Raw genomic sequence first — 72,089 nt, 5'->3', positions numbered from 1 at the left:
AATTGCTGAGTGTTGAAATTATACCTGTTCTTACTACTTTCTTGAATAAAATGGTGGATTTGAAATCCCTTTCCCCAACACTTAATCAGGCACAAATTATTGTTTTACTTAAGCCGGGGAAGGACCTGGCAGAGCCGACTTCTTATCGCCCTATCTCCCTTTTGAACTATGACGGCAAGTTATTGGCGAAGGTCCTTGCTAATAAATTGGCTCGTTTGCTACCTCACCTTATTCATCAGTCTCAGGTGGGGTTCGTGGGCAGCAGATCAGTAGCGAAAAACCTTCGGAAGATCCTGGCTACCCTGGAACACGGCCATCGGTATAGCTTACCATCGATGCTAGTTAGCTTTGACGCAGAAAAGGCCTTTGACCGGGTATGCTGGGATTTTCTCTGTGCCGCTCTGGCGGCTTATGGGTTTTCGGGGCACTTCATTTCGGCTTTCAAGCTCTCTATTCTAACCCTAGTGCTAAGATTTTGGTCAACGGAATGGAGTCTCAGAGTTTTCCTATTTTAAGAGGAATGCGCCAGGGCTGCCCCTCTCGCCTCTTTTTTTTTGTTCTGTCACTGGACCCCCTTATTCGAGATATTATGGAGAATCCCCTGATTAGGGGAGTTCAGATAGGCTACTACTACTACTATTTAGCATTTCTATAGCGCTACAAGGCGTACGCAGCGCTGCACTCTCAATGTTTTAAGGTTGCGGCTTTCACAGACAACCTGTTGGTACATCTTACGAATTCGAAGGAATTGCTGACACTTCTCGAGGTGTTTTGGGAGTACAGAGATTATGTGGGATTTCGTATCAATTTAGCTAAATCCGAAGCGTTGTCCTCTTCACCAGCTTGCGTAGTGCTTGGGGCCCAGATTTTCCTTTACGGTGGGCGGATAGATTTTTTAAATATTTAGGAACATGTCATCTTTATATCACCTTAATGTCTTGGCCCTACTAGAAGTTACTAAAAAGCAACTAGACTGCTGGATGGGCCTCCCTTTATCACTAATGGGCAGGGTAAACTTGATAAAAATGGTGGTCTTCCCAAGGTGGTTATAAGCCTTGCAGATGCTGCCCCTCCGAATCTTGCAGTGAGATTTAAAATCTGTGAATAGACTATTTAGTCACTTTTGTTGGGCCTGCAAAAAAAAACAAAAATTAGTTAGGCTGTAATGAACGGCAGTTGGAACCAGGGTGGGATGGGCTTTCCCAACTTGCACTTATATAATCAGGCATGCCTTTGCCACCTGGAAGATTGATTTGGACACTTACAGACATATACACCTGTAGGATTAAAACAAATGTATTTTGCTCCCCACAATTTTTTCTCTCTGCTGCATGTTACATCAGGTCAGCTACCGGGGCATTTGAAAGGTAATGTATTGCTTGAGCCTTTATGCGAGGTTTTGCAGCTGTTGGTGCGAAGATTGGGGTGGAGCCCACATGTCGCTGATCAAATTCCTATAAGAGGCAATCTAGCTTTCATGGCCGAATCGGACAACCCGATCTTTCTCATTTGGGAAAGGGAAGATCTTTCCAAATTAGAGCATTTGTTAAATGAAGAGAGTGAGCTGATTTTGTTTGGAGAGACACAAGCACGAGTGGGACCCTCGTGGGGGAATTGTTTTGCATATGCGCAAGTTAAACACCACATAGGCTGTTTGAATAAGTCCTCTCTGAGGTTTGACTTAGGAGCGCAGATTCGTGCCTTTTTTTCAAGAAGTTCTGGATGAGCAGATTTCAATATCGAGACTTCATAGATCATTGGTCAAGCGGGAACATTGTAGAGACTATACATACAGTGGGGGAAATAAGTATTTGATCCCTTGCTGATTTTGTAAGTTTGCCCACTGACAAAGACATGAGCAGCCCATAATTGAAGGGTAGGTTATTGGTAACAGTGAGAGATAGCACATCACAAATTAAATCCGGAAAATCACATTGTGGAAAGTATATGAATTTATTTGCATTCTGCAGAGGGAAATAAGTATTTAATCCCTCTGGCAAACAAGACCTAATACTTGGTGGCAAAACCCTTGTTGGCAAGCACAGCGGTCAGACGTCTTCTGTAGTTGATGATGAGGTTTGCACACATGTCAGGAGGAATTTTGGTCCACTCCTCTTTGCAGATCATCTCTAAATCATTAAGAGTTCTGGGCTGTCGCTTGGCAACTCGCAGCTTCAGCTCCCTCCATAAGTTTTCAATGGGATTAAGGTCTGGTGACTGGCTAGGCCACTCCATGACCCTAATGTGCTTCTTCCTGAGCCACTCCTTTGTTGCCTTGGCTGTATGTTTTGGGTCATTGTCGTGCTGGAAGACCCAGCCACGACCCATTTTTAAGGCCCTGGCGGAGGGAAGGAGGTTGTCACTCAGAATTGTACGGTACATGGCCCCATCCATTCTCCCATTGATGCGGTGAAGTAGTCCTGTGCCCTTAGCAGAGAAACACCCCCAAAACATAACATTTCCACCTCCATGCTTGACAGTGGGGACGGTGTTCTTTGGGTCATAGGCAGCATTTCTCTTCCTCCAAACACGGCGAGTTGAGTTCATGCCAAAGAGCTCAATTTTTGTCTCATCTGACCACAGCACCTTCTCCCAATCACTCTCGGCATCATCCAGGTGTTCACTGGCAAACTTCAGACGGGCCGTCACATGTGCCTTCCGGAGCAGGGGGACCTTGCGGGCACTGCAGGATTGCAATCCGTTATGTCGTAATGTGTTACCAATGGTTTTCGTGGTGACAGTGGTCCCAGCTGCCTTGAGATCATTGACAAGTTCCCCCCTTGTAGTTGTAGGCTGATTGCTAACCTTCCTCATGATCAAGGATACCCCACGAGGTGAGATTTTGCGTGGAGCCCCAGATCTTTGTCGATTGACAGTCATTTTGTACTTCTTCCATTTTCTTACTATGGCACCAACAGTTGTCTCCTTCTCGCCCAGCGTCTTACTGATGGTTTTGTAGCCCATTCCAGCCTTGTGCAGGTGTATGATCTTGTCCCTGACATCCTTAGACAGCTCCTTGCTCTTGGCCATTTTGTAGAGGTTAGAGTCTGACTGATTCACTGAGTCTGTGGACAGGTGTCTTTCATACAGGTGACCATTGCCGACAGCTGTCTGTCATGCAGGTAACGAGTTGATTTGGAGCATCTACCTGGTCTGTAGGGGCCAGATCTCTTACTGGTTGGTGGGGGATCAAATACTTATTTCCCTCTGCAGAATGCAAATAAATTCATATACTTTCCACAATGTGATTTTCCGGATTTAATTTGTGATGTGCTATCTCTCACTGTTACCAATAACCTACCCTTCAATTATGGGCTGCTCATGTCTTTGTCAGTGGGCAAACTTACAAAATCAGCAAGGGATCAAATACTTATTTCCCCCACTGTACTTAAAGGGCAGGTGGACAGAAGATGTGGGGGTCTCTTTGGCAACTTGGGATGTGGCATCTACTCTGAGGGGTATCCGGGCGCTTACGACAGATGAGAAATTGCGCAAGTGTGGTTATTGGGTAGTTTTACGGGCTTATGGTTATGTCCTGGGGTTCAGAATTTCTGGGTAAAAGTACGGGTTTTTTTGGTTAGGTTGCTGGGAGGTACAGTTCAAGGGACAGTGGATCAATTTCTGCTTGATAGGCCTAAAGCTCTCGCTCCCCTGCCCCAATATCCCAGTTCACCCTAATTTGGTCTCCTTATCTACAGATCCTTAGTCCTAGGGGGCGTAGTTTGCTGGTTAATCAATAAAATTTTCTGTGAGGTTGGATTGAACGATTATTAAGATCCCCCTATATCCAGTAAGCTTGTATTGGGGGAGGGGAATGGAGGGTAGGGGGTTTACACATCTCTTTTAAGATCCCAGGGGCTATCAGAGTCCAAGCCTATGGGAGCTGTTTTGGGATATTTTCCTGGGAGGGGTAGGGATAGGGGGTTATTAAGGGGGGGGATGTTGGTTGAGGGATGTTGGGGTTTGGGTCTTAAGGGTGGTGGTGCGGTGAATAAGGGTCAGGGCTGGGAGGGTTTCCACTTTGACAACGTTGATGAGGTTCAGTGAGATAGTTTTGATAACCATTTGAAGTTTTTTTTCTGGGGAATTGCCTGTAATAGCCGGGTATTCCCTCTTTTTTTAATCCCCCTTGATTGCTGTATAACTAAAATTAGAAGAATTGTATCTGAAAAGGAATGTTATTAGAAGGCTTAGCTTATTTAGACTTCAACTCAAAGTATGTGACATTGCACTGCCTGAAATTAGGAATAGTATCTACTACTAGATGATTCTAGATTTGGATGGCATCTAGTGGGGGTTGTTTATTGTTTGTATCATATTCTATGAAACTTCAATAAAAAATACTTGAACATAAATGCATACATGCACACAAACATAAGTAGCAACTTTATGTCGGCAATTCTACAACTGGACACCTCCATTTAGGCACTCTGAAGGTAGATGGTGGGAGTTTATTCTCTAATGGCATCTGGGTACACAGATTCTGTTATAGAATAGAAAGCATAACCCAGTATTGGTGCAACTAGCATTTACATGCCCTCAGTTACACAAGTCACAGACCGGGCATAACTGTGGCAGGGACGTCTATAACTTACAGTATTCTGGAAAATGAGCAAGCAGATCAGTATATTATCCAAAATATTTTATTGAAGATACCGTATACAAGACAGTTGTCCGACACAGGCCGTGTTTCGCCCATAAAAGGGCTGCGTCAGGGGCTATAATAAGCAAACATATTAAATTATAGAATCTAAACATTATAAAAACAAATCAATGATATTTAATATTAAAAATTACAATTTAAACCAAACATAAATAAAATATGTAAAACATAGACATGAATTATAAAATGTACATGTAAAACATAGGCATGAATTGTTAACAATGAGAGTCACTTTCAATTTAAAAAATGTTTAGATTCTATAATTTAATATGTTTGTTTATTATAGCCCCTGACGCAGCCCTTTTGTGGGTGAAACACGGCCTGTGTCGGGCAACTGTCTTATATGCGGTATCTTCAATAAAATATTTTGGATAATATACTGATCTGCTTGCTCATTTTCCACGTTGGATTTCACAGATCGTTTGCCTTGCTGTTTTCTGGGACTTACAGTATTCTGTACATTATGCATGTAAGTTGGAGCTCTGCCCATGTTTATGTCCCCACTGCATTTACTTAAATGGCACAACAGAAGCAGTGATTCAGAGAAAGAAGAGCTTCAGTTGTTTATTGGCATTTGAACTGAAGAAATGTACATGCAGGAATCGAAGCACCTGCTTTAATCTTCATTGATTTGGTTTGGAAACCTGTGTGACCCCTGATGAAGGTTCGTTCAAACCTTGGCCAGGTCGGGTCTTGTACACTGACATGCATAAGTGCTGCTGGTTTCCTATATATTTGTGTTCGGGGGTGGGGAGGGGGTAAATGTAGGCACCTAGATTATAAATTGGGCTCTTTTGCCCCGCATTCTATAATGTGTATAAGACATTTTCAGTCTTAGTATGATGTTTATATATTTTGTATTTTATGGTAGTTTTTATATATTTTGTATCTGTGTGTAATTCCCAAGTAATTATATTGGTTTTATGCTGCTTGTAAACTGCTTAGAACCTTGCAGTACTAGTGGTATATAAGTAAATAATAATGTTTAGCTTGTAAAACTGCGCACATAAGTTATAGATTAATGGTGATTATGAGAGTGAGTTGATAAGGCACAAGTTGCCAGTAACAACCAATTATCGGTGATAGAGTTAATTGGTGCTAATTGGCACTAATTTGCAGTTGCCTGCATAACTTTACTTAGGCTTTACTCCTTGGTCTTGTCCCTCCTAGTTTCAAGACTATATTATTGCAATGTCATTTACCTTGTCTGTTCTACAAACATTAAGAAGCTCCAGTCAATTCAGAATATAGCTGTTAAATTGACTTGTCATTCTAAAAAATACGATCATGTTACCCCCCTCTTGCAAAACTTTCATTGGTTACTACCTATCAAACGGTGAATTTTCTTCAAACTTCTCACATTGACTTTTAGGGCCTTTAGAGCTGGAACTCCTATCTGGCATCTCTGACCATTCCCTATTCGCCAGCACGTTTATTTCACTCCATCAATGATTTTCGTCTAGTACTTCCAGGCCTTAAATCTGCCCAACTTGATTTTACCCGCCGCTATGCTTTCTCTCTGTTTGGGCTGAATCATCTTTTAAAAATGTAAAAATTGCATTGAAAACCTGGTTATACTAACAAGTCTATAACACAAACTTCTGAGGGGAGTTATTGCTCGTGGGGCTAACACTAACTTTTGACCTTTTATCTTCCATTTCCCTTTTTCCCTCCCCTCCCCTCTTTCCGATATGTCCTTCCTGCTTCTGCTGTCTATAGTCTGTATGTTTGATCCTTGTTTGAATGGTATGAATGAGGTACGTCTTTCCTAATAATGGAGTTCCTTTCATAATTTTTCTTTTGTTTCATTTTATGTATACTGCTCAGGTCTGCCAATTAGTTTGAGCGGTTTAATAAATTCTAATAGGCGCTATTCTATAATGTTAGCATCTTAATTTTATAGCAGTGTTTCCTAACTTGAGCAAACCAAATTGCAATAGAGTAAACCTGAATTCAACCAATCCAGCAGAGATTTGAAAATGAAAACTTTATTGTTAAACATTTAAATAACTAGGTACCGTACATAAGAAATATAGGTCACTAACTGGCATACAAAGACACAGTTGGCATGATCTGTTCTATTTCACATTCATAGAAACAGTTTGTCCCCTTGACAGGAGGTGTGTTATTGTTACAAACTGAGTACAAACTGAGACTTAGATATTTATAAAAACAGGAGAAAATAAAATTTTCCACTTTTGTTTTTTGGGGTTGTTTGCTTGGGATTTTTGTATTCCTATCTTATAGAATGTAATATATATATTATTTTGTAATATGTGTTGTAACTTCCTTCTAATGACTGAAGCTTTTTAATTGTAATTTGCCTTGCAGCGTACGTTAAAGGTGAATAGAAGTTTGTAAATACAATGCATAGGATAGGACCCAATAAACCAAGGCACCTTTCTTTGCACATACCAGTCTGCCTTTCTCTCTCACACCCCACTTGCCCTCAGCCAGTGTGCCCCCCCCCTCTCAGATTTCACCTGCCCTCAGCAAGTCTGCAACTATATATCTCTGTCTCACAGTCCTCTGTTTTATAACATGTAACCATGAGAGTGACTTTCACGTGGAAGAGTCAGGGGCATGCCAAGCACTTACATGCTAACTTATTAGAATAATGTCAGTTATACATATAATTAACATCCTTTGACATGGCATAAGTAGTCACACCTGAAGTTAAGTACATAGACTACTAGTGTAAATCAGCATTTATCATGGCAATTATACATGTAATTGCTGATACAGAATTCACACTTGACATGCATGCTTCATCCTAACTATTCTATTCTATTCCAGCTTTTCTATCCCACTAATATCCTTCAAGGAATCAAAGCAGGTTATAGCAAATCGAGCTATACACATTGTATCATACTTCTAGATATTTCTTGAATAGAAAAGTTTTCAAAACTTCTAAACAGCCTATCTTTAGCTGACCTTTAAAGAATTACCTCCTCAATGTATAGTAATCTGTTGCCACCATTTTTAGTGCTACTGCCTAGTAATGTAGAGATGCTGAATATAGGTATTTTAAATCCCCAAGATTAAAAAAAAATTATGATGACTGCTACCACTGAAAATTAACCAATTAATGTTTTCAGGTGGCATATGCTGAGATCCAGATGAATGAGGCCTGGCCCCTTGTCTGTAGTGGCATTTAATCCTTTGGTAGAAGGTGTACATGGAAATGTATTAGGGCTAATCAGTGCTCCACAGCCAAATGATGGAGTGGTTTACTGTTAAAGCAGTGAGCTGATAACCAAGGAAGCCAGGGTTTGAATGGCACTAATGCGCCCCGTGCCCTTGGCCAAGTCACTTTTCATTGTTCAGGTGCAAAGTTTGATTATACATCTTCTGGGAACAGGCAAATACCTGGAAGCAGTGGCATAGCTACAGGTAGGCTTGGGAGAACTCAGGCCCACTGATTCTTGGCTTAGGATCACCCTGAATGGCCCACCAAAAAAGTTCAGTGGCAGTCCCCCTCTCTCTCTACTCTACCTCGGCATCTTGACCAGTGCAGCAGTGACATTTTTCCACTGCCAGCATCGACCCCACAGGCTTCCCTCTGCTGTGCCTCACTGATGTCACTTCCTGTTTCTTGAACGTGGCAGAAGGAAGCCTGTGAGGCTGGTGCAGGCAACATAGGTGTGCCACTGCTATGCCAGCAAAAATGCTGAAGTATACCAGGGAGGCTGCCGAGCCATGGGCAGGAGGCTAATGCTGGATCTGAGGTTGGAGAGACATGCAGGACAAAAGGAAGGGGAAGTTTTGGAAGGTCCACCCATTCTAACTGTGGGCCCACTCAAAATGATAGGTCTGGCTATGCCACTGTCTGAAAGTCACTTGCCCTGAGCTACAGCTAAAAAAGGCATAAGTTAAATCCCTCCTTCCTTCATATAAGTCATGGCAAGGGAGTTATAATTGGTGGCATACTATGGTGTGATTGTACTATTGAATATTTTTGCTGCTGTAATTGTTTATTGCCTAAATCTGGCTTAAACCTGCTGTACAGCAACTTAGGTGAATTTCTTCAAAACGTTGTAAATAAGACTTAATAAATATATAAATATATCCTGCGATCTAGCATTTACAAACCTTTTCCCTCCCCATTTTTTCTCTTTCTTAGTCTGCCCAGCCAGTGAATTATTTAAGCGAGGAGGATTAAGTGCTCGTAAACTTTTAGGAAGCAAGCCCAGTGAGATAACTGTTTGCAAGAAAAATCTGAATGGAATTTCTGTATGAATGAATTTCAGGCGGAAGCCTTGACCACAGGAAAGGTTTTCTTTCCACATTTCTAAGTATACCAGCACTTTAGTTTCATCCCCTTGAGTTTTATGTGCAGGGATCTATATTTTCATTTTCTTGCCAATTGAAACATGATTATTGCTCTTGAAAATGAAAATTGAAGGGCTGCACAGAACAGATAAAGCACTAGTTATAAGAGCTGCTTTTATACAGCTCTGCTAGCTAAAATTCAGATTTGCAGCACTTCCTGCATCTCTGTGTTGGAGCCCTTTATATCCCCTGTCCTGCAGCACTCCATGCATCTCCATTATAGAACTCTCCAAACCTCCCTGTCCTGCAGCATTCCCAGCATCTGCATCATGGAGCTCTCCGTAAGTCTCTATCCTACAGCACTCCTTGCAGCTCTATCATGGAGCTCCCCTTACCTCCCTGTCTTGCACCACTCTCTGTATCTCCATCATGGAACTCCCGTCCTGTATCACTCCTTGCAGCTCTATCATGGAACTTCCTGTACCTCCTTGTTCTGTACTACTCCCTGCATTTCCATCATGAAACTCCCCATATCTCCCTGTCCTGCACCACTCTCTTCATCTCCATCATGGAGCTCCATGCATGCCCCTACTTTACAGCGCTCCCTGCATCTCCACCATGGAATTCTCCATATCTCCCCATCCTGCAGCACTCCCTGCCTCTCCACTGTGGAACTCTCCATACTTCTCTGTCTTGCACTACTCTCTGCATCTCTATCATAGAGCTTCCTGTACTCCTTGTCCTACACTACTCCCTGCACCTCCCTGCCCTGCAGCACTCTCTGCATGTTCACCATGGAATTCATCATGTCTCCGTATCCTGCAGCACTTCCTGCATCTCCATCATGGAGCTCACTAAACCTCCTGATCTTTAGTGCTCCCTGTGACACCATGATGGAGTTCTCTGCACCTCCCTGACCTGTTGCTCTCCCTGCATTTCCATCATGGAGCTTCTCACACCTCTTTGACCTGCAGCATTTCCTGTGGCTCCATCATATAGTTCCTCATACCTTCATGACCTGCAGCACTCTCTGCATCTTCATCATGGCACTTCCTGTTTTCTATGTCACACCCCCATAGTACTCCCTAGGGACTCATCACTGAATTTGTAGAGAAGGAGGAAAATGAGGGAAAATACAGTTGTTCTGGAAATCCAAAGGAGCAAGAGGAAGCTGACTGGTGAAAATAAATAGTTGAAAGGTTTATACACCACTGATTTTCATTTATTAGATTGGAGCAGCTTAAAACCTGGTCCAATGGAAGTATCACCTTTCAAACTATATTCTGTAACACGTTTTTCTAGGGTTTCAACTCATCTAGAGTTGAACCCCTTTCCCCCATTCAAAAAAATGAAACTATCTCATTAGCTAGGAAACTACTGAAAACAAAGAAGATAATTCCACTCATCTGGCTGTCTGTTCTGTCTGGATGAACACAGTACTGTGCTGATATGGAACATTCGTCATTGTTCCTGCTGTAAGCACTGCTGTAACTGCCTTTATCAGAGCTGTCCCTGCACATGCATGACGTTTTTTCTGTCAGGGATTGGCTGATGACCTTGTGGGTTGGCATTGATGTAATTATAAACAGACCTACAGCCACTGTATGGGATTGTGGGGGGGGGGGGGGGGGGGAGTTCTAGCGACTGCCTACACCGGGAGGTGATTACACTCATCCACCACCCTTTCTGTGAAAAAGTATTTCCTCAAATTACTCCTGAGCCTATAATCTCTTAACTTCATCCTGTGTACTCTCATTCCAGAATTTTCCCTCATTTGAAAGAGGCTCACCTCCTGTACATTAATACCACAGAGGTATTTAAACATCTCTTTCATATCCCTCTCTCTCTCTCTCCTTTCTTCCAATGTATACATATTGAAAGCCTTAAATCTGTCTCCATATGCTTTACAACAGAGACCACTTTCTAATACTTTGGATTGGCTTCTGTCACGGGATGCTGGACTCAGTTCTTATTCCATTGGGGTCAGTGCATCTGATGTAAATGTGTACTTTCACATTTACACACTAATAGAAATGGTTTTGGCGGCCAATCTCATAAATGCACAAGCCCATAATTGGCCACCCAGATTTGGGCATGGTTCTCAGGTCTGTGCATAAACAAATTAGAATCCATATCCAAAGTTAGGCGTGATATGTGTGCTAAGCTGGTATCCTATGAAGGGCGTTCCCTCTACAGAATACTAGCTTAGTGTGGACATCCTGGCGCTTAACTTTGGATGCCATTTATTGAATCTAGCCCAAGATGCTGATGTTATGAAATAGATTCCTTTTTGGATTTCTTACATAGACATTCCATAATGCATAAAATCAAGCTATAAGGTACATGCACTGCCACAGAGCAGCTGTTCATTTGTACACTATTGGGGATGGCTCTTGAGATTATAATTTAGAAAGACACGCAAGGGCAATTGTGTAAACTGGGTACTAATATTTACATATGCATAATCACCAAATTCTAGAAATGGCACCCAAACTTGGGTGAATAATAGGTTATTGGAAAAGTAATGGAAGCGATGCTGAAGGAAAGGATAGTGAATTTCCTGGAAGCTAATAAATTGCAAGATCCGAGACAACATGGTTTTACCAGAGGGAAATCGTGCCAAACGAATCTCATTGAATTCTTTGATTGGTAACTAGAGAATTGAATCATCGACATGCTATAGACGTAATCTACTTAGATTTTAGCAAAGCTTTTGACACAGTTCCCCACAGGAGGCTCTTAAATAAACTCGATGGGCTGAAGATAGGTCCCGAAGTGGTGAACTGGATTAGGAACTGGTTGACGGACAGACGACAGAGGGTGGTGGTAAATGGAGTTCGCTCGGAGGAGGGAAAGGTGAGTAGTGGAGTGCCTCAGGGATCAGTGCTGGGGCTGATTCTGTTCAATATATTTGTGAGTGACATTGCCGAAGGGTTAGAAGGTAAAGTTTGCCTATTTGCGGATGATACTAAGATTTGCAACAGAGTGGACACCCGGAAGGGAGTGGAAAGCATGAAAAAGGATCTGAGGAAGCTAGAAGAATGGTCTAAGGTTTGGCAATTAAAATTCAATGCGAAGAAATGCAAAGTGATGCACTTAGGGAGTAGAAACCCACGAGAGACTTATGTGTTAGGCGGTGAGTCTGATAGGTACTGAGGGGGAGAGGGATCTTGGGGTGATAGTATCCGAGGATCTGAAGGCGACGAAACAGTGTGACAAGGCGGTGGCCGTAACGAGAAGGTTGATAGGCTGTATAGAAAGAGGTGTGATCAGCAGAAGAAAGGAAGTGTTGATGCCCCTGTACAAGTCATTGGTGAGGCCCCACCTGGAGTATTGTGTTCAGTTTTGGAGGCCGTACCTTGCGAAGGATGTTAAAAAAATGGTAGTGGTGCAAAGAAAAGCTATGAGAATGGTATGGGAATTGCGTTCCAAGACTTATGAAGAGAGAATTGCTGACCTGAACATGTATACCCTGGAGGAAAGGAGGAACAGGGGTGATATGATACAGATGTTCAAATATTTGAAAGGTATTAATCCGCAAACAAATCTTTTCCGGAGATGGGAAGGCGGTAGAACGAGAGGACATGAAATGAGATTGAAGGGGGGCAGACTCAGGAAAGATGTCAGGAAGTATTTTTTCACAGAGAGGGTGGTGGATGCTTGGAATGCCCTCCCATGGGAGGTGGTGGAGATGAAAATGGTAACGGAATTCAAGCATGCGTGGGATATACATAAAGGAATCCTGTGCAGAAGGAATGGATCCTCAGAAGCTTAGCCGAAATTGGGTGGCGGAGCAGGTGGGGGGAAGAGGGGTTGGTGGTTGGGAGGCAAGGATAGTGGAGGGCAGATTTATACGGTCTGTGCCAGAGCCGGTGATGGGAGGCGGGACTGGTGGTTGGGAGGCGGGGAATCCTGCTGGGCAGACTTATACGGTCTGTGCCTTGAAAAGACAGGTACAAATCAAGGTAAGGTATACACATATGAATTTATCTTGTTGGGCAGACTGGATGGACCATGCAGGTCTTTTTCTGCCGCCATCTACTATGTTACTATGAATTCTTTTCACATTTATTTCATACGTCTCGGGTATGAGAACCTTTTACTGAACTTTCTAGCATTTAATGGTGTATGTTTGAAGCATCAATTTGACGCTATGTTCCCTTTCCAGGCTGTTATTATCTAGAATAAACTCCTTCATACATTTGATTAGAAGTAAATTATATGCAATTGCAAAGGAAGTTGAAAACTTTTTTTGTTTGACAAAATTTAGGATTTTTATACCTTTTATCCTGCTGATTTTTGATGTAATTCCTCATTTTTGTGTGAGTCTTTTAAGATGTGAACCACCTCGAACCTATTGCTGGGATTAGCGAGGTGTTCTAGTCTTGGATTGGATTGGATTATAGTATAGGACCAGTTATATGCAGAAAATAATAGATAAATACCAATAATCAGCATTAACAAGCCCTAATTGGCAGTAATTTGCCACTGCACACGTAACAGGCTTACAACCCTATTCTATAAACAGTGCACTGAACTTCTCTCATGCACAAATGCAAAAGGGGTATTAATGTGGGAGGGGCAGGTCAGTGGCATAGCCAAGGGTGGGCTCGGGTGGTTGGGCTCCAGCCCACCCAGTAGCAGCACACCTATGATTTGGCAGGCAGGGATCCCCAAGCCACACCAGCTGAAAACTCCCAACAACTGGCCCTCCTGCATACCTTGTAAATAGCAGATCTTTGCCTGCATCAAGCAGCGACTGATACATACTGTGCACTGGCCCCACAGCCTTCCCTCTGATGTATTCCCACCTATGCAGAAACAGGAAGTTGCATCAGAGGGAAGGCTATGGGCCAACATGAGCAGAGTGTATTAGTTGCTGCTCGCTCTGGTGAAAATCTGCTATTTAAAAGGTTTTTGGGGGAGGGGGATGTTTGAGAGACCATATGGCTTGCAGGCAAGAGAAGGAAAGACCAAATCACTGTGGGATAGGGTGGAGTTCTTCTGCCCACCCATCTTGGGCCCAGGCCCACCCAAAATTGAGTGTCTGGCTACGCCCCTGGCAGGGGTGTGTCAGGAATGTGTCAGGGATGTACAGACTATTCTTGTTGCACTTTAAAGAACAGATACATTTGCACACCCAACTGCCACATTTTGGCACCACCATTTTCGTCAGTCATAGACATGGCATAAGTGGTTTTGCTAAAGTATGGCATGCAACTTTAGACTTACGCTTGTATTCTAGAAGAAATTTGGTAACTCTACCATTATAGTTCACTAATTATAGTGGTAACTACCACTAATAGTTCAGTAGCACAAGTTTTGTGGTGCTGAACTATTAGTCACCTATTTAGAATATACCTCATGTGTATAAATTTATGTATTTATTTTCAGCACTTGAGATACTGCAAGTGATCACTGATGTGACTATGTAGTTTACAATTTAATGGGCTCACAATCTAAGTTTTATATTGTACCTGGGGCAATCGAGGGCCAAATGACTTGCCCAGGGTCACACAGAGCCACAGAGGGAATTATATCACATAACTGACTAAACTCTCTGAAATTAATGATGAAGCAATACCACTTTAAACCGTATGCTGAATAGGGACTCTATATAGTCGAAGACCCAATGTACGTTACAATCCAATTCACTACTTAGGAACCTTCACGCAATACCATCATGTATTATTCTTTACCATGTAAGTATGCACATGATGTATATATACAACATGATCTGTTCTTATTATGTTATGCACATGATGTACATATACAGCTTGATCCATTCTAAGTATGTTATGTTACATGTTTAGTACCAAGTATGTATGCACCTTAACGCAATACTATTTGTAACTCTGTTATCCGGAAATGGCAATGATCTGCAAGGCAACCGCCATTACGGCAAATGTAAGCCACATTGAGCCTGCAAATTGGTGGGAAAATGTGGGATACAAATGCTACAAATAAATAAATATAAGTACATAAGTGTTGCCATACTGGGACAGACCGAAGGTCCATCAAGCCCAGTATCCTGTTTCCAACAGTGGCCAATCCAGGTCTCAAGTACATAGCAAGATCCCAAAACAGTACAATACATTTTATGCTGCTTATCCTAGAAATACAACGGTATCAGTCGCTGTTGAAAAATATTGGCCCTTGAGAAGCAGGTGACCGCGAAACAGGGTCCTGTCGGGCTTACAGAGATACCGGAGATTGTACACATATGGGTGATATTGGATCCGGGAAATGCAATAGGCTCCAACCCCCATGTGATAAACTCCAGCCCATCAAGACGGCGAATAATTTCTTGAGCTATCGAGTTAAGTTGATTTTTGCATTATCAATATAGTGATTGCAACAGCCTGTCAATTTTTGGCAGTAGTGCACAACAAAAAATGTTATTTAAAAAAAATAGTTTTGAGTAAATGTACGGACACTTAGATATGTAAGTTTTCACAAGATGCAGTCAATGTGCACTATTGGTTGGTAGGAGGTGGTCGATGATTATACTAATTCACAAGCTTGTGTGCTTATATAGCATATTGACATTATCTTGTCGCTGTGATGGTATGAGACACCTTCAAATAATCAACAGTTTTTTGTTGCAATATAGCTGTTTTGTCTATTTTTGTTTGTGTATTTTTACAAAGGTATTATTTGACACAGCACAGCCATTTTTTGTTTCCTTTTTTGATATTGAATTATCCTAGAAATAAGCAGTGGATTTTCCCAAGTCCATTTTAATAATGGCTTATGGATTTTTTTGATGCTATCCAAACCTTTTTTATACCCCGCTAAGCTAACTGCTTTTACCAAATTCTCTGGCAATGAATGCCCGAGTTTAATTACATGTTGAGTAAAGAAATATTTTCTTCAATTTGTTTTAAATTTATTACATTGTAGCTTCATTGCTACCCCCTAGTCCTAGTATTTTTGGAAAGAGTAAACAAATCATTCATGTCTACCTGTTCTGGTTCTCCAGGATCTCAACCCACTGCTGACTGTTAGCAGTGGGAATCAAACTCAGACCCCCAGGTCCACAACCTGCTGCACTAACCATTAGGTCACTCATCCACCCTGCTAAATGTTTAGAATACTAGTATATATATGCATATGTGTGCACATAATACAAAAAAAAGGCTGTATAGTGCACATTCAAATAGCAAATACCAACCACAAGTGGACAAAATAGATTCACACAGTTCTATGACAGAAGAAAAAGACATCAGATGTTGCAAATAATTTTTATCTGCTCAGTTTCTAATGAGTCAGGATAAGGATTTTTCAACGATGGTTGTAATCATAGGTCAAAAACCTCCTCTCTATCCATAATGTTTCAAACAATTTTTTAAAGCAGTTGTATAATTAACGCAGTTCTTCAAACAGTCAACTTATGCAGGCTAACTCTTTAGTAATATCCCATTTTTTGATCTCAGGGTCAACCCTTTGAACTTTTCATGCAAAATTGAGCAGCTGTGAAGATGATAATGCAATGGCACTTATCTGGAACGGCTGGATTCCGAGAGATACCCATTTCACTGTAGTTTCGTTAGGGGATCAGGTCCAAAAGTCAATTGCATTGCATATGCTAAACACACTGCCCTCCTGCTGGAAACTCCAGTTTTCCACCTAAGCACTATTCTGTAAATACCTGCTTATCTTAGGTTTCAATTTCATTAGACACTTGATATACCGTACATTGAAGAGCATCTGAGCAGTTTACAAAATGAAAAGAAGTGGTCTTTATTAGACTTGAATCTAGTTAATGTTTGTTTGTCATAGAGTCTGTTGAAAGATTATGTATGTACAATTGTGATCCACCAAGAACTTTGGGACTGAGCGGAATACAAGTTTTTAAATAAATAAACTAGGAAAAGGAGATAGGGATCACAAAGAAATACAATAACCAATAGGAAAGAGGGAGATAAATAAGGAGGGAGGGGGAGAGCTGTGCTCTTCAGGCTGGCACCAGGAAGTATTTTTCATATGCTTCTGGAGGCAAAAAGAAAAGATCTCATCTTAAATATCTGGTTGGAGAGATGTGAATTCCATCAATCAAATGCATCTTTTAAAAAAAAAGTCTTAAGGGCAGCCTTAAATTTATCTAGAGAGGTTCCAGAAGAATAGAGGAATGCAGTGCATTCCATAGGGTAGGCCCAGTTATGGAGAAAATACAGCAACGGATAGAGTCATAAGTAATTTGTCTAGAAGTGGGGATAACTAGAAGGTTTTCTTGTGGGGAATGGAGGGCATCAGTTGATATGTATGGGATCAAAAACCGGGCAAAAACAGTGGGAGTCGAGTTTGGTGAATTTTAAAGACCAACAGAAAGATTTTGTAGGTAAGCCAATCGGTAATCAGTGGGCAGATTTAAGGAGAGGGGTGACATAGAGGGGCATAATCGAACAGAAACGCCTATCTCCATGGGCGTTTATCTCCGAGAACGGGTCCGTGAAGGGGCGGACCCAAGCGTATTTTCGAAAAAATTAGACGTCCATGTTTTATTCGCCAAGTTGTGAGCTGGGCGTTTTTGCTTTTCAGCGATAATGGACAATGAAATCGCCCAGCTCAAAAACGAATAAATCCAAGGCATTTGTTCGTGGGAGGGGCCAGGATTCGTAGTGCACTGGTCCCCCTAACATGCCAGGACACCAACCAGGCACCCTAGGGGGCACTTTTACAAAAACAGAACAAAAGGTAAAAGAGCTCCCAGGTGCATAGCACCCTTCCCTTTTGTGTTGAGCCCCCCAAATCCCCCTCAAAACCCACTGCCCACAAGTCTACATCATTACTATAGCCCTAAGGGGTGAAGGGGGGCACCTACATGTGGGTACAGTGGGTTTGGGGGGGTTGGACGACTAAGCATTAAGCAGCACAATTGTAACAGGTAGGGGGGGATGGGCCTGGGTCCACCTGCCTGAAGTCCACTGCACCCCCTAACAACTGCTCCAGGGACCTGCATACTGCTGCCAGGGAGGTGGGTATGACATTTGAGGGTCAAAATAAAAAGTTGTGAAACATCATTTTTTGTGGTGGGAGGGGGTTTATGACCACTGGGGGAGTCAGGGGAGGTCATCCCCGATTCCCTCCAGTGGTCATCTGGTCATTTAGGGCACTTTTTGGGGCCTTATTCGTGAAAAAACAGGGTCCAGGAAAAGTGCCCTAAATTCTAGCTAAAAACGCATACTTTTGTCCCATTATCTGTGAAATGCGCCCATCTCTGTTCGGCAGATAACCACGCCCCAGTTCCGCCTTCGCCACACCTCTGACACGCCCCCATCAACTTTGTCCGCATCCGCGACAGAGTGCAGTTGAAAACGTCCAAAATCGGCTTTCGATTATACCGCTTTATTCGTTTTTGTGAGATAAACGCCCATCTCCCGATTTAGGTCGGAACTTGGGCGTTTTTCTCGTTCGATTATAAGCTGGATAGTCAAACTTTTTGGCTCCTACAATCAATTTGATCAATGTATTTTGGATTAATTGTAAGCGTTGTAAATCCTTGCATCTAAGACCTTGATGGAGCGCATTGCAATAGTCTAATTTCCCGATATTCAGCGCTATTTAACAGGCCAGAATGGCTGCTGACTGGTCAAATAGTGCTTAACCAGCTATCTGCCGATATTCAGTGGAATATTCCTGGGTAGCAGCTAGCGGATAGCTGGTTATATCGTGCGATATATCAGGCTATCTGCAGATTTTAAAAGCAAGTTTAGTGGCCATATGTGGCTGCATGAAATCGTAGAATATCTTTGGCTGGTTTCAAGATAACTGGCTAAGTCTGAATATGTTGAAACCAGCCAAAAGTAAACTGGATATTCAATGCTGGCCTATCATTGAATGTCTGGGCTCTGTGCTGACTGTGGGAGTTAGCCAGTCTAACTCTTGTGGTCTGAAAATTGGCCACTAACTAATGACCAGGGAGTGGATCAGGATGTTAATAGCAGATGGCTCTTACATAACAAGCAGGCATGCACATGGGCAGGGGATGGGTGAGACATAGATGAACTCTCATCCATGTTAGTTTATGGAATACTGTAAGTTACATGTGTTGCTGCCATATTTAGGCACTTGCACCTACATGAGTTCTATGGTTGGTGTAATTGTGAGTGTGTAGGTGTTAGGTGTGTCGATACTGGGCTACACATGAATTCTATAAGAGAATCTCATTGTCTTGGTTCCATTATAGAATAGGCTTTAAATGCACAACCTTGGGGAGCCTATATGCAGACATACAGTCATTGAAGTACATAGACACTTATGTTGCTTGTATAAAATAACTTTTTTTATAAATTGTAGGCACACTTTTAAATTACCTTTTTGCTCTGTATAATAAATCCTTTCTCAGAGGAACTTTTTTTGTTATTATAAGCAAGAAGCCAGTAGAAAAATCAGTTGGACTGCCAGATGACCGAGAGCTAAAAGGGACACTTAGGGAAGACAAGGCCATAGCGGAGAGATTAAATGAATTTTTTGCTTCAGTTTTCACCAAGGAAAATGTGGGAGAGATACCAGTAATAGTACAACCAGATGGAATCTCAATTTAGGGAAACCTGTGAATAACACCAGTACTTCTCACCCTAAGGCACGTATACTTCATCATAAAAATAAAGCAAATATTGTATAAGGAGGAAAGACCTTAGTGGCACCCCCTACTCCAATAAAGGATAAGGCTGGCCTTACAATTACTCCACCATCATTGTCAGAAAACCTCTTCTGAATAACATCACATTAACCTACACATTTACTTTTCATATTACATCCCAGAGTACTGATAGAATCGAAAAATGAACTTTCAGAGCTATTGTTAGTAATATGTATTTTGTCTTTAAAGTCAAACATGGTACTGGAAGATTTTTTTATTTTTGTTACATTTGTACCCCGTGTTTTCCCACTCATGGCAGGCTCAATGCAGCTTACATGGGGCAATGAAGTGTTAAGTGACTTGCCCAGAGTAACAAGGAGCTGCTGTGCAGGGAATTGAACTCAGTTCCTCAGTTCCCCAAGACAAAAGTCCACCACCCTAACCACTAGGCCACTCCTCCACTGGAGGTTGGTGTTGGGCAAAATGGTAGAGACTATTATAAAGAACAAACTGCCTCTTTTTGATGACACATATAGTTACTCAATGTTGTTAAATTCCAAGAATAGTGTGAAAAACCGCAAGAGGACCATACAAGACTGAGAGACCGGGCATCCAAATGGCAGATGACGTTTAGTGTGAGCAAGTGCAAACTGATGTATGTGGGGAAGAGGAACCCAAACTATAGCTACGTGATGCAAAGTTTCACATTAGGAATCTCCACCCAGGTAAAGGATCTAGGTGTCATCGTTGATGATAGGTTGAAACCCTCTGCTCAATGTGCAGCGGCGTCAAAGAAAGGAAATAGAATGTTAGGAATTATTAGGAAAGGAATGGAAAGCAAACATGAGTATGTTATAATGCCTTTGTATCACTCTATGATGTGACTGCTTCTCAAATACCGTGAGTGGCTGTGATAAAATGACTTTGGATTTAATTGCTCTCCTTTCTAAAAGTAAACTCAGATATTGTAGACACTTCCCTTTCCTGAGAGCTTGGATTCCACCTTTGTACCTGATGCAATGAAGAGCAAAAGGACTTGCCTAATGTCACCAGGCATGCCAGTGGGAGCAGCAAGATTTGATTTCTGACTTAGGGTAGTTCTTAGGCTGGTTCCTCAATAGGCTATTCTTCTACTTCTTGCTATATGGCTGGTAGACATAGAGGGGAGTAATTAAACGGTGCCGGCCATCTTCAGGGCCGGCTCCTCAAAGGGGCGGTGCCAATCGTATTATCGAAAAAGATGGCCGGTCATCGTTTCTTTCGATAATATGGTTGGGGCCAGCTAAATCTCAACATTTAGGTCAAATGTTGAGATTGGCAGGTTTACAGATGGCCGGCTTCAAAAAAAGTGGGGAAAAAAAATCAAAGTGCTTGTCAGGGACAACTTTTTTAGTAGCATCACTGGGATTTGAACCAGCCACCTCTGGATTACAAGACCAGTGCTCTAACCACTTGGCCACAGCTCCACTTATTTGGGTACCCCTCCCTTTTGATTATGCCCCTTCAGGTCTCTCTCAGCCAATCACAGACAGGGGTCTCTCAGCCAATCACAGTGCATTTAGCTGTCTGTGAGTGGCTGAGAGAGACCCCTGTCTGTGATTGGCTGAGAGAGACCTGAAGGGGCATAATCAAAAGGGAGGGATACCCAAATAAGTGGAGCTGTGGCCAAGTGGTTAGAGCACTGGTCTTGTAATCCAGAGGTGGCTGGTTCAAATCCCACTGGTACTACTGAAAAAAACTGAGCAAAGATAGTTTTGATTTAGGAGGTCCCTGACGAGAACTTCAATTAAAAAAATTTTTTTTGGGGTGGGAGGGGATTGGTGACCACTGGGGGAGTAAGGGGAGGTCATCCCCCATTCCCTCCAGTGGTCATTTGGTCAGTTGGGGCTCCTTTTTGAAGCTTGGTCATGAAAAAAAAGGGACCAAGTAAAGGGACCAAGTAAAGCAGGCAAAATGCTTGTCAAGCCTGGCTTTTTTTTTCATTTATCGGGTGAAGCCGGCCATCTCGTGAGCATGCCCCCATCCTGCCCCGTCCCACTTTCACTACCCTACCGACACGCCCCCTTGAAATTTTACTGACTCTGCGATGGAAAGCAGTTGAAGCTGGCCAAAATCGGCTTTCGATTATACCGATTTGGCCGGTTTCAGGAGATCGCCGGCGATCTCCCGATTTGTGTCGGAAGATCGCCGGTGATCTCTTTCGAAAATAAGCCTGATAGATTGTTAATTTACACCCCAAGCTATTGGTCTATCTGGCACCACACTAAAGTGGTTTTCCTCATATCTTTCATACCAAACTTTTTCTGTGGTCACCTCTACCTCAATGTCTATGGATATAGACCTACACTGTGGGATTCCTCAGGATTCTGTCCTGTCTCCTTTGTTTTTCAATATCTTTCTGAGCCTGCTGTCAACACTTATTCAGAACTTTAATATTAGATATTTCTTCTGTGCTGATATTCTTATAATCTTTCCAACATCTCCCATTTCGTCTGATCTATCTGTATTACAGGTATGTTTACTGGCCATTTCTGACAGGTTGTCCACAAACAAATGAGTCCTTAACCCTGCAAAAACAATTGCATACTGGTTACCGGCAACCACCCACAGCCTACTGTTACCTCAGTTCTCTTCAACCTACCGATTCCAATGGTTGATTCATTTAGATATTTCAACCTACCAATTTCAATGATTGAGTCATTTTTGGCTCAAAACTTTCATTTGAGATGCAAATCTCTCAGGTACTCAAGCAGGGCTTCATAGCCATCTTCATTCAATAAAGAAGTTCTTTCATTTTGATTCCCTGCATATGCATTCTTAATAACACAATTAGACTATTGCAATTCAGTATATACTGTACAACACTGCTGTGCATGTTCTCTGTCAGGCCCGAAAGAGTGATCGTACCACCCCACTGTTAGCAAAGCTACATTGGTTGCTAGTCAAGTACCGTATCTATTTTCAGATTCTGTGTTTAGCTCATAAGGCCTTACATCTGGGACATGCACTTTATATCATCCCTGACAATTCCATACATGCCAAATTGAACATTACGTTCCATTGATGCATACTGCATGGTCCTGCCTTCACCAAACAGGCACACTATGAGACAACAAGGCAGGCTGTTTTTTTCTTTTCGGCTCCCAGGCTTTGGAATGATCTACCAGCATGGATTAGATTGGAACTTTCATATGATAAATTTAAGTCACAGCTTAAAGCCCACTATTTTCAGAAAACATTTAGCTTCCCTTTCTCTGTATTTGCTTAGGGTAGTGTGAATCATAGATGGAAATGTAGGGTGGTGCTTCCTTATGTGACTGACTTCTGTATGCATGCAGCTACTTTTCTATTTTGAATATGGCATTCTTTTCCATTTATTTAATGTATACATTATTCTGTTGTAAACTGCTATGATCTGGCATGTCAGTAATGGTGGTAGATCATGTGTAACAAACCAAAAAAAGTACAAGGAGCCTTCAAGGTTAGAAGCATCAACTCAGTATGTTATTAAACAGACCCGACATGGTCCGTGTTTTGGAGAAGCCTCCTGCATCAGGAGTCTTTCAATGGTCACAAAATTCAAAAGTCTCCAAATCTTGATTCACCAAAAAGATGCTGGCAAATGGCAGGGAACAAAGATAAAAGTGCTATAAATACTTCCATTACTTTGATGTTTCTCTTATATATACTATCTGCTACCACATTTGCTTATTTCCGATCTGACGAAGAAGGGCAACCTTCGAAAGCTAATCAAGAAATGTATTAAGTTATGTCCAATAAAAAAGGTATCATCTTATTTTCTTTTTCATGTTTTATTTTGTTTAATTTCTATTGATAACCTTTAAGAGTGGACTAACACGGCTACCACACCTCTCTTATTGATAACCTTTAAGAGTGGACTAACACGGCCACCACACCTCTCTACTTAAGATGGTATATCGTGTATTAATAAACAGAAACATTACTGTAATTTCTAGGTCACTCCGAGGTGTATTTTCAAAGCACTTAGACTTACAAAGTTACATAGCAATCTATGGAACTTTGTAAGCTTAAGTGCTTTGAAAATGAGCACTGGATCCCTCTCTCCCTTCCTCTCTTATCAAAAGAATTACTTACAAGTGACTTTTCTGCTGCTCATTTGACCTTATCAGTAACTTTTAGACCAGCAACTACTATATACCCTTATTAGCAAAAGCATGTGAGGCTGTTGTAGCTGATTTTTTAACAAAGTGTTTAGACCAACACAATTGATTTAGCCCTACACAATTTGGCTTTAGATCATATTATACTACAGAGGCTTTATTGTCCTATTAGAAACTTTAACGTTTTTGTGGGATCAAGCTCTGAATATCTGATAAACCTGTTTACATTTCCAAATAGATTATGCTCCACTCATGCTATAGAATCATGTTTACTTTTCTTTCCTTCTCTGAAAGGAGTATGGTATAAAAGAGAACTAAATAGCTCAGTGTGGTCTGCTTTTCCTATGGATTTAAGATAGATTAGTGTATTCTTCCTTTTCTGACATAAACAAAAACCTATCTATTTAGAAAACACCTACTGTATTTTTATTGCTTGCTATCATGTATCTGTTTAATGATATATGACAGAGTGACATCCTGATACATCCCCTCAAGAAGAGAAGTTACCCTCTAACTATAGGAGGACCATTTGGTTTTAGATCATTCCATCATACTCAGGGTAGACTCCTAGGATCCTGCTGTGGTGGTTGTAGTCCGGGGTAGAGACTACACGTGTGGTGGCTGGGACAGGCTGACCCAGTCCTGGATGGCATTGGAGTGGGTTACTATCATTTATATACCGAGAATCACTAAGAGTTTGAACTACTTGGGAAGCCCTAAGAGAGGGGACACTGGATCCAGTGGCTATTAGGGCCTGGAGGGGAGAACTGAAACCCCTGGACCTATTTGGGATGACCTGGAAGAGTGTTTCTAGAAGTAGAATACTTTCACCCTGAGTAAGAAAGGGACCTGTTAAGAGGACCCAGCGGCTCAGGCGGACCAAAAAGGTAAAGTATGATTTCTTTGAGGTCTGGATTTCAACTTGTACTTCAGCAAGCAGATTTTGACATGAAGCCATTGGTCTCTTGTGTTGGATAGGCAGTGTGGTTCACACTAGGTTTTTATTTTATTTGGTAAATAACTGTTATTATCTATAGCTGCTTTGCAACTCTTTATTGTGATCCTCTTTGGTCCTTTTTTAAGTGTAATGTAACATAACATACTGCTACTTGCTATGTTAGCTTTTAAAATGCAGCCCATCACCTAAGTGGAACCTTTTCTTGATAGTGTGCAGCTAATGTCAGTAGCTTGAGAGGATCAGAAACTGAGTACTTTTAGATAAGTAAATATTTATGTTGGAAACTATATTAATGGCATCATTGAGTTGAAGGTTGTTGCCCCCTACTTGTGAGCCCCTCTTATTCTAGTAAGAACATCTTGTTCACAATGAGCAGCCATCATAAATCATTCAAAGAAATAAGGGCAGAAAATATGCTTGCGTTTTTTGTGCCCATTTAGTATTTCTTGAAAAAGGAACTGAATGCTGGATGGAAGTATCGCCCATAAAACAAAAAATACTGCATTTAAGAGATCATATTACATTGGGGATAGTTGTGTTCAGATCACAAGGTTTGGATACAGACCTTATGGATTCGCAAATCAAGTTACTTGATCTATTGATCATTCTAATACTCCAGATGATTCTTTCAAAATGGAAAGAAAATTGCTATTTTGCTGAATATACATTTTTGCAGGACCAAATTATGCTTTAAAACAACTTCTGCTCATTTGATGTGGCAGCCACTGGATCAGTCTATACAAATACTTACTCAAAGATGAAATTCTCTTTCTTTAATTCACTATTAGATATACAAAAACGCTTCCTTGGTTAGTACCAGTTGTATTGATGTTATTGTGTATTTTGGGGGATTCAGTAAAAAGTTTGAACTGAAAAAATTAGTTTATTCCATCATTTGATATACACTTTGTAACCCTGACAAATATAAATTTCTCAAGAACAAAAAGGAAAAGGAAACAAAAATACAAATTTGTAAAATCTGAATAGATAAGGGATAAAGAAGGGAAGATAAGGAAAGATAGAGAGTAGAGGGAATCTTGTTCTCACAAGCCCATCTGATCCAGACCCACTCCACATTCTAGGAAGACCAGAAAAAAGAGATGCATGTTTAGGGCAACCATGAAGCGAGAATCATTAAATTCACTTCAAATGTAAGAGGAAGAGAGTTCCGATATTGGGAACCAAAGTATGAAAACGTGTGAGTCTGATATGTTCTACCAATGGGTAAAAGAAGACGGGAGACCCAGTTGATTCTCATACTGAGAATGCATAGCACTAAAGGATGTTGAAGGTGTCAAAAGGTTGGAAAGATAGAAAGAGATCCCAGTGTAAACAACTCTCTGCACAAGAGTATCTTGAACTGGATTTTCCTCTTCAAGTCTTGGAACAAAGATAAGAGTGTGGTAAGAAGGGAGGGAGTGGCATTCCATTCTGGATATGAGTTGCGCCATCTGAAATGAGAAATATATCAAATATATCTATTGCAGAAACCAAAGAACTTTGGGTGTGTGTGGTATGCAACTTTCAAACATACCATCAGTTCAAGGAAAATGTTACTGTCTTTAAAGCAAAGGAGATTAACACAATGTAATTAACTTATAGAATGTGTTGTTAGCTGAAAATACTATCACCACTTCACTTCAGCAAAACCAAGTTGGATACATAATGGTCTTATTGGACATGTAACTGATAAATGTTCATTTAACAATTTGCTGTCATATCTTCAAGGCAGGAGGGAATAGTTTTATCCTTGGAAAATTTGCAATTCATTTTTCAGCATGGTTTGTTTTTGCTGTCCTTATGCATCCCCAAGCAGTCACTTCAATCTAGGCAATTTTTGGCCTTGACAGACTAATTTCTTTGTTTACCTACACTTGACCTAAATATATAACTATGCTACTACTACTACTACTTATCATTTCTATAGCGCTACTAGACGTACGCAGCGCTGTACACTTGAACATGAAGCTCAACAGAGCTTACAATCTAATTAGGACAGACAAACAGGACAAACAAGAGATAAGGGAATATTAAAGTGAGGATGATAAAATAAGGATTCTGAACAAGTGAACAAGAGTTAAGAGTTAAAAGCAGCATCAAAAAGGTGAGCTTTTAGCTTAGATTTGAAGACGGCCAGAGATGGAGCTTGACGTACCGGCTCAGGAAGTCTATTCCAGGCATAAGGTGCAGCAAGATAAAAGGAACGGAGTCTGGAGTTCGCAGTGGAGGAGAAGGGTGCAGATAAGAGAGATTTACCCAGAAAGAACAGTGCCTTTTGCAAATTTAAGTATCCTTTTACCAAGTGCCTTACGTGGGTTTTACAGACCGGTAAGCCTGACATCAGTGCTGGGCAAAATAGTGGAAACTATTATAAAGAATAAAATTACAGAGCACGTGGAAGGGCATTTTTGATAAGAAGACTAAATCCAACTTTGGACGTTTTACTGAAAATGTCCAAAAACCAAGTGGTAAACATGGCCATTTTTGAAACTGAAAAACGTCTATCTTTTTGTTTCCAAAATGGGCATTTGCTAGATATTTTCAAGATGTTTTGTGCTTGGTGCATCAATCTTTTTAGACCATTTTCGAAAAAAAAAAAAATGTCCAATTGAAAAACAGAAAATCAAGCCACCATGATGTAGGTAGAGCCAGCATTCTTAGTAGACTGGCCACACAGACATCCCAGCAGACCAGTGGGGTACCCTAGAGGGCACTGCAGTGGGCTTCACATAAAAGTTCCCAGGTACACATCTCACCCTTACCTCTTTATATTGTATAGGGAACCCTCCAAAGCCCACCAAAAACATACTGTACCCAACTATATACTACTACAATAGCCCTTATGGCTGTATGTGTTGCCTGTATGTGGGTATAGTAGGTTTTTGGTGGGTTTTAGGGGGCTGACACTTTCCACCACAAGTGTAACAGTTAGAGTGGATTATAGGTCTAGTTCCCCTTCTCCACAATGCACTGCATGGACCACTAGGCTTCTCCAGGGACCTGCTTGCTACTTTAATAGGACTGGCCATAACATCTGAAGCTGTCATAGAGGCTGGTATGTACTTTTTCTTTTGCATCATGGTGGAGGGGTCATTCCTTTATTCTTCCAGTGGTCATTTAGAGTACTTTTTTTTTTTTTTGGCTTAGTCATTATTAAAACAGGTCTAGCTCAAAACATCATAGTTTTAGTTCTGGACATTTTGGTATTGTTCCATTATGGCAGAAAATTGTGTAAGTTTTAGGAGGGTCCTAATCCCACCCCCTTGTGATTTGGATGCACTGCAGATGAAATGCATAGATAGAGGTCTGCAAAATAGATTTTGAAAATAATAATTTGAATGTTTTAGAAGGAAAACATCCAAATACTGCTATATGCCACTTTTTAAATGTTTTTCTCTTTCAAAAATGAGCCCCATAGACAAACATGACTTAATGAGACAGAGTTAGTATGAGTACAGCCAAGTGAAGTCTTCCCTTACCAATTTTCTTCATAAGCATGTGGCTAAAAGTAAGCTGGTTGATGTGGAGGGGCATAATCGAAAGGGGCGCCCAGGTTTTCCTGAGGACGTCCTCGCAGGACGTCCCAGCGAAGGGGCGGGGAAACCCGTATTATCGAAACAAGATGGGCGTCCATCTTTCATTTTGATAATACGGTCGAGGATGCCCAAATCTTGACATTTAGGTCATCCCTAGAGATGGTCGTCCTTAGACTTGGTCGTTTCTGATTTTTGGCGATAATGGAAACTAAGGACGCACTTCTCAGAAACGACCAAATCCAAGCCCTTTGGTCATGGGAGGAGCCAGCATTTGTAGTGCACTGGTCCCCCTGACATGCCAGGATACCAACCGGGCACCCTAGGGGGCACTGCAGTGGAATTCAGAAAACGTTCCCAGGTACATAGCTCCTTTACCTTGTGTGCTGAGCCCCCTAAAACTCCCCAAAACCCACTACCCACAACTGTACACCACTACCGTAGCCCTTATGGGTGAAGGGGGGCACCTAGATGTGGGTATAGTGGGTTTGTGGTGGGTTTTGGAGGGCTCACATTTACCACCACAAGTGTAACAGGTAGGGGGGGATGAGCCTGGGTCCGCCTGCCTGAAGTGCACTGCAGTACCCAATAAAACTGCTCCACAGACCTGCATACTGCTGCGATGGACCTAAGTATGACATTTGAGGCTGGCATAGAGGCTGACACAAAAATTTTTTAAGTTCTTTTTTGAGTGTGGGAGGAGGTTAGTGACGACTGGGGGAGTAAGGGGAGGTCATCCCCAATTCCCTCCGGTGGTCATTTGGTCAGTTCGGGCACCTTTTTGTGCCTTGGTCATAAGAAAAACTGGACCAGGTAAAGTCATCCAAATGCTCATCAGGGACGCCTTTTTTTTTCCATTATGGGTCAAGGATGCCCATGTGTTAGGCATGCCCAAATCCTGCCTTCGTTACGCCTCCGACATGCCCCCTGGAACTTTGGTCGTCCCCGCGACGGAAAGCAGTTGGGGACGCCCAAAATTGGCTTTCGATTATGCCGATTTGGGTGACCCTGGGAGAAGGACGCCCATCTTCTGATTTGTGTCAAAAGATGGGCGTCCTTCTCTTTCGAAAATAAGCCTGGTAGTGTATCTTGATTTTCAGAAAGCTTTTGACAAACGTCCTCATGAGAGACTCTTGAGAAAATTAAAAAGTCATGGGATGGGAGGTAATATTTTTCTGTGGATTAAGAATTGGTTATTGGATAGGAAATAGAGAGTAAGGTTAAATGGCCATTTTTTTCCATGGAGGAGGGTGGAGTGCCACAGGGATCTGTGCTATTTACATATTTATAAATCAGAATGACCAGTGAGGTGATTAAATTTGCAGGTGACATAAAACTATTCAAAGTTGTCAAAACACAAATGGACTGTGAAAAATGTCAGGAAGACCCTAGGAAACTGGAATACTGGGCATCCAAATGGCAGATGAAATTTAATGTGATGCACATTGGGAAGCATAATCCAAATCATAGTTACTTCATGCTCGGGTCCACCTTTGGAGTAAGCACCCAAGAAAAATATCTAGTTGTTGTTGTAAACAATGCCTGAAATTTTCTGTCTAGTGTGCGGTAGCAGCCAAAAAAGTGAACAGGATGCTAGGAATTATTAGGAAAGGGATGGTAAATAAGACCAAGAATACTATGCCTCTGTATCGCTCCATGGTGTGACCTCACCTTGAGCATTGCATTCAGTTTTGGTCACTGTATCTCAAAAAAGATATAGCGGAATTAGAAAATGTTCAAAGAAGAGCGATCAAAATGATAAAGGGGGTGGAACGCCTCTCATGAGGAAAGGCTAAAGAGTTTAAGGCTCTTCAACTTGGAAAAGAGATGGCTGAGAGGGGATATAATTGAGGTCTACAAAATTTTGAGTGGTGTAGAATGGGTAAAAGTGAGTAGATTTTTCACTGTTTCAAATTCTTTTAAAATAAATAGGAGGACATGTTTCTTTGCTCAAAGAATAGTACGCTCTGGAGCTCACTGCTTGAGGATGTGGTAAGAGTAGTTAGTGTATCTGGTTTAAAAAAGGTTTGGACAAGTTCCTGGAGGAAAAGTCCATAGCTTTTATTGAGATAGACATGGGGGAAGCCACTGCTTACCCTGGGATTGGTAGCATGGAATGTTGCTACTATTTGGGTTTCTCTCAGGTACTTGTGACCTGGATTGGGTGCTGTTAGAAGCAGGATACTGGACTAGATGAACAATTGGTCCGACCCAGTATGTCTGTTCTTATGTTCCCACACACTAAGGCTATTTTTACCACAGCCAGAAAATGGACAATTTTCTTTTTTTTTTTCAATTAATGACCATGCGCTAATGTTGCCATTAACATGTGGCCATAAAAAAAAATATCACAGGAGCACTTAATAACAACTATTTTGTAGGCAGTAAGGGCTTCCTTGGTAATCCTGCCCTAATCAGTTAGTGCATAGCAATGTGGGTGTGCTAACTGATTAGCACTGGAACACCCTATCTCTGCCCCAGACACTCCCCTCTGCACAAAAACAGAAAATATTTTTTACTGCATGGGTAGTGCAGTAAACCTTTTTAAGTTGTGGTGAATGCGCGCTAGTTTTTACTGCTTCCTGCAGCTTAGCGAAATGAGCCCTTAGTGTGATGCCTGCAGATATTCCATGATCATCTCAGTGTTTAAAAGTACCACAGCTTCTATCTTATATGCACTCTACAAACATAGGAAGATATATGACTTTCAGGAAGAAGACAGGAAGGCTGAATTTACAAACCCAACATCTATAAAGGGGCTACATTTTCTATGCTACTTTATTCCTAGCGAATCTGCTCCATCAGAAAGTATATACATTAAGAAGCATGTATCAGCATCCTAGTTCTGACTGTAATACGTGGAAGCCTTGTCACCCTAGTCCCTGCCTAGGCAGACTTAGTGGACACCTAGGGGGGCAACTTGTGAGGAAAGAATGGCTGCAATCAGTTCAAAATTATAGCACCTGACAGTCATAGAAGTGGAAAGAACCAGCAGCATGCACTTTTACCGGAGGTAAGGAGGGAAATTTTCAAATAACCTATATAGTTAGGAAAATTATCATTTTTCGAGAAAATGGCTTTTAGAAATCCCCTCATTAGATATAAGTATACAAAACAAAGGTTAATATTTAAAAGTATGTGGGTCGATATTTAGCAACAGGCTAGCTTATGACCTTAACTCAATAAGCCATCTGTTTAAAGTTATACTGTAAGTATGGGTGAATATCTTCATAAAGGTGGTTAATAAATCCCAATAAATAAATATTCTGTAGTGTTAAATGCAAAAATTATACTGGATATTGAGAGTAGCTTAATTTTGCTGCTTTCTGTCTTGTGAGGCTGCCACTTGAACTGTCGGCAGCCATTTTGAAGCTGTGCCGAGAGCAAGACGGGTCTGCAACTGCGCCAAGCAGGAAAGAGGGGGCTCCTTCCTGCTATGAAGGGGCACTAGACCACTAGGGCATGATAATAAGGTAAAGGAGGGGAGGGGAGGATAGGACACCCTGAGTCCCGCCTGCCCATCCACCCACCAGCCTGCCTGTCTGTCCACAAACTCAAACAGGCAGGCTGGCAATACCCGCCCAGATGTCCCGCAGTGTCCTCAAAAAGAGGACATGTCCAGTTAAAACCGGACGTATGGTAATCCTAATCAGGTGCCACTTCATGGAGCAGCATCTTGCTCCTTTTCACTCCCCACACCGGCCACAGTCTGGCTTCTTCCCCATTCCTTTCTCAACCCCCTTCCCCAAGTCTACATTCTTTTTTTTGTTTTCAAAAAGTCATCGGCAGCAGTGATTCCCATACATTGGCCTGCCACTGGCACCAGCTTCTTCTCTGTACTGCGGCCACCTGTCTGACGTAACTTCCTGTTTCCTCAGAGGTGGACCACAATACATAGAAGAAACTGGTGCCATTGGCAGGGCAGCACATGGGAATCACTGCCGCCGCCGTCGCCTTTTGAAAAACAAAAGAAAGAAGACGGGGAAGGAGATTGAGAAAGGAAAGGAGGAGAAACCAAACCATGTGGAGTTGGGGGAGAAAGAGAATGTGAAAGCAGAGATGTTGAACTCGGGGGGTGGGAGGCATAGGCCAGGAAGCCGGGGGGCTTTATCTCATCCTTTGCCTGGGGCGGCAGATTGCCTTGGGCCGCCCCTGCCTGACCGTACACCGCTTCAATAACCTTCAGACTTGCATGTGGCTTATATATTTAGGTATGGTAGGTATAATTCTATTTCTAGTAGGCTCACAATTTTAAAAAATGAGTTAATGTGTTCCTTGGTTCGAAGTCCACTGCAATAACCACTAAACTAATCCTCACACTTGCTTCCTGCTTTGGTCAGAATGCCTGTAATACCTGAGGCTGTCATACAGCTTGATTTTCTTTTCCAGTTTCACTTTCAGGGGAGAAGGAGGGGGATAGTAATCACTTGGGAATTACAGAGGGGTTATGTCTTAATCCCTGCAATGGTCAGCTGCTCAATCAGAGCACCTTTTTTTTTTTCCACCCTGGACGTGATTGAAGCAGGTCTAATTTAGGACATGCTAAATCTAGGACATTTCTTCCTGTATGATTATTACTGTTAGATGTCCTGTTTTTAGGTCCTCCCTAGTCCTACCCAAAACACATCTCCTACCTGCCCCCAACACAGCCACTTGCTATTTGGATGAACTGCAGTGTTGGACTTTTTTTTTTCTGCTTTCCAAAATTGCTCTTTTGATGTTTTTTTTGGCAGAAAGACCTTTTGGGGGTATTGTGAAACATCTATGTGCTTTGAAAATGACACCTATGTGTTTTTATAAAAATAGTAGCACAAATCCTGAAGAAATCATGCCTAGATTGAAGGTGCAAACTTTACTTCTGCTCAAGAGCAGATATAAATGTACAGGCTTACATTATAAGCAATTGTGTGTATTTTATAAAATAAATCACTTAGGGGCCCTTTTACCAAATGACAGTAAAAGGTGGCCCGCAGTGGCATGGTGTGTGGTAGGCCAACTTTTACAGCCTTCGGTAAAAGGGCGTTTTTTTAAAAAGCCAGTTAATGGCCATGCAGTAATTTAAAAAATAGCCATGTGGCCATTTACAGCTTGAGCCCTTACTGCCTCCTAGTTAGGAAGTGGTGAGGCCTCCAGTGATAACCCACAGTGCTGCCTGATTACCACCGGGCACATCCACTGGAGCTAGAAAATATAAATGTATTTTCTAGCACCAGAAATGGCATGTAGCAAAGGCAGGACTACCACCATGCTCCTGGATGAGCTCGACAGTAGGTAAGAATTGCTACATGCCAAGCCAGTGCTAAACCTACTGTCCTTTTGTGAAAGAGCTCCTTCAAGAGATAATATCAATATTATTGGTGGGGGGATAACTTAGTCAATCAACATCATATCCCAGCATCACACATATCTCTGCAAACTAAAACCTCTAGGTATGAGGGACCATCAGAAGGTGATCAATTCTTTGAACTCAATTTATGTCAAAAGAACATATACCAAGACTCATCATGAGTCCATAAATATTTTTTTACAGTTTTGTAACATTATACATTTCAATCTTCATTCTCAAAAACATTCTGAAAAAAATATTTTTGCTAGATTTATATTCAAAGTACTGAATTAGGAAAAAAATGTCTTTCAAATAACAGCAAACAGGTACCAGCTGCTGACATGAAACATGTTTCATTTATCCTTCATCAGGGTGAGTGGTCACCTTACAGCTACTTTCCAATTCATCTTTCTAAGAGTCACACTGAGAGAGTGGTGAATGCATGGAACAGCCTCCCAAAGAAGGTGGTAGAGAGTATATCTGAATTGAAGAAAGCTTGGGATGAATATATAGGATCTCTAAGGGAGAGGAAGGGATAGTAGATGGCATGGATGGGCAGACTGAATAGGCCATATGGTATTTATCTGCCTTCCTTTTCCAGTTTCTTGTACCAAGGGCAAAAAAAGTAAGAGGGAATGAAAACCAATATAGTTTTCATAGGAGTTAGTTGAAAAAGTTAGGAAAAAAAGATCATCATTTAGGGGTTGACATTCAATACGATTTAACCGGCCAGAAACGAATCCTACCCAGTTAAATTGACTGTTCAAGCTAACTGGTCATTTTCAGTGGCACTTAAACAATTAGCGTCACTGAAAAAAAACAGTTAGTGCTGAACTCAAAACTGGCTATTTTGGGGGCATTCTGGGCCAGTTAAGTGCTGATATTCAGAATTTAACCAGCCAACTTAACCACATAAATAAGACTGCATAAAAGTCAGTTCTACCTTTACATGGTAACCCATAGCTGGTTAGGTGCTGAATATTGCACTAAATTGGCTTTATGTTAGCTAGCTCCACAAAGACATGACTTGACGTTGAATATCTGGGTGTAGCGCTGATGATGGTCAGCAAAATGCTGATCACTGCTGCTGCTGAATGCCAGAACCTTAAATTACACAAGGAATCTTAAAATGGGGAGGATAGGGAGAGGTTTTACTTTGTGTTCTAATGATTCATGTAGTCCGATTGTCCATTTTCTCACAGTGAAATTAGACAAAATTACAGAGCTGGATGGAATAAGTTCTAGTTGGTTAAGGAACTCAGAGAAGTTCTAGAGAACCAGAGAAGAGCAAATGGCATCCTTCCTCATAAAAATGGTAATAGAGAGGAAATTGCAAATATAGGCCAGATAGTCTGACTTTGGGAAAATTAATGGACATGTTTATATATATAAAAAATGATAGTATCGAGTCTAATAGGTTGCAGAATCCAAGGCAGTGTGGTTTGTGCCAAAGAAATCTGATCAATTTCTTTGATTTGGTGACCAGATATTAGGTTGGGGTGGACAGTATTAGTAGTACACTTGGGTTTCCAAAAAGCTTTAAACATGCATAAACTTAAAAGACCATAGTTGCTCTCCAAGGTAGAGGACAGTAATTAGTAATTGAGTGGTCACCAAATCAAAGAAATTCACACTGAAGAGAGAGTGCTGATCAGTAGAGTATTTCAGGGATTTGCTCATCAATAATTTTTGTGAGTGTTCCTGAGCAGAGTTTAGGAGAAAACGTTTCTTTACAATGGCAGAAATACCGAGGGTGGACCATCTCAAAGATTGAGATTTACTACCACAAGGAATAAGACTGAAGGCTAGAGAGTGAGAATACAGATATAAATCTAGAAAGATTTAAGTGTTTTATTGCTTTAGAGGGCAATTCTATAAGGGTATCTACATTTAAACACCTAGAGGGCACGTAAAAGGAGCCTATTCTCTAAAGAAACGTAGGTGTCTACTTTCCCTTTTATAATACTAGAGTAATTGGGTATTTACGAGTTCAATATTCAGCTGATGGCAATCAGTAAAATGCTCACTGCCACTGGTATTATTCTCGGATATTCAGTGCCAAGCCATGTCCAGTCTTTTGCATTGAATATCCAGTTTATGTGGAGCTGGCTAACACATGGCCATTTAAGTCTATATTCAGAACTTAACTGGCTATGGGTTGCTCATAAAAATAGGGCTGTGATTTATGCAGTTACCCTGGTTGGTTAAGTACTGAATATCAACATTTAACCAAGTGCCAACTCCACACCACAAAAAAGGCCAGCTTTCATTTAAATGCTAATCAGTAATTTTCATTTGCGATAATTGATTAAGTGGCACTGAAAATTAGTGGATTTAACCAGTTAGCAGCTGCTTCTGGCCAGTTAAATTGTTTTGAATATTTTTTTTGTTACATTTGTACTCTGCACTTTCCCACTCATGGCAGGCTCAATGTGGCAATGGAGGGTTAAGTGACTTGCCCAGAGTAACAAGGAGCTGCCTGTCCCTGAAGTGGGAATTGAACTCAGTTCCTCAAGACCAAAGTCCACCACCCTAACCACTAGGCCACTCCTCCACTGTCCAGTACCTACATATCTGGATAGGTGTGATTACTTATGTCAGTAGGGGTGACCCAAGGCAAGTTGCTGCCTGAGGCAGGGCTGAGATGACCCCCTCCCCCAGGCTCTGGCATCTCCCCTTCCTTCCTCCACCCTGTTCCTCGATTTTACCTTCTTTTTACATTTTTTAAAAGTCTACGGCAGCAGTGATTGCCATACACTGCCCTGCTGCCAGCACCCGCCTCTTGTCTACTACGGCTGCCTCTGAGGAAACAGGAAGTTACATCAGAGAGGCAGCTGCAGTGAAGGGAAGAGGCGGGTGCTGGCGGTACAGTAGCTTATGGGAATCACTGCCACCACCGACTTTTAAAAAATGTAAAAAGAAGGTAAAGTCGTGGAACAGGGTGGAGGAAGGAAGGGGGGGGGGGGGGAGATGCCGCAGCCAAAAGAGTGCTACCTGAGGCCCCTGCCTCAGATGGCCTAATGGTCAGGCCATCCCTGTATGTCAGCCATAGTGCTGGTGTAAATGCTCCCACCTAGTTGCCAGAGATACATATGAAATATATAATATTCTATAAACTATGCATGTTTGTGCCCCACCCACACTTTGCTCAGACTCCACTGATGTGCGACTAAATAAGGTATGCGTGTATTTACAGAATAGTGCATACGCAGATGTCTATGACGCTATTCTAATAACTTACATGCCTATTTGACGTGTGAATGTTAGTGCCTTCTTTACAAAAGTTAACTCTTTTAGGATAAAAAAATTCAAATGGTTTTATAGCTGTGTACTTTTAGCTGCAATGGAAAGAAATGGGGCAGGAGAGGCAAAGTACATATGGGGATTTGATTCTGAAATCCCTTCTTGTACTTTGGTAGCCTACTTTGTGTTTGCAGCAAAGCAGGTGCAAAGTCCACAGGGAGCCTTGCAGCTGTGGACTTAACTGGCCCACATTTTCAAAGGGAAACTGTTTATATGACACTGTCCCCAGCAGAGAAGGACATAGAAACACACACCTAGAGGGGTGGAGACACACAGAAAACGGAGGGAAAAAGAGACACTGTCACACAGATACAAGAGGAAAGGCACACATGAAGACAAAGACCTAGATAGATAGATAGATAGATAGATAGATAGATAGATAGATAGATAGATAGATAGATAGATAGATAGATAAAAAGAAATGAAAAGGAACAGTATAACATGGGATGGAGGGAGATTGGATGGGTGAGATACTGATGCTTGCTAAGCAGGAACAATATTTCATGGTGTAGGACACTGCCGAAATGTGCTTTACTTTGCAGTTGCATGAATAACATTCTAGTCCCCTGCCCCAGAAAGTTGCTAATCAGATCTGAATAGGTGGAGGTATATTCTGACACAGTGGCCTAATAAGACTGAGGCTTGAGGCTTGAGCATTTGAAGGGAAGTATAAAAACTGAGATTTTGGGAGGAGCCTTGTCTTCCTCCCCCAGAGGGGATCCAGCTAGGAGGAATCCCTCCTTCTTAGAGGTGGTCTGTAAGGAGCTAGTAGAAGTACAGCAAGTGGGTACCTCACTTTGGAGCCCACAGGAACCTTAGCTTCCTGCTCAAGGGGCTAAGAAGAAGGAAAAACAAGCAGAGGCATTGCCACTTTGGTCTACAGCTATCCCCTAGTGCATGCTGGAAGGAAAGAGGTCTGTTCCCAATAATACTAAACTGATTAGGGGTTGCCAATCTGACCCTAAAAGTGGCCATAGCATGAGGAAAACCCACACGCTGACACCACCACTGACCATTTTTCAGTGCAGCTTGGTAAAAGGACCCCTTTAGTACATCCTAACATGGGACTTTCCCATGCAAGCTCATATCTAGCATGTCCATAAAATAAGACCATTTTCAATTTTTTTATAGGCTTTTTTTTTAGGACCCAAACTATAGCTACGTAATGCAAGGTTCCATGTTAGGAGTCACTGACCAAGAAAGGGATCTCAGCGTCGTCGTTGATGATACGTTGAAATGCTCTGCTCAGTGTTCTGCGGCAGCTAAGAAAGCAAATAGAAAATTAGGTATTATTAGGAAAGGAATGGAAAACAAAAGTGAGGACGTTATAATGCCTTTGTATCGGTCCATGGTGTAACCACACCTCGAATATTGTGTTCAATTCTGGTCACCACATCTCAAAAAAGATTTAGTAGAATTAGAAAAGGTACAGAGAAGGGGGAAGAAAATGATACAAGGGATGGGACGACTTCCCTATGAGGAAAGGCTGAAGCGTCTAGGGCTCTTCAGCTTGGAGAAGAAATGGCTGAGGGGAGATATGATAGAGGTCTATAAAATAATGAGTGATGTGGAATGGGTAGGGTAGATGTGAATCATTTGTTTACTCTTTCCAAAAATACTAGGACTAGGGGGCATGCGATGAAGTTACAAAGGAGTAAATTTAATACGAATCGGAGAAAATGTTTCTTCATTCAACGTGTAATTAAATGCTGCAATTTGTTGCCAGTGAATGTGGTAAAGGTGGTTAGCTTAGCGGGGTTTTAAAAGGGTCTGGACGGCTTCCTAAAGGAAACGTCCATAGACCATTATTAAATTGACTTGGGTAAATTAACTGCTTATTTCTGGGATAAGCATCATAAAATGTATTGAGCTTTTCTGGGATCTTGCCAGGTATTTGTGACCTGGATTGGCCACTGTTGGGAACAGGATACTGGGCTTGATGGACCTTTGGTCTGGCCCAGTGTGGCAATACTTATGACCCCATTGACAGAAAATCTATCAGATTCCATATATTCCAACTCATAATTATGCCTCATCAGCCTTATGAGTCACCTGCTTCTATTACCCAAACAGCAAGGATAAGGAAAGAAACCCAATGATGTTAAACAGGCACTGGGTAGAGAGAAGGGTGGTGCTCAGATTTAGCAGGATCAAGGAAATCAAAGATATTTTAAAAAAATGAAAGGAGGGGAATTTTGAAAGAAGAAATGCAGAAAAGAATGTTCCAGACGTGAGAAATTTTTTAACACAGTTTTTTTCCTATGCTTTGAAGAAATATTAATGTTTTAAGCTTTATTGGTACGGGGCCTGATAGCTTTCTTATTTGTGTTATTTGCCTGTAACTTAGCAGCCCTTTTACTAAGTTGCATTAAACAGCTAACACAGGTTTTGCCATGTGGTAGATATTAGCACAGGTTTGTAGTAAAAATCCTGCATTAACTGCCTAAGACAGAAGTGGGTAGGAGATGGGTACGGCATGGGTGGGTGAAAGTGTGGCTGGCTATTTGGTTCATTTTCGAAAGAGAAGGGCGCCCATCTTTTGACACAAATCGAGAGATGGGCGTCCTTCTCTCATAATTGAAAGCTGATTTTGGGTGCCCTCAACTGCTTTCCGTCGTGGGTATGACCAAAATTCCCGGGGACGTGTCAGAAGCGTAGCGAAGGTGGGGCTGGGGCATGCTTAAGAGATGGGCATCTTCGGCCGATAATGGAAAAAAGAAGGGTGTCCCTGATGAACACTTGGCCGACTTTACTTGGTCCTTTTTTTTTTACGACCAAGCCACAAAAATGTGCCCTAAATGACCAGATGACCACAGGAGGGAATCGAGGATGACCTCCCCCTACTCCCCCAGTGGTCACTAACCCCCTCCCACCCTAAAAGCATTTTTTAAAATATTTTTTCCAGCCTCTATGCAAGCCTCAAATATCATACCCAGCTCCATGACAGCAGTATGCAGGTCCCTGGAGCAGTTTTAGTGGGTACTGCAGTGCACTTCAGGCAGCCGGACCCAGACCCATCCCTCCCCTACCTGTTAAACTTGTGATGGTAAATGTGAGCCCTCCAAAACCCACCACAAACCCACCACAAACCCACTGTACCCACATCTAGGTGCCTCCCCTTCATCCCTAAGGGCTATGGTAGTGGTGTACAGTTGTGGGGAGTGGGTTTTGGGGGGCTCAGTACACATGGTAAGGGAGCTATGCACCTGGGAGCTTTTTCTGAATTCCACCACTGTGCCCCCTAGGGTGCCTGGTTGGTGTCCTGGCATGTCAGGGGGACCAGTGCACTACGAATGCTGGCTCCTCCACGACCAAAGGGCTTGGATTTGGTCGTTTCTGAGATGGGCGTCCTCGGTTTCCATTATCGCCGAAAATCGGGGACGACCATCTCTAGGGACGACCATCTCTAAGGTCGACCTAAATGTTCAGATTTGGGCGTGTTCGACCGTATTATTGAAACGAAAGATGGCCGCCCATCTTGTTTTGATAAAACGGGTCTCCCCGCCCCTTCGCGGGGACGTCCTGCGAGGACGCCCTCAGGAAAACTTGGGTGCCCCGTTCGATTATGCCCCTCCACGACAGCTAGAACAGGGGTTATACCCCATGCTAGCCATCACAACTGCTGATAGTGAAGTTGAGCTACTGGAAGTTAGGTAGCACAGTATGCTCTCACCCCTCAATGCTAATCTGACATTCCCCAAAGCCAGTGCCCACTCCCCCAATCAGACCCCAAAACCCAGATGCCACTAACCTACCTCCCAAGGCCAATCTGACACTCCTGATGCTAATTCCCATCCCCATGCAAACCCAGCAGCCCCCCACCCCTGATCAAACTCCCAAACACTCAATGCTACTACTATTACTAATAATCATTTCTATAGTGCTACTGGTCAGATCACTTTTTTCTTTTTTTTAATCTAATATTGTCTAAACCAATACAGAGATCTACCTTAAATACCATTCAAACAAAAGATTACAAAAGATAGATCCTGCTACTCTGCCCTCAATTTCAGAAAGATTCCCAGAAAACGTTCCTGACTTAGCCGTAGAAGAACAAATTACTACTTGGAATCAGGTTCTTTCAGTGGCACTTGATAATATTGCCCCTGTGAAAACAGTGAAACTAAGGATGAACACATCTCAACCATGGTATCATCCTGGTTTAAAATTATGTAAACAGCAACTGCGTAGAGCTGAACAATTATGGTGTAAAGGGAAAACAACAGAGTTAAAGGATAAATGTAAACAATGCCAACGTTATTACATTATACAGTTAAAGATAGCAGAGACAAGTTACTTCTCTAAACAAATACAGGACACTTCAAATTTGTCAAAGCAGTTATTTCGCATCATGAAACATTTGACATCTAAACCAGGTACAAATAAAGAGACAGTATATATAGAATCAGAAATATTAGCGAAATTTTTTATATCAAAGATTGATAATTTAAGGTCTCAGTTCGACAAAGTTACAGATGCAGAGGAGACATCCACTATAAATCCATCTTCATCAGGAGTACGGTATCAATTTGACATTCCATCATTAATATCTTTTCAAAAACTAATGTCTCACATTTCACCTACATACAGTGCACTAGATCCGATACCATCAAATTGGCTGAAAAGTTAATCATTAAAACTACAAGCTCATCTATATTTAATCATCATAAAAAGTCTCACAGAAGGGGTAGTGCCAACAGTTTAAAAAAAAAAGGCCTTGGTAAAGCCTATTTTTAAAAAAGCCTTCCTTAGATCCATCTTCTCCTGGAAGTTATTGTCCGGTGTTTAATCTTTCATTTTTATCTAAAGTAGTAGAAACTATTGTGTTTAATCAACTACAGATTTGCATAGAAACTAAAAATATACTACATCCAAGACAATCGGTCTTTAGGAAAGGACACAGCACAGAGACAGTTATAACTTATGTTTTACGTGAAATATACTCTAGATTGGAGCAGGGTTATATTGCATTAATTATTTCGTTAGATCTATCAGCTGCATTTGATCTTATAGATCATAATTTGTTACTTAATCGTTTGAAGGAAATTGGTATTACAGGTACGATCTATGACTGGTTCACCTCTTTTCTTACTAATCGGTCATTTAAAGTAGTACAAAATTGTTCTATCTCAAAAGAATATCCGATGTCTTGTGGGGTACCACAAGGATCGGTTTTATCACCAACTTTATTCAACATATATGTTAGCCCTCTTACTCTACTCATTCAGTCTTTTGGTATTAGTTTCTATTCGTATGCTGATGACTTTCTTCTGATTCACTATGTAAAACCATTAAATATTGAATTAACACAAATTCAAAACTTTCTTGCTGAGGTGGCTAGTTGGCTTAAAAGGCATCATTTAGTACTGAATCCAGATAAAACTGTTACTTCTTGGATAAGCAGATACCAACGGTGCAATCTTTTAGGTACTTAGGAGTCATTATTGACTCTGCATTATCATTTAATGAACAAATATCTGAGGTAGTCAAGAAATCATTCTATCACTTGCGAAAACTGCGGTCAATTAGAAATTCAGTTGATAAAGCTTCATTATGTACTTTAACACATGCATATATTACAACACGCTTGGATTACTGCAACACCATCTACGCAGGACTTACCAAGACAAATTTAAAACGGTTACAGATGATACAGAATACCGCAGCTCGTATTATCTGTAGGGCCTCAAAATATGATAGGATTACACCACTGTTATATCATATTCACTGGCTTCCAGTTGAAGCCAGAATAAAATTTAAAATTTTTGCCCTGACACATAAAGCTTTACATTTATTGATTCCATCATACTTAGCAAACCTTACCTTGCCATACTCACCTATATGAACACTTCGATCGCTTACAGACAGTAGATTAGTAATCCCATCACCACAAAAGGCTAGATGGGAATCAACTAGAAACTCAGCTTTCTTCTTTCTAGCCCCCTCTCATTGGAACTGTCTCCCTAAGATCATAAGATTGGAAGAGTCCTATATTCGGTTTCGTAAACTTCTGAAAACATATCTGTTTCAGAATACGTTTGAAAATAATCTGAGTTAAAAGTGAGAAAATATGCAGAATGAATATACAGTAACATAATATGTTTGCTTATGTAGTCTGTTATGAATGGTTTTCCTTGCTCAATGATGTTGTTATTTTTAGAATGTTCTTTTAGTTTTGCTGTGCTTTTCTATTAATTGATGGATTTCTTATATGTTTTTTTAATATAAGATTTTATATTATGATGTAAACCATTCTGTTTTGTGAATGCAATTTGAAACGGTATAGTAAATACATAAATGATAAATGATACTAGACATATGCAGTGCTGTACACATTATATGCAGGCACTTTCTCTGTCTCTACAGGGCTCACAATCTAAGTTTTTATACCTGGAGCAATGGAGGGTTAAGTGACTTGCCAATGGTCACAATGAGCTACAGTGGGAATTGAAACCCTGGCTGCCAGGATCAAGGCCCAGTGCACTAACCATTAGGCTACTCCTTCAAACTTAGACACCCCCAAGCTAAGTGTGAAGTAGCATCAGTGAGACTGGATCATGGGGAGTGATTGACGGGGGGGGGGGGGGGGGGGGGGCACTTCAGAGCTCATTATTTATTTATGGTGGACCTGTATCATGTTACATGTAGTGATCCCATGCTATCTGGCATAGCATATAACACAGAGCCTGTGGTGCATTAACTGATTGCCCTGTTCAGTAAATACAGAATAGATGCAAGCCAGTGCCCTTGCCTTTACCACACTGGCCACAATAATTTGCACATGCAGTACGTGCAAAACTCATTGGGTTCTGTGGAACTATTTCGTAATTTCACATTCTTGTTTATTCAGCACTTGCATCAGATTGCCAGGGTCCACATTCTCTCAGTTTTTCTTGCTAATATTTAAAATTATCTCATTAGCCTTTTCCGGGTTGCAGGTGGCTGGCAATGTAGAGAATGGCAAGTGATGCAAAATAGTCTCGTGTTGGAAGCTCTGTAATCACTCAAAAACGTTTTGTGCCTAGTGTTCAGGAAGTGAGTAGGCAGCAAGATTTTTCTAGAAACCCTTCATCTTCCCACCCACCCTTGAATATGTTGAAAAATACATGGTAACTGTGCTATTCCTGAGAAAAACAGAACCCTTGTAGGTTAGCCTGATGTCAATGCAGGGCAAAATGGTAGAAAGCATTCTGAAGGGCAAAATTCCTGACCATCTCACAGGGGTTGGATAGCCCCAAAACATTTGTTTCATTTCATTTCCGGTATCATTTGCAGCATTGGTTTGGTTTAGTCTTCATTTTCGTTCCAGGGGCCATGTCATTGAGTGCACATTATTTGCAAAGAGGGCTCACTCTTTTGGAAAGAGTGGACTCTTATGTGATAGTGTGTGCATGTGTGATGCATACATTATCAGGACAGAATGTGCAATCTCCATAAACAGTGCATACTGTTATCAAATGAATAAATAAAACATAAAATGTCATGTTTTTTTCTGCTCATCCCTAGTAAACATAGATAATGGGGCAGAGCTTATATGCATTCAGTAAAGGAAAGCCTTGCCTTACTAAACTGTCAGATTTTCTAATATATAAACCTTTCTTGATGTATTGTAAGCCACATTGAGCCTTCAAAGAGGTGGGAAAATGTGGGATACAAATGCAATAAATAAATAAATAAATAAAGGAAAGTAGGTACTTTCAGGGGCAGCAAAATGTCTTTTTATTTGGGGGTACTCAAGCTCTGCCCCCCCTTCCCCATGGCATGCAGCATCTTTCTCTTCCCCTCCCTCTCTACCCCTCCCCTGGCCTGTAGGGCTTTTCTCTTTGCCTACTCCCTCAGCCCCTCTTCAGCATCTCACTCCTTCCCTCTCTCCTCCTCCCCATTGTCTCCAGGATGTGTCTCCTGACTCCTCACCATTGGTCTCTAGCATGTCTCTCCTTCCTTCCCTCCCTCACCCCTTTTCATCATCTCTCTCCTTTCCTCCTCCCCCCTCCATGGCCACCAACATGTCTCTCATGCCTTCCTCCCTGCATGTTCTCCAGCATCTCCTTCACCCCATCTTCAGCACCTCTCTTCTTCTCTACCTCCCCTTCCCCCTCCTCATGGTGTCCAGCATGTTTCTCCTTCCTTTCTCTCTCTCGGTGTCCAGCATCTCTCTCTTTCCTTTCCTTTCCCCATGGTCTTCAGTATGTCTCCTTCCTTCTTTTGTTCCCCTCATGGTTTCTGGCAGCTCTCTCCTTCCTTCCCTCCCTCTCTCCATCATCCCATCTTTCTCCTCCCCCATGCATACCTCTCCTTTCCTACCTCCCTTCTCCCTCATGGTTTCCATCATTTGCACAGGTTGATTAGTGGACATTCTCGATGAGAACTTATTGCACCTGTTTTAATGGCATTACATTGGTTGCCAATAGAATTTCAGATATATTACAAGATATTATTGTTGGTGTTCAAGGTTATGATTAATAGATTTCTCTAGTTGTATCATCTACTTTACATTTGCATCAACCCTCACATACTCTGCAGTCAGCAGCTTCTTATTTATTGGATGTGCCTTCTTTTTATATGATATACCTTAAAGAGAATCGATTGTCAATATTCTATGTAATGGGACTCAAAATGTGGAAAAAAAAAACCATTGAATATCCACTCATAAGGGGCATGAAAGATTTTAAAGTTTCTTTAAAGACCTTTTTATTTGGTCAGGCTTTCAGTTTGCATGTTTAATGTTTAAAAATTGACTCAGTGAATCTTAAATTATGAATCTGTTGGTCACTGTATTGTATATTTTGTTATGAATCATTTATGTATTAGATTGTGAATGTTGCTGTAATCCACTTAGAATCCCAAAGATAGTGCGGAATAGAAGTTTTGAAAATAAATACATTTTCCGCCTTATTTTCGAAAGTGATGGGCGCCCAGATTTCGACCCAAATCGGGAGATGGGTGTCTTTCTCCCGTGGGCACCCAAATCGGTATAATCGAAAGCCAATTTTGGGCGTCTTCAATTGCAATCTGTCGCGGAAATGGGCAAAGTTGATGGGGGCGTGTCAGAGGCATGGTGAAGGTTGGGACTGGGGTGTGTTTATTGGCCGAGGAGAGATGAGCATCCTCGGCCGATAATTGAAAAAAGAAAGGCGTTTTTAGCGTGAATTTGGGTAACTTTTTTTGGACCCTTCATGAACAAGTCCCAAAAAAGTGCCCTAAATGACCAGATGGCCACCGGAGTGAATCGGGAATGACCACCCCTGACTCCCCCAGTGGTCACTAACCTCCTTCCACCCAAAAAAAACAACTTTAGGGGTTCCAAGATGGCGCTCTGACCGGACGCACCTGAGTTTGCTGCTGAGGTCCTTTGCAGTTCCTTCTGCTGTTTTCGCTGTTTCTGTGCCCTCCTCGATGGGGAAACGGAGGGGGAAAGTTAGGGAGCATTCCTCGGCTCCTGGGACACCCTCGGCGCTCCGGCAGACGACTCTGCAATTTCCAACGCAGCAACCGGGACCTCGGGGAACTTCGACCCCCTCTGCCGCTCTCGACGCATCGGCGTCGATTGAGAGCGCTAACGGGGCTTCCCTGAGCCCTGTAGAGCGCATTGCTCCGCCTCAACCCGGAAGGGAATTGCCGATAGCCCAAGCAGTGAGGGAGAATGAAGGCGTTCAACCTAACTTGCTCGAGGGAAGGACTGCGGCGATAGAAAATGGTCCCCAACTGAAAGAAAAGCTTTTTCAATCAGCTTTACAGGTACTTCCTTTGGAAATTGTTTCTAAATTATCTGAAGTTGGTGCTCAAATTCAATCCCCTCCTGGAATTTCTGGCGTGACTAGACCAGCAATTGTGACATTAGAGTCACTATGGGATATGGTACATAATATTCAAATCTCCATGCAACCTACATTGAAAGAAAATACTGATAATATAAGAACTGTTTCTGAAGCTGCGTTACTCCAAGCACAGGTATCTGCGCAGCAGGCCTTGAAATTGGAAAATTTGAATACTAAATTACAAGAAATGGGAACTTTAGAGACTGCTTTGGTTAAGGACAATGTTTTTCTTCATAGACGTACAGAATATCTGGAGAATCAGATTCGGAGACTTAATCTTAGATTTCTAAATTTTCCTAAATCTCCTCTGATTTCACCTGTTGAAATGATTAAGAAATATATGGTGGACATTCTCGGAATGGACAAGGATTCATTGCCCCCCATAACACGGGCCTATTACATCTGGAACCCACAGGGGGGCGATGGAAACCTCCCAATGGTGGGGGATGGAATGAATTTAACTTCATTCCTTGAGAGCTCACTGGAGGTTATTACCCAGAGGACTACTATGCTTGTTACTTTTGTCTTGGAACCTGACCGCAATGCAATACTAAGGCTTTCCTTAAGACACTTGGAAAATCTGTTTATGGGTTCAAAGGTTCGCGTTTTTCCTGACCTCTCAAGGCCCACTCAAGCTAGGCGCAAGGCCTTTTTGGAACAGCGTCCTAGAGCGTTGGCATTGGGAATAAACTTTGTACTACGATTTCCTTGTATATGTAATTTAACGCTTGAGGGTAAACAATTTCAATTTGTTGACCCTAAACAGTTAAAAGAATTTCTTGATGCTAGAGTAGATATGAATGTGGTGTGCCCTCCATAAAATGCAGGCTGGGATCAGTAACCTGAGGTAGCAACTGGTGGGGATTAAATTTTTTTTTTTTTTTCTTGTTATTTACATTTATATTTCTTGATTCTTGGAACCAATGTTTCTTTATCTGTGGACAAACAGGCTTTAAATGTTATTTCTTGTTTTTATTTTTTTTTCCTGTTGTAAATGCCTATTGCATATTCATAATTTGTAGTGAAATAATGATTTACACCAATAAATAAAATATATAAAAAAAAAACTTTAGGGAGGAAGTGACGTCACGAGGCTGAATGGCCGCTTAATCCCTGAGCTCCGTGCCTCCTTACCCTCTCAAAGGTGCCATCCGAATCAGAAAACCTCTTCAAACACGCGGACGAAGCTACAAGTGAGTGATGAACGTCCTAGGCAAATCACCATGAGCAAGAAAAGCGGAGCACAGCAGCGCGACCATGACAGACCAGCCACAAGGCAAGCGGAACGGGGCCTTGCGCGACCTCCATCCCCCAAAGCGCGCTGCCCATCGGAGTCAGGATCAGCTTCCTCGAGGGAGGATGGTTCCGGATGCATGGACTCGGCCCCTATGCAAGCTCTTCCCGCGGACCTGACGCGCTGCCTGGAGACCATTAGAGCTGAAATTAGAACATCTAAAGAAGAGATCCTAGAGCACGTGGATGCTTTGAGTGTGGATCTGCGGGAGCTAGGAGGCCGAGTAGAAGCCTTGGAAGAGCGGGCGGACGAACAGGGGGAAAAAAACGAGGAGGTCGATAAACACCTAGCCAAGCTAATGGAACAGTCGGAGGAATTCCAATATAAATTAGATGACTTAGAGAATCGAGGGCGCAGACACAACCTGAGATTCAGAGGAGTCCCAGAAAATGGCGACCGAGAAGCAGTCCCGGAGGTGGTGCGCACTATATGTGCCCAGTTGATGGGAGAAGACTTTGATTCAGCTGCAATGGGCATCGACAGGGCTCATAGAGCGCTGGGGAAAATGCGAGACAATAAACCCTGGGACATAGTAGTGCGTTTCTCTTCATACAACTGCAAGGACCAGATATGGCAGAAAGTTAGAAAGGCTCCCGACGTGGAATTCAACGGGGAGCGAATTGCAATATACCAGGATCTCTCCTTATTCACTTTGAATTCGCGCAGAGCTATGAGACCGGTAATAGAGATTTTGAAGAGAGAGAAGATTCTCTACAGGTGGGCATTCCCGTTTGCACTTTGTTTTGAGATTAAGGGTGCGCAGCACAGATGTCGAGGAGTGGGAGCGGCCTGGAAAGTTTTGTACGAGGCTGGATTGGCTTCTACAGCTACCCTACCCAGTGGAAGTGGCATCCTCCACAAAAGCACGACCAGAAGTGGAAGAGGGTAGAGAAAACACCCAGGAAGCCCAAGACTTGAGCAACAGAGGTGAGATCAAGGAGCCTGCATGTGGAATTTGAAGCCGAGGGCCCTCGAGAGGAGGTGATGAAGAGAGACAATTGGGAGAGAGGTGGACAATAAAGGATGGTACAAGTTAAATACTGATATGTTTGTGAACACATGAGGGAGGGGGAGGGGGGGATCGAAGGGAGTGTTTATTTGTGTTAAATTCCTGTTTAATAGTGAGTTCGTTTGGCCAGGGGGGTCACTTCCTTGCAACTCCCAATTGGTGCCACATGGTACCAGTTGGTGGATATTGGATTGTGGGGCAGGGAGGGTATGGGAGGAGGGTGGGGAAGATTTGGGGGGGGAGAGATATGGGACTGAGAAGAACCAGAGGGGCCAGGAAGCAAGTGGGTCGGAAGAGGGGGGGTGTAAGGCAGGATAGGCGTTCTCCACCTGAAGTGGGGTGCACTTACAGAATATTCAATGGCGGGTTTTAAATTGGTTACTTATAACATTAAGGGGCTGAACTCCCCTTACAAGAGGCATGCGCTGTTTCGCGAACTGCAGTTGATGAAACCTCAAATGGTCTTTTTGCAAGAAACACACAATGCAAAAACATGAAGGCCTGTTGTCCTCCAAACAGTACCCGCTGGTGGTGTGTGCCTCAGATGTAAAGGGGGCTAAAAAACGGGGGGTGGCTATACTATTTCATAAAGATGTGCAGGTGCAGATTGTACGTTCTAGAAAGGACAGGGAAGGAAGATTTCTTTTACTGCAAGTCATGCTGGAACAGGAGGAGTATACCTTGGCAAGTGTATATGCACCAAATGAGAGGCAGGGGGAATTTTTCCTCCGTCTCCGAAAAGAGATGCAGGGCTTTGCCAAGGGTAAAGTAATAATGGCAGGAGACTTTAACGCCACCATGCAGCCTGGATTAGATCGCTCTACTCCTCCTGCCCCGCTGGACTGTAAAATTTCACAGGCCTTAAAAGATTGTGTGGATGAGTTGGGCCTGTATGATGTTTGGAGGCTGACACACCCCAGGGGGAGAGATTACACATTTTATTCCCCGGTCCATCTGTCCTACTCTAGGCTTGACTATATCTTTTTGGACAAGGCGCTGTCTGGGGGGGGAGGAGAGTCCTCTATAGGTCCCTAAGAGAGGAACCGAGAGAAAAAAGATGGACGCTTAATAACACTTTGCTACAGGACCCAGACTTGGTAGCTGGGTTCCGTCCAGTTTTGAAAGAATACTTTGATATGAACTTAGACTCGGGACCCTCTCTGGGTACGGTGTGGGACGCCTTTAAGGCAGTCTTGAGATGCTATTTTATACAGGGAGCAGGTCGGAGGGCGAGGGCATACAAAGCTCGATTAACCCAATGTATGGACAAACTTGGGGCATTGGAGGCTAAATATAAGGCCACGGGTTCTCTGTCGGACCTGCGTAGATTGCAGGCAGTTAGACTGGAGCTCAGCTCGTTGCACGAAGACAGCTTGAAATTTGCACATGCAAGGATGAATCAGGTTTACTATGAACACACTAACAAACCCGGTAGGCTACTAGCAGTCAAGCTAAGGCAATTGAGATCCTCTCGTCACATTTTGAGAGCCCGAGATGGCAAGGGGCAGGTAGTGCACAGTTCAGCGCAGATCAGACAGTGCTTTGCCCAATATTATGAGAACCTATACAGGGAGGATGCCACTGTGCAGACTGAGAAAATTGACGCCTATCTGGAGGCCAGGGGGCTGGCGGTCTTGACCGAATCACAGAGGGCGGAGCTTGAATGTCCGGTGCGGGTGGATGAGGTCATTGGGGCTATTAAAACTTTACCCACAGGGAAGGTGCCTGGCTTGGATGGATTCACCAACAAATTTTTCAAGGTATACGCAGTAGAGCTGGCCCCCTATTTGACAATGATTGTCAACTCAGTGAGGGAGGGTGTGCCCCTTCCTAAGACTATGATGGAGGCGTGGGTGGCTGTAATCCCTAAGCCAGGTAAAGATGTTACGTTGTGTGCCTCATATCGGCCCATCTCCATATTAAATGCGGACGTGAAAATTTTAGCTAAGGTCCTGGCGAATCGATTGGAGGGTGTGCTTCCTAGTCTGGTCCACCCGGATCAAGTAGGGTTTGTGGCCAAAAGACAGGCAGCGGACAATATAAGGAGAACAGTGGACCTTGTCTATGCAGCCCAGATGAAGGCTAGACCAGTAGTACTGCTCGGATTAGACGCAGAAAAGGCATTTGATAGGGTCCACTGGGGGTATTTGGACAAGGTCCTACACAGAGTAGGGATAGGACAGTTTTATAGAACGTGGATTAGGGCCTTGTATTCGGCACCACAAGCCTGTGTGCGCATCAATGGAGGGAATTCCGAATCATTTCGGCTGGGTCGAGGAACCAGGCAGGTTTGCCCACTATCCCCCCTCTTGTTTGCTCTGGCAATGGAACCATTGGCGGATGCCGTTCGAGATAATGAGAACATTGCTGGAGTACAGGTGGGAGGGAGGGAGTATAAAATCGCCTTATTCGCAGATGATGTCCTCTTGACCTTAACCAACCCATTAATTTCTTTGCCTAATTTAATGCAGGTGATAGAGGAATATGCGACAATATCTGGGTATAAGCTAAATGCTAACAAGTCCACAGGACTGGCTGTGGGAGTTCCTCCGAGAGTCATGGACACCTTGAAGGCGTCTTTTGTCTTTAAATGGGAGGCTAGAGCGTTAGGATACTTAGGAGTTCAGTTGCCTGGCAACCTGTCTGAGCTGTTTACCAGTAATTATCCGCCACTTAAGCGAGCTGTACAGAGGGACCTGGACAGATGGATGTCTATGGGACTGTCCTGGTTCGGGAGGATTGCTGCAGTAAAAATGAACATTTTGCCCCGGCTTCTTTATCTGTTCCAGGTCCTTCCCATGCAATTGTCCAGATCATTTTTATCAGGTCTGCAGGAGGCGATTATTTGCTTCATCTGGAATCAGAAGAGGCCACGTTTGCCCAGGGCCCTGCTATATAAGTGTAAGCGGTTGGGAGGGCTGGGGGTACCCAACTTGTTCTGGTACTACGGGGCAGCTCAGGCCAGGGCGGCGGTAGCCTGGTTTAAAAGGGAGGATCACCACGTATGGGTTGACATTGGGTAAGCGTTGGTGGGTTCTCGGAGACTGGGACAGTTAATGTGGGTTGTGGGTAGGTACAGGTTGTGGATAGATTCCCGCCCACAGTGCAGGCTACATTCCACTATTGGGACCTTATGTTTTCAGACAAGCAGCCATTGGTTTCGGGTTTAGCTCCGATAGTGGACAACCCTTTGTTCAAACCAGGGATAGGGAGTGTCACCTTTTGCAGATGGGCGGAGTCCGGACTAGACACATTGGGGCAGCTGCACGTGGGAGAGACTATTGTGCCCTTTGAGACACTGATGGATGACTATGGGCTTAGGCAGGGGGATCGATACGCTTACCTGCAGCTGGTGCACTTTTTGAAGAGCCCTGCTTATGTAGAATGTTTGAGGCGAGAAGTTCACCAGCTGGAGGAGATGTGTGTAGAGGACAAGGACACGCAGGGTATGATAACTAGATTGTATGCCTACCAAGGGACCAGAGCTAAACCGTCCCTCCTACACAGGCAGAGATGGGAGCAGGAGCTGCAGTTTACATTGCCTGAGTCCGGCTGGGTGGCCCTGGAAAAGCAGATTTTGAGGTCATCACTGGCAGTAGCCACGCAGGAAAACGCCATAAAGGTCTTTTACCGGTGGTATCTGACTCCGGTCCGATTAAATCACATGTTTGCTCAGGTATCAAAATTTTGTTGGAGGAAATGTGGGGGGTTGGGGGCCGCCGGTCATATCTGGTGGCTATGTCCCAAGGCACAGGCCTACTGGAGGGAGGTGTATTCACGACTCCAGAGGTGGCTAGGTCGGTCTGTGCAGTGGCATCCCTTAGTTTTCCTGCTTGGATCCAGGTCGGCAGGTCTAACGTCTGACCAGTGGATGATGACAAGGTGTGCTGTGCATGCGGCCCGAATAAATTTAGCTCAAAGTTGGAAATCCCCGTTGGTGCCCCCAATGGGAAGGATTACCAAAATAAGATATATGTGTGAGATGGAAAGACTGACTGCCGTAAAACGGAAAACCATGTCTAAATGGAAAAGAGTTTGGGAACCCTTCTTACAACGGTGCTCTGGTTGAGAGATGTGTTGGTTGATGGATGGGGGGTAGTAGGGAATAGATGGGGGGGAGGGGGGAGGGAGTGATGGTGGGAAGGGGGGGGTCAAAATCACAAAAATTGGATAAAAATTGAAGTATAATAAGTTTTTGTCCTAGCATTGATATTATGTTGGTACCTTTTGGGTGCTATAGTTATGTACATTGTTTGTACCAGACTATATGGTTCTGTATTGTGTTACATATGTATTGTATTATTTATCGATGCCTAATAAAGACTTCATTAAATTAAAAAAAAAAAAAAACTTTAAAAACTTTTTTCCAGCCTGTATGCCAGCCTCAAATGTCATACCCAGCTCCATCAGAGCAGTATGCAGGTCCCTGGAGCAGTTTTTAGAGGGTGCAGTGCACTTCAGCCAGGTGGACCCAGGCCCATCCCCCCCCCACCTGTTACACTTGTGGTGGTAAATGGGAGCCCTCCAAACCGCCCCCAAAACCCATGTACCCACATCTAGGTGCCCCCCTTCAGCCATAAGTGTTATGGTAATGGTGTAGATTTGTGTGGAGTGGGTTTTGGGGGGATTTGGGGGGCTCAGCACCCAAGAGAAGGGAGCTATGGACTTCAGAGGTAATTAACTTTATTTTTCAAATTGTTACAAGTGCCCCCTAGGGTGCCCGGTTGGTGTCCTGGCATGTGAGGGGGACCAGTGCACTACGAATCCTGGCCCCTCCCATGACCCAATGCCTTGGATTTGGTCGTTTTTGAGCTGGGCTCCTTCGGTTTCCATTATCGCTGAAAAACGATACTGCCCAGCTCAAATCCACACAAATCCGATGCATTTGGCTGGCACAAACCATAGTATCGGAAAAAAGATGGACGCCCATTTTTTCCAAAATACGGTTTTCCCCGCCCCTTCACGCACCCGTTCTTGGAGATAGACGCCCATGAAGATGGGTGTTCGCGTTCGATTATGCCCCTCCACATTTTCTTCATTTCCCTCCCCCACTCCTGCCCATGGTGTCCAGCATTTCTCTCCATCCATCTCCCTGTTTCAACATCTCTCCTCTTCCCTACCGCCCTGCCATGAACTGTTTATTTGCTTTCCTCACTCCCCTAAGGCGATGACTCTACAATCTGCATAAGGACAGGCATCACACCTGTCCATTGTGGGGCCTTGAGTATCTACCCATGGTCAAGACATGCTGGCTTCTGTTCTCTTCGGAGGGAGCAGGAGCATAACTGGGTAAATATGTACCTAAATGCGGGAAATGTTCACGTAATATAGTATTCTATAAATTAAGCTTCTCTGAGTCCTGCCCATGCTCTGCTCAGATTCTGCCCTCGTGTACGCTTACTTGTAAACTATGTGCTATGTAAGATAGATGTGTATTTAAAGAATAGTTCTCAAGCAAACTTTTGGCATTTAAGCATATATGTATACACATATATGAATAAATGCCACTATTCAGCATATAATGTTAGAACCTAGTTTATAGAATTACCCATATTGAATACTGTGTGCAGTTTTGGTCGCCCAATCTAAAAAAAATCATAGCGGAACTAGAAAAGGTTCAGAGAAGAGTGACAAAAATGACGAAGGGAATGGAGCAGTTTCCATGTGAGGAAAGGCTCAACAAGTTATTTATGTATTTATTTATATAGGCATTTATATCCCACATTTTCCAATTTGCATTGTTCCAATGTGGCTTACAGAGTAAAACGTTTACCTTTGATGAAGTTGTCTGTTGATGAGGTAGGGATGAAAACTGATTATTTGTGAGATCGATAGTTGTAGGGGAAGATGATTAGCAGGGATGATAGGCCTGGGGAAAATAATTAGAGGAGAAGATAGAGTTCTAATTATTAGCGAGAAACCAAGTTAATAAGGTACATTCAGGTTGATTTGTCTATTTTGGTGATCCCCTGAATCTTTGTAGAAGAATTTTTTGAAGAAGAAGGCTTTGATCGGTTTACAGAATGTCAGGTTGTTGTTTGTTTTTTAGAGTCTTTGGTAGTATGTTCCAGCTCTGCGTGCATACATATGTGATGCTCAACTTGTGAACTAAAAGGTAGTGTAGACCCTTGTAGCTGAGGAAGTGGAGTGTTAGGTAGCTCCTTGATTCTTTGCTGATGTAGCATGTTGGTAGAGTTTGTAGGTCTGTCATGTAACCGGGGACTAGGCCAAAAATAATTCTGTATCCTAGTGTGCATAGCTTGAATGTTATTAGGAGTCTTCAGCCTGGAGAAGAGATGTTGAGACTGAGAGGGACATGATAGTAGTCATTAAAATAATGAGTGAAGTGCAAAACGTCCCGGGGCGGAGAAACCCATATTGTTGAAACAAGATGGACATCCATCTTTTGTTTCAATAATATGGTCGGGGACGCCCAAATCCTGAAATTTAGGTCATCCTTAGAGATGGTCGTCCCTAGACTTGGTCGTTTCTGATTTTCGGCAACAGTGGAAACCAAGGACACCCATCTCAGAAATGATCAAATGCAAGCCCTTTGGTCGTGGGAGGAGCCAGCATTCGTAGTGCACTGGTCCCCCTCACATGCCAGGACACAACCGGGCACCCTAGGGGGCACTGTAGTGGACTTCATAAATTGGTCCCAGGTACATAGCTCCCTTACCATGTGTGCTGAGCCCCCAGCAACCCCCCCAAAACCCACTACCCACTACTGTACACCACTACCATAGCCCTTATGGGGCACCTAGATGTGGGTACAGAGGGTTTGTGGTGGGTTTTGGAGGGCTCACATTTACCACCACAAATGTAACAGGTAGGGGGGGATGGGCCTGGGTCCGCCTGCCTGAAGTGGGAGGGGGTTGGTGACCACTGGGGGAGTAAGGGAAGGTAATCCACGCTTCCCTCCGGTGGTCATCTGGTCAGTTGGGGCACGTTTTCCAAACTTGGTCCTAAAAATAAATGGACCAAGTCTGGCCGGCGAAATGCTCGTTCGAGCCGGCCTCTTTTTTCCCATTATAAGGCGAAGCCGGCCATCTCATACCCACACCCCCACCCCCCATCCCACCTTCGCTACCCTACCAACACGCCCCCTTGAATGTTGGCTGGCGCCGCGACAAAACAGCAGTTGAAGCCGGCCAAAATCGGCACCAATTTCGATTTGGCTGACGATCTCCCAATTTGTGTCGGAAGATTGCCGGCGATCCCTTTTGAAAATAAGCCTGATAGCTGCTTACAGAGTGCCTGTGACCATTGGAGTCAGTTGGGGTTTAGTGCTGAGCAGAGGAGTGGGCCAGGAAAAGGAACAGAGTTTACAACTTGTTGACTAAAGTTTGTATTACATAGGTTTAGAAGGAGTTGAGGTTGGAGTCTGAGGCGTTATGAGAAAGTCTGGTTCTTTACGTTGCAGCCTACTGAAGGGGCTTACAGTAGTTCCATTAAATTGCTTGGGTCTGTATTCCTGCTGGTTAAAAGGAATTCATTTTATCTTTCCTGGTTCAGCTACATTTTCTTGGTGATTCTTTTGGGAAAACTTTAGAATTTTGGGGGGGCTAGCAGATCTGAAATGTTTAGGAGGGCTTGCCTGGGAAGTAAAGTTGTGAACACTGAGAGTGGAGGTCAGAGGGCTGAGGCTTTAGGAGACTACATATGTGAGACTGACTTGACCAAAGCTGCTGAGGTGATTGGCTGAGCCAGAGCCTGGGACAGATTAAAAGCCTGACTGGTTAAAACACCTGCACATTTGAGCTTAGGTTTAGGAACAGGGTTAGGGATAAGCTTTCCTGGTTTCCACACTGCAGCTACAGTAGGAGCATTTTGCCAGATAGATTGGGTTAAGACATAAGAATAGCCATACTGAGACCAATGGTCCATCTAGCCCAGTATTCTGCTTCCAACAATGGCCAGTCCAGGTCACAAGTACCTGGCAGAAACCCAAACAGTAGCAACATTCCATACTACCAATCTCAGGGTAAGCGATGGCTTCCCCATGTCTATCTCGATAGCAGACTAATAGTGGTAATCAAACCCACATCCCCTATATTGAGGGCTTACAGCCCCAACCCCTGTACCACACACATACCTGGTTGGGAAACCAGTTAAGGGAACATACTCATCTTTTATTTTCTGGGCTAGCTAACTTTCCACAAAGGTTCCTGACGAAGAGCCAGGTTATACTTGAGCTCACATCATATAGGGAAGGAGTCTCTCTTTTTGGTTTTGTTGAGAAAAGAAGTATGCACCTATTTGTCATCAGAGTTCCCTAAGATTCTGGTTCTAGCTCTGATCCTGGGGAGGAGATTCTTGGTACCTAAGGTGACTAACCAATACAAGAGAGCAGTGAGCCGGTGAAGACAGAAGGATTCTTTTCTTTTGAAAGCTGAGCACTCGAGTTAGGACAGTTGCACTGGTTTGGGGTGGTGGTTCCTGGCTGTAACCAGTCTGGGAGAAAACTGAAACAGGAAAAGGGGAGAAATTCACTTGGGGAAAAATGAGTAAGCTTTGGAAGTGGGAATACTAGAAATACTTGTCTGACATTGAGACAGGGTGGTGGTTAGGTGGAAGCATCTGGGATGAGGTTCAGGTAAAACTTTCTGTAAAACAAGAAAATATTGCATGTTGCTCATTTAAATATTAGTGTACAGTTGAGACATTATGCTGAAATTATTTTAAAGTAACTACTTAATAAATGTTTTAACCTTTTATGCACCTCATATTTTTGAGACCAGTCTTAAGATGTTAGACTGTTACCTGTCTTAGGGTTCATTGTGCAATAAACCTTTTGCTACATTGTGAACCTTGCTGGAAGTCTCTTCCAATCCAACACCTGTGGGGTAATCACACACTTTCAATTTCAACGCTGGTATTTTTGAAATGACTGCAATGTTTGGGAGGAAGTGTGACTTGGCTCTAGGGAAGCCAGCCTGCCGCTCATCACCGTGATCAATAGCCCTTTGGCTATTGCACTGAGCCGGGTTAGCACTTAATCCTAGGGGCTGCTGAAAGGGTCATTTTAGTAAATACAGCAAAGGAAGGTAGTTTGAATAAGTCCCAAGAACTAACTGGTAACTAAGAAGTGATCAGAGGGGTATCTTCAAGTGGGGAAGGACTAGAAATCTCAGAGCCCAAGTTGGGCATAAACCAGTTAGTCATTGAAAGTTGCAGTAAGGGAGGCAGAGATCACTGTAATGATGTCACCTCGGTAACAAAGAACTGCACAAGCTCATCAATAGATGGAGAGCAGTGCATATGAGTCCCTTTACATGACAAAGTTAATTCAGTCAAGATAGAAAAAAAGTTTCTTTGGTTTGATTTCAGCCTTAGTTATTAAGGAGATATATTACGATCTCTTGGCTAGTTTAACTTTCTGATGATATATATTACAACTTGTTTTATAAGCAGAAAAACAATCAGAAGTCCTGTACTTTCTCAAACACCTTTCAGTGTGCCATGTCTGACATTTTAAAAGATGAAGACCATCATGAAACTATGGATTCTAAGAAGTAGAGAGATGCTTTTGATGTCATTTAGAAGCAACTGTCTCTACTTGGAAGTCTAGAATAGAATTCCAGAGTGTAACCTGGTCATTAAGGGATCCCTTTACTAAGGTGAGGTAAAAAGTGGCCTTAGCGTCTTTTCTACTCGCTATGGCCATTTTAACTGCAGATCGAAAATGGCCGAGCGCTAATATTCAGCAAGTGATAGAGAGGCTCTTCAAATCTGCACCAGAACTGATGCAAAAGAAAACAGATCCCAAATGAAGTGCTCCAGAACAAGATGTCTTTATTAAAACAATCACCCGATGTGATGCTTCAGGAGTATGATACCAAAAATGGGAATGCTAAATGTTTCACAATCCCAGCCAGCTATGTAAGATACTCAGCAGCATAGACACAGATTGTTCTGAACGCGTCTGTGTCTATGCTGCTGCAAGCACTGTGCTGTTGAGCATCTTACATAGCTGTATGGGATTGTGAAACATTTAGCATACTCATCTTTGGTATCATTACCTCTGAAGCAGCCCATGAGTGGGAGAAATGTGGATCATGTCGGATGATTGTTTTAATAAAAAGATCTTGTTCTGGAGCACTTTGTTTGGGATCTGTTTTGTTTTAAACAAACTCTAATGTTGCCATCAGTGTATGGCCATTAACATGATTGCTCTTACCACCACCATTTTGTAGGTGGTAAGGGCTCACCTGCTAATCCCACACTAATCAGCAAGCGGTAATGTGGCTGTGGACTCTCTCCTCCCCCCAGACATACCCTCTCAGAGAAAAATGCAGAAATATTTTTTATGCATGTGGGTTGCTTGCATACATTGGACGTTTACCACAGGACACCTCAGCACATCCCTTGGTAAGCTGTTTTATGGTGTGGTAAGCATGCGCTAGCGCTTATTACAGCTTAGTAAAAGGAGCCCAAGGGATAGAAAGAACAAAGTGAAGGAAGCAAAGATGGGTCAATGCTAGAATAAATTCCTGGTAAGAGACTGTGATGTCATACTGTATTAGACACCTAATCTGACCATGGGACAGGAACATCAGAAAAGTCTTCAAGAGAGAGACATCATTGAAAAGAAAGAAAATAAATTTAGGTTATGTCCTGTAGAATAAGTAGGGAACAAAATATGTTATGCTCAACCAAGATCAGATATAAAAGAGAGAACATTTGTCATAAGAGTGTAGGGAATTGGCCACATGAAAATTTAAATTTCCTAAGATGAAGATTAGGAAATCAACTACAGCATCAGATGGTGTCTGTGTTAAAACATGCCAGTAGGTAGAGTCAAAAGATGTGGGGAAATAGATCAAGAGAATATGAAGTGGTATTGCTAAGGGCAATTTCATCAGGAGAAGTGTGTCTGTTTGTAGTTCAGTATTAGAAAGAGATCTCCCATCTGCCCCTACAAGAATTTCTGCATGTTAAAAAGACAGAATAATTATATGGAAAACATTGAGAAAATATGGGCTTCTTTTCCTTCCCGAGTCAGGTCTCAGTCAGACAGAAAATGTCAGAACCAGAGGTGGAAATAACATCATAAAGATCTGTGGTTTTATTTTTAAATGACTGATAGTTTAACAGAGAACATGAGATGCAAGAAGGAGAAAAGCTGGTTGATTTCAAAAGAGAGGAAGCGAGGAGATTACACGACAGGATAAGAGGTATCTTATTTTAGGAAGGTCTACACGCTTAGCATGGAATAATGGTTGAGAACCCAGTGAATTGGAATAGGATAGGACAACATTGAAGTTGTACAAACCAGATAAATCATTACAATTGTTGATGCAATTTACCCCATGGTGCTTAGGAAGCAAAGCACGTGATAATCAGAAGATGTCCCTCCAAGGAGCTCACCCAAGGAGTACAACCAGTGGTGTGCTGGAGCCGGCTAGCACCGGCTCGCAAGAGCCGGTTGTTAAATTTTCTTCCGGCTTGCGAGCCGGTTGTTGCAAATAGCGAGCCGGCTCTGGCTCTCCTCCCTCCGGATCCGCCTCACCGCCCGCTTGTTTTTTAAATTCTTCGCTTCCAGCGCCGAGTCGCCGACTGTCCTGAGTCCTCCCTTGCCGATTTGCGCTTTAAAAATGGCCACCGAGACTTCCAGAGGCGGCCTCGCGAGACTTTGTCTGAAGTCTCGGCGGCCATTTTGAAGCGCGAATCGGCAAGGGAGGACTCAGGACAGTCGGCGACTCGGCGCTGGAAGCGAAGAATTTAAAAAACAAGCGGGTGCGCGGTGAGGGACCGGATCGGGAGGGAGGGAGGAGAAGAAGAATTTCATAAAACAACTCGGGAGGGGGTGGCAGGGGGGAAAAGAGAGTCGCTGCTGGGCATGGGTGGCTGGAGGGCAGGGGAGAGGAGGGTACACTGCTGGACATGGGTGCATGCAGGGCAGGGGAAAGGAGGGTCACTGCTGGACATGGGTGCATGCAGGGGAGAGAAGGGTCACTGCTGGACATCTGGGTGCAGGCAGGGCAGGGCAGAGGAGGGTCACTGCTGGACATGGGTGCATGCAGGGCAGGGGAGAGGAGGGTACACTGCTGGACATCTGGGTGCATGCAGGGCAGAGGAGGGTCGCTGGGTATGGGTGCATGCATGGGAGAGGAGGGTCACTGCTAGACATCTGGGTGCATGCAGGGCAGGGCAGAGGAGGATCGCTGGGTATGGGTGCATGCAGGGCAGGGGAGAGGAGGGTCACTGCTGGACATGGGTGCATGCAGGGCAGGGGAGAGGAGGGGAGAGAGAAGAAATGCTGGACATGGATGGAGGGGAGAGAAGAGTGAGGAAGGAGATGAGATGAGGGAAAAGGAAGAGAGGAGAAAAACTGCACGTGGATGAAGAAAATAGGCAGAAGCTGAGGACCAGAAATGAAGAAGAAAGGAGGAAAGAAATAAATGGAAAGGAAGCCCTGGAAACGGAGTTAAGAGGACAGATAGCAGCAGAATCGGATATTGGGCCAGCATGATCAGAAAAACAGTCACCAGACAACAAAGGTAGAAAAGATCATCTTATTTTCATTATAGTGTTTGGAATATGTCCACTTTGAGAATCAGGTGCTCAACATTTAAAGTTTATATTTATTTACTTATTTATGGCATTTTATCCCACATTAAACATGAATTAGATTGGAACCTGGGATCATTTAATTTTTTTCCTGGAGAGAGTAATGCATTGCCCCCCTCCCCCGCTATAGCCAGCTCTGCAATTTTGGGGGGGCGCAGAGGTGGACGGGGGGGGGGGGTGCAGTGGTGGACGGGGGGGGGGGGGGGGGGGGCGCTGAGGTGGACCGGGGAGAGAGCCTGTTGTTAAAAATTTACCAGCACACCACTGAGTACAACCTACTCTTGAGATCAAGGTGGGGGGGGGGGATTATACCCTGGTAATTTTAATATCTTCCATATCTCCTCACCATTTCTACTGGTGACACCAACAGAGATGTAGGAAAATTCAAAAACTACAGATTACTCCTTCTCTCTTGATTTTCCAGATATTCTATCTCTCACTTGTATCTCGACAAGGTTTCTGTTTGCTTAAGAATGAGCAAATATGATCAGTTTCTGAACAAAAATATGAAGTTGTAGTTATAATGGAAGAGACTAAGGTCTGCATTGCTTCTCAAGGAATACCCATTGTTAAAACTTAATCCTTGTTTCACTGGAAGGCTGGCTCTGAGTTGCAAAATGAGCAATATCAAATGCAGTTCCTTCATACCCAGGTACACCAATCTCTTTCTAACCACTGGGGAAGAAGCCACCTCCTCAGGGACTCTTTTGGAACAGCTCCAGCTCTAAGAATCTCCTGCCCCGCTGACACACTGGCTTCACCACTGGGAAATGTACTTTTAGGCCATAGGGGCACTGCTCTCACCCTGGGGCTAATTAAGGCCCATTCTGTACTCTACTCCAAGGCAAGAGCCGTGGAGCAGCCCAAGGCTGCAAACTCAACCAAGTGTAAGTGAACCCCAAATTTTTTAAACAAAAGTTGGACCATCCAAGGGGAGCCTTTTGACATGGAAAGGAGTGCCTTAGATTTTGCCTTCCTCTTCCTCATCAAATCCAGTGGAGACCTGGGTAAGTCACTGTGTGAAGGAACAAACTGCTATGTCACTTCATGACATCATCTTGCTATATCCAAAGATTTTGATATCTTAAGCTACCCTTTATAATTTTCTCATTTACAAATCTTAGGGATTTATAATAGTTTCCACTATTTTGCCTGGCATTGAAGTCAAGCTTACCATCTGTAATTTCCTGGATCACGCCTGGAACCCTTTTTAAAAATCGGCATTACATTGGTCACCCTCCAATCTTCAGGTATTATGGATGATTTTAATGACGGTACAGAGTAACAGCAGATCAGCAAAATAATGGAAACTATTATAAAGAGTAAAATTACAGAACACGTAGACAAATATGGTTTAATGGGACAAGTCAGTATTGGTTCAGCTAAAGGAACTCTTGCCTCACCAGTTTGTTTCATTTCTTTGAAGGTGTGAATAAACATGGGTAAAGGTGAGCAGGTTGATGTAGTGTATCTAGATTTTCATAAAGTTCCTCATGAGAGACTCTTGAGAACGTAAAAACGTAATGGGGTAGCAGACAATGTCCTTTTGTGGATTAGAAATTGATTATTAGACAGAAAACAGAGGGTAAGGTTAAATGGCCATTTTTCTCAATGGAGAAGGGTAAATAGTGGAGTGCCACAGGGATCTGTAGTGGGACTGGTGCTATTTAACTTATTTAGAAATGATCTGGAAATTGGAATGACAAGTGAGGTGATTAAATTTGCAGATGACACAAAACTATTCAAAGTTGTCAAAACACATAAGGATTGTGAAAAATTTGTGGGAAGACCTTAGGAAACTGGAGGACTGGGCATCCAAATGATAGATGAAGTTTAATGTGGTCAAATGCAAAATGATGCACATTGGGAAGAATAATCAAAATCATAGTTACCTGATGCTAGTGTCCACCTTAGGGGTCAGCACCCATGAAAAAGATCTAGGTGTCATTGTAGACAATACGCTGAAATCTTTTGTCCAATGTGCAGCGGCAGCCAAAAAAGCAAACAGGATGCTAGGAACTATTAGGAAAGGGATGGTAAATAAGACCAAGAATATTATAAAGCCTCTATATCACTCCATGGTGCAACCTCACCTTGAGTATTGTGTTCAATTCTGGTCACCATATCTCAAAAAAGATATAGCGGAATTGGGTCCAAAGAAGAGTGACTAAAATGATAAAGGGGATGGAACTCTTCCCATAAGAGGAAAGGCTAAAGAGGTTAGGGCTCTTCAGCTTGGAAAAGAGACAGCTGAGGAGGAATATGATTCAGATCTACAAAATCCTGTGGTGTAGAATAGATAAAAGTGAATCGATTTTTCACTCTTTCAAAAAGTACAAAGTCCCCTAAGACCAGGGGACAGTCAATGAAATTACATGGAAATACTTTTAAAACAAATAGGAGGAAATATTTTTTCACTTAAAGAACAGTTAAGCTCCACCTACCCTCCTCTCTTCCTTCCCGTTCACATTAATTGATTTGATTTGCTTACTTTATTTATTTTTTTGTCTATTAGATTGTAAGCTCTTTGAGCAGGGACTGTCTTTCTTCTATGTTTGTACAGCGCTGCGTATGCCTTGTAGCGCTATAGAAATGCTAAATAGTAGTAGTAGTAGTAGTAGTACTCTGGAACTCATTGCCGGAGGATGAGGTAAGAGTGGTTAGCGTATCTGGGTTTTAAAAAAGTTTGGACAAGTTCCTGGAGGAAAAGTCCATACTCTGCTATTGAGACAGACATGGGAAAAGCCACTGCTTTCCCTGGGATTGATAACATGGAATGTTGCTACTCTTTGGGTTTCTGCCCGGTAGTTGTGACCTGGATTGAACACTATTGGAAGTAAGATATTAGGCTCGATGAATCATTGGTCTGACCCAGTATGGCTATGCTTATATTCTTATGATTTCTGGTGCAGTATTGGCATAGTTTAGGTCATTTATGGAAGGTAAATTAAGGCAAGTGGCATTTAGGAATTAGTGCTCCTCATGGAAACCCCTCTAAGTACATAAGTACATAAGTAATGCCACACTGGGAAAAGACCAAGGGTCCATCAAGCCCAGCATCCTGTCCACGACAGCGGCCAATCCAGGCAAAGGGCACCTGGCAAGCTTCCCAAACGTACAAACATTTTATACATGTTATTCCCGGAATTGTGGATTTTTCCCAAGTCCATTTAGTAGCGGTTTATGGACTTGTCCTTTAGGAAACCGTCTAACCCCCTTTTAAACTCTGCCAAGCTAACCGCCTTCACCACGTTCTCCGGCAATGAATTCCAGAGTTTAATTACGCGTTGGGTGAAGAAAACCTTTCTCCAATTTGTTTTAAATTTACTACACTGTAGTTTAATCGCATGCCCCCTAGTCCTAGTATTTTTGGAAAGCGTGACCAGACGCTTCACATCCACCTGTTCCACTCCACTCATTATTTTATATACCTCTATCATGTCTCCCCTCAGCCGTCTCTTCTCCAAGCTGAAAAGCCCTAGCCTCCTTAGTCTTTCTTCATAGGAAAGTCGTCCCATCCCCGCTATCATTTTAGTCACCCTTCGCTGCACCTTTTCCAATTCCACTATATCTTTCTTGAGATGCGGCGACCAGAATTGAACACAATATTCAAGGTGCGGTTGCACCATGGAGCGATATAATGGCATTATAACATCCTCACACCTGTTTTCCATACCTTTCCTAATAATACCCAACATTCTATTCGCTTTCCGAGCCGCAGCAGCACACTGAGCAGAAGGTTTCAGTGTATTATTATTATTATTATTTATTGCATTTGTATCCCACATTTTCCCACCTATTTGCGGGTTCAGTGTGGCTTATAATACATTGTGAATGGTAGAAATACAGTTTGTTACAACTCGGTTATGGATTACATTGTGAGTGGTTATGCGAAAACAAAGTTAAAGTGTCGTTAAGGGAATAGAACAATGGAGAAGAACAATGGAACAATGGAAAAGAAACAACGGGAACTAATAGGGCAACTGAACAGTAGTAGAAGAACAATTCGGTATAACATTTTTTCTATGAGTAGAGGTATAAATGTGATAAAAAATTACGGGGGATGGGAATTCAGAAGAGAATGTATTGTTGCATTACTAATAGTGTGTGCGGACTTAATGTGTTTTGATTCGTTCAGTAAATTATCGGCGACGACACCCAGATCCCTTTCTTGGTCTGTAACTCCTAACGTGGAACCTTGCATGACGTAGCTGTAATTCGGGTTCTTTTTTCCCACATGCATCACCTTGCACTTGCTCACATTAAACATCATCTGCCATTCAGCCGCCCAGTCTCGTAAGATCCTTCTGTAATTTTTCACAATATATTAAAAAGCAGCGGTCCTAGCACAGACCCCTAAGGAACCCCACTAACTACCCTTTTCCATTGTGAATACTGCCCATTTAACCCCACTCTCTGTTTCCTATCCTTCAACCAGTTTTTAATCCACAATAGGACTTTTCCTCCTATCCCATGACCCTCCAATTTCCTCTGTAGACTTTCACGAGGTACCTTGTCAAATGCCTTTTGAAAATCCAGATACACAATATCAACCTGCTCCCCTTTGTCCACATTTTCGTTTACTCCTTCAAAGAATTGAAGTAAATTGGTCAGGCAAGATTTCCCCACACAAAAGCCGTGCTGACTCGGTCTCAGTAATCCATGTCCTCGGATGTGCTCTGTAATTTTGTTTTTAATAATAGCCTCTACCGTTTTCCCCGGCACCGACGTCAGACTCACCAGTCTATAATTTCCCAGATCTCCCCTGGAACCTTTTTTAAAAATGGGCGTTACATTGGCCACCCTCCAATCTTCCGGTACCACGCTCGATTTTAAGGATAAATTGCATATCACTAGCAGTAGCTCCGCAAGCTCATTTTTCAGTTCTATCAGTACTCTAGGATGAATACCATCTGGTCCAGGAGATTTGCTACTCTTCAATTTGCCGAACTGCCCCATTACGTCCTCCAGGTTTACCGTGAAGTCAGTAAGTTTCTCCGACTCGTCCGCTTGAAATATCATTTCTGACACCAGTATCCCACCCAAATCTTCCTCAGTGAAGACCAAAGCAAAAGAATTCATTCAATCTCTCCGCTACGTCTTTGTCTTCCTTGATCGCTCCTTTTACCCCTCGGTCATCCAGCGGCCCAACTGATTCTTTTGCCAGCTTCCTGCTTTTAATATACTGAAAAAACATTTTACTATGCTTTTTTGCCTCTAATGCTATCTTTTTTTCGTAATCCCTCTTGGCCTTCTTTATCTGCGCCTTGCATTTGCTTTGACACTCCTTATGCTGCTTCTTGTTATTTTCAGATGGTTCCTTCTTCCATTTTCTGAAGGCATTTCTTTTAGCCCTAATAGCTTCCTTCACCTCACTTTTCAACCAGGCCGCCTGTCTTTTGGAGTTCCATCTTTCTTTTCTAATTTGTGCAATATGTTTGGCCTGGGCCTCCAGGATGGTATTTTTGAACAGCGTCCATGCCTGTTGTACAGTTTTTACCCTCTCAGTTGTCCCCCTAAGTTTTTTTTTCCACCGTTCTTCTCATTTTATCATATCTGATCAGGTGTCTTCCAGGTTTATCACATTAAACCATTTTTTTATCATTTCTACCTACATCCCTTAAGTTGTTTACGTCAATCAATAAGTATCAAATCCAGGATATACACATCTGACGTCTAGCTATCTTTGCCCATTCTTGTAGTCTCTTCTGCTACTTCCAGTTTGTTCTTGGAATGTCTTGTTTCAGTGAATGATTGAATAGTGAAAAACAAGCTTGTCCTGAAACTTGAATTGCTTTGGGTAAGTTGTTTTCCCTCCCATTACTATTGTTTGCTGAATTTGAGTCATCTTTCATTTTCTGTTGGAACTACGGTTATGAATCGTAGAGGTTGATATTCAAAAGAGTTTAACCGGGCAGTAGAGGCTCTTTCCTGGTTAAACCCTGCTGAGTGAGCTGGCATCTGTTATTCAGCTCCACTTAACCAGTTAGTGCTACTGAATACATCCATTAACTGGCCTCCCCCAACTGGCTAGATTTGGGGGCAGGTCATGGGCACAGTTAGGGTGGCACATCAACCTAGCTGGTTAACTTCAATCTTCAGTCCGCTAGCCAGCTAAGTAACTGCTTAAAGATAGAACAGCAACACAGCTGTCCTAACTTTATGCCATGGGTTAACCAGGCATCAATCTGAATTTCAGCTGGTGCCCGGTTACTTTCAGGTCGGTGGACATACCAGGATATTCAGTGCCTGGAGCCATGCATGCCTCGGAATTGAATAAGTGGGGTTAGTTCAGGCTGAGCTCACCGCTGCGGACTGAATATTGAGCTCCTAGAGTTTTGTTCAATTCTAGGCGTATATTATATAATCATATTAAACCTTTGATCAAAGTGGCCTTCTATAGTTTACAGTTTAGACAGACCGTACTCTTTATCTTATTTTTGCACATTTGTTCGGTCACTAGTACAAACCAGCATTGATTATTGTTAACTCTGGGGTCCTTTTACCAAGCTACGGGAAAAAGGACCCTGCGCTAGCGGTGAGGGCTGTTTTTCCTGCACGCCAGGGCCCATTTTACCACAGTGAGTAAAAAGCCCCCAGACACATTGCCATGCAGTAAGAGAACTCTTACTCCTTGGCCATGCGGTGGGGACCCTTACTGCCACCCATTGAGGTGGTGATAAGGGCTCCCACGGTAACCCGGCGGTAACCAGGCAGTGCGCGGCGATGCCTGATTACCACTGGGTTTCCACTGCACTAGCCATTTCCGGAGGGTTTTCTTTTTCCCCTGAAAATGGCGTTCGCTCAAGGCAGAACTACCGCTGGTGGCCGCATTGGACCAGCGGTTGTCCCAATTTAGTGTTCTGTAAGCCCACTTTGGGCTTACTGACGCTTTGTAAAAGACTCCCCTCTATTACTTGGGCCTTCAAAATGCAATAGCTAGAATTTTAAGTTATAGTTTATTCAAACTTACTATACCACCCTGAGAAAGAACAGGTCAAAGTAGTGTACAATATCAATAAAAAGATAAAACAAAAGAAGGGAACAGAACTCCATTAAATTGACAGGAAAGAAAACTATCATAGCCAAGATCACACTCCAATAAAAATCAATCATTTACTAAATCAGTTAAAAACAGACAAATCGAATCAGATGGCTTTAGGAAATCAATCTACCTACGCTGAAAATTAAAGACTAAAGCAAAAAAAGTGTGTTTTAACAAGGACTAACATTTCTTTAAAGAAAGCTCATCATGGAGAGATACAGGAAGAGAATTCCACCAGAGAGCAGCAATAAAATAAAACTCTGAATTACTGGTTGATTCCAAGCATGCCTGTGAGGGCAGAGGGAGCGATAACCCTTGCTCAAAAGCAGAACGTAAAATATAACCAGAAACAGTAGAAGAGATTAAATTAGACAGATAGGAAGGAGAACCTTGAAACCGAGCACAACAAGTAAGTGTAAGTATTTTGAATTGATATTGGAACTGCACAGGAACCAGTGAAGCTAATAATAATAGGTTTCAACACATTCCCCCGGATTCTATATAGTGTGACTTAAGTTGCGTGCGCAAATCCGATTGTATTCTAGAGTTGTGCGTGCAACTTAATTAGTCAACAAGCTAGTCAACACTGATAATTGCCAATTAACAAGCAATTATTGACATTAATTGACAGAAATTATCTGCACAACAGTCTAAGCATATTCTATAATGTGATGCACGTAAATTCTTCTAAGTCACATGGAGGGACATAATCGAACGGGGTGCCCAAGTTTTCCTGAGGGTGTCCTCGCAGGACGTCCCCGTGAAGGGGCGGGGAAACCCAAATTATTGAAACAAGATGGGCGTCCATCTTTTGTTTAGATAATATGGTCCGGGACGCCCAAATCTCAACATTTAGGTCGACCTTAGAGATGATCGTTCCCAGTTTTTGGCGATAATGGAAACCGAGGACGCAAATCTCAAAAATGACCAAATCCAAGTCATTTGGTCATGGGAGTAGCCAGCATTCGTAGAACACTGGTCCCCCTGACATGCCAGGACACCAACCGGGCACCCTAGGGGGCACTGCAGTGGACTAACTGATGCACTAACTGAATGGAAAAAGGCATGCAGTGGTCATTAACCACCTCCCACCCTGAAAAAAACAACTTTAAAAACTTTTGTCTTTTTTCTTAGAGTATGGGTGAAGGACGTCCTTTGCTATGCCTCCGTCCCTGTGACGGCAGTTGAGGATGTCCTTCGCTATTTATTTAGATTTTGCTCACACCTTTTTCATAGTAGCTCAAGGTGAGTTACATTCAGGTACATTGGATATCTCTATGCCTCCGTCCTTGCGACGGCAGTTGAAGACATCCTTCGCTATGCCTCTGTCCCTGCGATAGCAGTTGAGGATGTCCAAAATGTGGATGTTTGTGAAAAGGACGTCCATGCGTGGATGTTTCTGTGAAAAGGATGTCCATGCCTGCTATGCCTTTGACACCCCCTTTGTTTATTTGGATTTTAGATCACAAGTAGCAACAGTGGGATTTGAACTGACCACCTCCTGGATTGCAAGACCAGTGCTCTAACCACTAGGCCACTCCTCCACTCCTTTGAAATTTGGCCGTCCCTTTGGAGGGAGGGCCAGTTGAAGACATCCAAAATGTTTGAAAGAAGGACGTCCACGCCTTTGTTATGCCTCCTCTGACACACACATACCTCCCCCCCAGGGACCTGCATACTGCCCCCCCCCCCCCCCCCCACAGAGATGGCCAAATTTCAAGGGAGTGGAGTGGAGTGGAGGAGTGGCCTAGTGGTTAGAGCACAGATCTTGCAATCCAGAGATGGCCAGCTTAAATCCCACAGATTTGAGGCTTAGCCATGGGTGGGCCAGGGAGAGCATAGGACCATCCATTTTTGACTCGGGCCTACCCAACTGCAGCACATTGTTGATGTAGCTGCAAGAGATTCCTAAGTCCTGCTACCTGAAGACAATTTGCAGCCTGCTATAACTTCCCATAGACAACCTTGGTAGTCAGTGGCAGGGCTCCTAAACTGCAGATGGCACCACCCTGTGCATGCTTACTTCTTGCACATGCTCATTTGGGTGCCAGTATTGGCATCTGCGAGTGCTACTGCTGACTACAGTAGTTGTCCGAGGTGACTCAGGTGAGTTAGGGCAGGCTGTGCATGTGTTCAGCTGGTGGGACCTGGGGATCCCTACTAGCTAAGGTATTTAATTAAGCTGAGTGGGGGAAGGGGGGAGGAAAGGGTAGGGAGTGGGGATGGGGCAGTGGGAAATAACCAGGGTAGGTGGGTGGGGGACATAGAAGAAATGCATCGTGTCCAGCCATACTACCTATTGGCCCACCCAAAATTTGCTGTCTAGCTATGCCGCTGGATACGAGGGTCCTGACTACTTGAAGAAAGTGTTATATTTTATTCACTCTCTCATTCCTTGCCATCTTCCAGTACCGCTGTTGTGAGTATCCCTTCTTTAAAACAAGCTAGTTTAGTGGGAACTTCAGATTGTGCCTTTTCTATAGCTGGTTCCAGTCTGTAGAATACTCTAGCCCAGTGGTTCACAAACCTGGTCCTGGAGGCACCTAGCCAGTCAGGTTTTCAGGATATCTACAATGAATATTCATAAAAGAGAGTTGTATGCAGTAGGCTTTCTATACATCTAGCTCACAGATTCCCAGCTCAGTGTCCCAGCCCCAATTTTACTGATTCTTTTTTTGGAATTCTGTCAATTCTTTTTTTCCAATTTTTTTTTTTTTTTTTTTACTCTCTCTATTTATGACATTGTTGAGCTTGCTGTTTTTGATTGTGTTTTGTTATTTTGTTTACTATTAGTGGTTTATTGTAAATGCCCTGATAATACATTGAAGGATGATTGGTATAGCAAGTACCTAATAAACATAAGTATAAAAGTTGTCCAAAATTGCAAATGCAAATTTTGGAGCATGACCAATTTGCACAAGTTATTTAATAGAATAATGAATCAATTAGTGCTAATAATTGACTTTTTAACAAGCAATTGTTGGCACTAATTTGATTTAATTGGAACTTATGCATATAAATTTAGGTGTGGGATCTGCACCTAAATTTTACATGTAAGTAAAAAAAAATGAGAGGGTCATGGGTGCAACAGGGGCAGGCGTTCCTAGCATTTGTGTACGTTGTTATAGAATAATGGGGATACACACCTAATTTAGGCATATACATTTGCATCATGTCTCAGTTGACTGCTTCTAAAGTTAGGCACTAGTCCCGGGTGTAATCGCTATTCTATAAACTGCATCTAACTTTAAGCGTGGCTTATAGAATAGCACTTTTTCGGCACCAAATTTTTTGGCACCATATGTGGAATTCACCACAGAAAGCTCAGTACCAGGGATGGGTGGGGGCATAATTTGTAAACAGAAAAAAAGTAGAAGTATGCAGCCTGGGGTCAGGGAAAGGAGCAATAGGAGAAGAGAGGCTGGATTAGGGACTGTTCTGTGCTCTGCTTCAAGTTCACCATATAACTAGGTAGACTAGGCCTCCATCTAGAGTACACAGTTGTAGGGGCGGTTCTATAGAACTTTAGCCTAGTCTTAAAGTTAGTGTTTTCAGCCAAAGATGTGTA

Source organism: Microcaecilia unicolor, chromosome 4 (assembly GCF_901765095.1).
Source record: "Microcaecilia unicolor chromosome 4, aMicUni1.1, whole genome shotgun sequence".
Classification (NCBI taxonomy): domain Eukaryota; kingdom Metazoa; phylum Chordata; class Amphibia; order Gymnophiona; family Siphonopidae; genus Microcaecilia; species Microcaecilia unicolor.
The sequence above is the reverse complement of the archived record's forward strand: the minus strand, read 5'-3'. Positions refer to the sequence as shown.